The 63,576-nt window shown below is 42.7% G+C and overlaps 2 protein-coding genes across 2 annotated transcripts; one reads left to right on the top strand and one right to left on the bottom strand.

The window, feature by feature from the left end:
* Nucleotides 1-16,567: 16,567 nt before the first annotated feature.
* Nucleotides 16,568-18,204, bottom strand: IER5 (immediate early response 5). The gene has a single exon (XM_014065117.2). It carries the CDS (start codon nt 17,975-17,977, stop codon nt 17,180-17,182), a length of 798 nt encoding a protein of 265 aa, XP_013920592.2. The 5' UTR covers nt 17,978-18,204; the 3' UTR covers nt 16,568-17,179.
* A 15,786-nt stretch (nt 18,205-33,990) lies between these two features.
* STX6 (syntaxin 6) lies at nt 33,991-53,774 on the top strand. Its single transcript, XM_087726909.1, has 8 exons — nt 33,991-34,189; nt 37,917-38,086; nt 39,230-39,324; nt 41,111-41,173; nt 44,177-44,299; nt 47,156-47,262; nt 49,732-49,826; nt 52,943-53,774. The coding sequence occupies exons 1-8, from the start codon at nt 34,155-34,157 to the stop codon at nt 53,017-53,019; spliced, it is 765 nt and encodes a 254-aa protein (XP_087583035.1). The 5' UTR covers nt 33,991-34,154; the 3' UTR covers nt 53,020-53,774.
* Nucleotides 53,775-63,576: the final 9,802 nt, after the last annotated feature.

Below are 63,576 nucleotides of genomic sequence, written 5' to 3'. Positions count from 1 at the left end.
CTCTCCACTCTACTCCATTCTACCCAGTGGTGGGTTTCAAATTTTTTTTAGAACCTCTTCTGTAGGTGTGGCCTGCTTTGTGGGAGTGGCTTGCCGGCCATGTGACTGGGTGGGAGTGGCTTGCCAGCCATGTGACTGGGTGGGTGTGGCCAACTTGTGAAATGTGGTGAAACTCACTTAACAACGCTCTTGCTTAACAACCAAAATGTTGGCTCAGAAACTCTGGCATTTGAAGCACGCAAGTCTTAAAGCTGTAAAGTTACAAGACCCTTGCACCCCTAACCCTTTAGGGAAAAAAAAACCCAGGGGTGTTCAAGCTTGACAGCTTTAAGACTTGTGGACTTCAACTCCCAGAATTCCTCTTCCAGTCATGTTGGCTCAGGAACTCTGGCATTGAAGTGTACAAGTCTTAAAGCTGTCAAGTTACAAGACCCTTGCACCCCCTAACCCTTTAGAAAAAGAAATCCCCAGGGGTGTTCAAACTTGACAGCTTTAAGACTTGTGGACTTCAACTCCCAGAATTCCTCCTCTCTTTCTTCATCTTGATGATGTGCGGACGGGCGGGGAGAGGGAGCTAGAACCGGTTCTAAATGGCACTGTAGATTTGTGGAACCTCTTCTATAGAGGAGGTTAGAACTGGCAGGAACCCACCCCTGATTCTACCTGACTGACTGCCTCAGTTTCATGGTTCTTAAGCATGTGGTCTCATTCTGCTTCCATCTGAGCCTCTTTACAGTTCAATCCTAGATTTCAATTCAGAGTAAATCCTGCTGAGTTTAACAAGTATCACTCCCTCCCAGAGAATTCCGTGGAGGATTTCATCCTCACTTGCCATATTTAGTCAATTTGCCTTTTTTGCAAATGAACAGCAGCTGGTTAGACAGAGGGGGACGATGGAAACATTTCGACCTGCTCAAGATTTCTGTTTCTCATTATGTTGCTTCGCAGCAGTGGATGAGTTCTAAACTATGAGAATAGGCCTGAGATGGATTATCAATCAGAAGCAAGGCACCATTTGCTTTCCTATGCTCAATCAGCGACCGCCTTACTCCTTCCTGGATTGTTCCACAGATTTGGCCATGTTTGTCTGACAGGAGCTTAATCCAGCATCCAAGTTCAAAAGGAGAAAGGGCTCTCACACCCTGAAATGTTGTAGAAAAGGGGAGACATTCAGTTAACAGAACTTGGAAGCCTCTCCCTAATATGACCTGAACCGGGAGGCACTCGCAACAGTCACTCACGCCCTCGTGACCTCAAGACTGGACTATTGCAATGCGCTCTACATGGGGCAGCCTTTGACTTCTTAAAAATGTTTATTTCCATTTCATTCCATACAATCACATGTATACTGTGCATAACCGGGGCATATAACATTGAATAATAAACACAGCCCTCCCTTTTATAGACAATACCCCCCAAAATACAAACCCAATATACCACCTTGACCCACCATACACCCTCTTTCACCCCCCTCCAACTTTCATTCTTCCTTCCAACATTCCCCTCTACTTCCTACTTCCCCTCCCCCTCTATCCCTCCTCTCTCCCAATACATTCCCTCCCTTCCTTCTCCTCCTACCTCCAATCCTCTCTCCCACCCTCTCTACCCCTCTTTCTTCTTTCACTCTACTCCTCCCTTCGATGTACCTCTATTGTCAACCAATATGTTCAGCTTGTCCTATTTTTACACTAACATTAAAAAGCCACAGTATACGAGTGCAATCATGTGCTTTAGGATCTAACACATATTATATTTCCCCCCTCCCCCCATGGGGCAGCCTTTGAAGAGTATTCGGAGACTTCAACTCGTCCAGAACGCAGCCGCGCGAGCGATTGTGGGTGCACCTCGGTACACCCCATCACACCTATCCTCCGCGAGCTGCACTCGCTACCGATCGGTCTCCGGATACGCTTCAAAGTGCTAGTCGTAACTTATAAAGCCCTTCATGGTATTGGACCTGGGTACTTGAGAGACCGCCTGCTGCCAATTACCTCCCAAAGACCCGTCAGAACTCACAGGGTCGGCCTCCTCCGGGTTCCGTCCACCAGCCAATGCCACCTGGCTACTACCCGGGGGAGGGCCTTCTCTGTGGCAGCTCCGGCCCTTTGGAATGAACTCCCCGTGGAGATCCAGACCCTCACCTCTCTCCAGGCCTTCCGGAAAGCCGTCAAAACCTGGCTGTGCCGGCAGGCCTGGGGTTGATGAGTTCCCCTCCCCTCTCGACTGGTATGGCTGTGTGATTTTCGTGTATTTTAATTATGTGTACTGTTGTTTATGTTCACCGCTTTCCCCTTTGAGTTGTTCGCCGCCCTGAGTCCCTCCTGGAGAAGGGCGGCATACAAATAAACCAAAACTAAACTAAACTAAACTAATTCTGAAAGCAGAAGGGTCAGGATAAATCTTCCATTATACTTGAAGTCAACCACGTTCCTTAAAAATGGCAGATTCGTTCTATCATAAATACCACCTCCTCTTCAGTAGTGGAGATGAGTCAGGGATGGTGTTAAATCCTAAAGTGCTCTGAATTTATCTGATCTCTCAGGAAACTCAGTGTGTGTCCCATTGATAAGAATGCAAAATAATTGCCACAAATTAGCATTCCTCGGCAGGGAGGCAAACAGTATTAAGTTGATGAATCAACACAGTGATGGGTATCTCTCTATGGATGTAGTAAGTAGACCTCTAGTACATCTGGAAATCCCAGTGTGCCTTTAGCTAAAATTCCCTCACCCTATTTTTTCTTGTATAAAATTGCCCTCAAGGTGATTAATAGGTTCCATACAAAATAAAATAAAAATTAAGAAGACAATATTAAAACAACAGAATGAATATATTTGGAGCACATTTACTACAGCTAACGTAAATTATTGAATGAGAACAAGGACTCTTAACTGCTAACAGAATTCCTTAGTTACAGACTTCCCTTGGTAAGGAGTTCCAGGTCCTGGGAAGTTCCTTGAACTTTGCTTAATAATTACATAGAAGTGAAATGTCCTTCTGGGTTCGGCTCCAAGTGGGGAAAAAGACACTGGAGACATGGAGGCTGCTTGGAAAGATGGTTTTAATGGTGGACAGGACCACATGGCTTGAGCCCTGAACAGAAAAGGTGATCACATGCTTCAATGTTGGTGGAGAAGAAGAGAAGGGCTGAGGGAGGGGCTTGCTAGGCTTTTTATAACCTTTTCAGTCCCACCTCTCTGCTTCCTGTTCCTGTGTAAGAAATGTATTCTGATTGGTTGTCAGACTCTCATAGGGCCATGCAGGGGCCTCTCTCTAGGCTGTGTTTTGAATCCAGGTTTGGTTGAGTTCTCAGATGCCATGTGGTCAGTTGGGGCCAATATTATCATGCCTTAATCCCATCCCCCTGGATCTGAAGTGGAGAACTCTTTATTATGTAAAGTGGACTAGCTTGGCCTTCTTAATGGCCCATTGACAAAGTGGGGATGGGCAGGAAGCTACAGGCAGCTATTCTGTCTTTTAAAACATGTTTCTTCCTTTTCACATCCAGAGAAATATTCTGCCTTTTCAATATTTCCTAGGATATTTCATTTTTCTGGGAGAGGGCTGGGTGATAACTTCCTACAGAAGTAAGAGTCTTTTCTAAAAGTCTTAAAATCTGGCTTGTATAGGAGAATATAGTATGATCTCAGGTTGAATAAAGCATTCAGGTCAAGGCTAATCAATGGGGCTGAAACCAAATCCAGACAGAACTATGTTGATCAGAGACATTTCTAGTTTATGTGAATTAAGTTTCAGTTTGCTGTTATTCTACCAAAGGCACGCATTTATTTAAAACTTATATTCTTTGCATTTGCCTGGAAAGAAGAAACAGCTTGTGTCCTGACATTTTGGGAATACTGCAAACACAGGCATTCACTGAACAATTTCAGAAGATGGAATGGATTTGATGTCCATTAAGAGCCGTGGTGGCGCAGTGGTTAAATGCAGCACTGCAGGCTACTGCTAGATCAGCAGTTCAGCGGTTCAAATCTCACCAGCTCAGGGTTGACTCAGCCTTCCATCCTTCCGAGGTGGGTAAAATGAGGACCCAGATTGTTGGGGGCAATATGCTGACTCTCTGTAAACCGCTTAGAGAGGGCTGAAAGCCCTATGAAGCGGTATATAAGTCTACTGCTATTGCTATATTGCTATTGATGTCACCTTTATATCTATATTAGTGTGATGGATATGGAAAATAATACTCATGGATTTTACATCGTGGGATTAAAAACTACCTTCCCCTTTTCTCTGCCCAGAAAATGTTTTGCTTTGGGGGACAAAAGGCATGAGAAAGAGCAGTGACAATCTGCTAGCATTCCAACTTGATGTCCTTCAAATGTATCAGCCCACAAAACAGACTGAGTTGGATTTTCATTCTTTGGGAGGGTTTAAACAAAGGCAGGATGGCAGTCTGTTGGGGTTTTACATTCCTCCAAGGTCCCCTTCCCTGATTCTAGGAACATCTGTTATCCTTAACCAGCACTGTGCTTGGATGTTATCAGGCTGGGAAACTCCCATTTATAACATGTCAAGTACAGCATACATTAACTATAATGCAGGCACATGTAGCACATTGTATATTTCCGGAGAAGAGTATTTCTTTCCCTCTCATTGTTGCATACCACTACTAAGCTCTTCTGCCAAGCTAATTGAAACGTTGTATGTTGTTGTATGTTGATTTTATTTATATGCTGCCCTTTTCCCCCGAAGGGGACTCAGGGCGGCTCACAACTCAAACCAGGGAAGGGGGGGATACAGACAAAATTAAAAACGGCACAAAACAATACATGGTTTAAAACACACAGCAGTCATACCATTCGAGACGGGGGCAACAGCTCTTTAGCCCCAGGCCTGTCGGAACAGCCAGGTTTTAAGGGCTTTGCGGAAGGCCTGGAGGGTGGTGAGGGTTCGAATCTCCACGGGGAGCTTGTTCCAAAGGGTCGGAGCAGCCACAGAGAAGGCCCTCCTCCGGGTAGTCGCCAGTCGACACTGGCCGGCGGATGGAATTCGGAGGAGGCCTAATCTGTGGGATCTAATCGGTCGAGTGGAGGTAATTGGCAGCAGGCGGTCTCTCTCAAACCCCAGAGAAGCAACTGGACTGCAAAACAGAGCTACATCCCCAAATTGTATTGTCAGGTCAGATTTTAATCTCTTCATTTAGGATGACCAGACTGAATCCTATCCAGACAACCAACGACTCTCCATCGCACCAGTCCAGAGGTGGGTTCCTACCAGTTTGCACCAGTTTGTCAAATCTACCGAACTGGTTAGAAGAGGCCACACCTACAGAAGAGGTTCCAAAATTTTTTGAAACCCACCAGTGACACACACACACACAGACAGACAGACAGACTCACACAGAGAAAGAGAAAGAAAAAGGAAGAAAGAAATAAAGAAAAAAATAAAAAGTGAGAGATGAAAGAAAAAAAGGAAAAAGGGAGAGAGAGGCAAAAGGAAGGGGAGAGAGAGAAAGAGAGAGAGAGAGAACACATGGCCGGCGAGCCACTCCCACCAGGTCACATGGCTGGCAAGCCACTCCCACAAAGGAGGCCACACCCACAGAGTAGGTTCGAAATTTTTTTGAAACCCATCACTGACACACACAGACAGACTCATACAGAGAAAGAGAAAGAAAAAGGAAGAAAGAAATAAAGAAAAAAAGAAAGAAAAAGTGAGAGATGAAAGAAAAAAAGGAAAAAGGGACAGAGAGGCAAAAGGAAGGAAGGAGAGAGAGAGAGAGAGAGAGAACACACATGGCCGGCAAACCACTCCCACCAGGTCACATGGCTGGCAAGCCACTCCCACAAAGGAGGCCACACCCACAGAGTAGGTTCGAAAAAATTTTGAAACCCATCACTGACACACACAGACAGACTCATACAGAGAAAGAGAAAGAAAAAGGAAGAAAGAAATAAAGAAAAAAAGAAAGAAAAAGTGAGAGATGAAAGAAAAAAAGGAAAAAGGGACAGAGAGGCAAAAGGAAGGAAGGAGAGAGAGAGAGAGAGAGAGAGAGAACACACATGGCCGGCAAGCCACTCCCACCAGGTCACATGGCTGGCAAGCCACTCCCACAAAGGAGGCCACACCCACAGAGTAGGTTCGAAATTTTTTTTAAACCCATCACTGACACACACAGACAGACTCATACAGAGAAAGAGAAAGAAAAAGGAAGAAAGAAATAAAGAAATAAAGAAAAAAAGAAAGAAAAAGTGAGAGATGAAAGAAAAAAAGGGAAAAGGGACAGAGAGGCAAAAGGAAGGAAGGAGAGAGAGAGAGAGAGAAAGAGAGAGAGAGAACACATGGCCGGCAAGCCACTCCCACCAGGTCACATGGCTGGCAAGCCACTCCCACAAAGGAGGCCACACCCACAGAGTAGGTTCGAAAAATATTTGAAGCCCATCACTGCACCAGTCATTCTGAAAGTGGCAGCAACTTAACATTTAACCATTACCACAGATATGGCCACCTTAACCCACCCACAGCTTTACTGTCGTTCTGATTCCTTTAAAGTGGGCAGCCTGCTGTTTTTCAGTCAACTGTAGAAAGATTGCATAAGGAATGCAGGCCCCTTAAGGTTTGTTTCCCCCCCCCCTCTTCAAGAGACTCCCAAAATTCCAGGCTGCTGAGATAAGTCGGAGATTTATATAGATGTTTGTGTTTTCCCAAGCTGGTCATCCAAGGTCATGTCTTTCCCAATTATTGTCCCTAACATAGCTTAGCTACATTTTGCATAATTCCTTGCTAATTTTCTAGCTTTGAGCTCTGTGGAAATTTGTGGGAGGCGAGGGGAATGTGTATTCATAACAGTTCTCAAGAGATACACTGCTTCTGAACATGGAAGTTCTGCCTGCGTAAATTTGATATGAGGGAACATTTTTTTAAAGATTTTTATTAACAAACATGTAAAATACACACACAAAACTTAGACGTACACCACATTTACACAATACAATACGAACAGGAGCTTCCTGTTCTTTCGAATAGCAATTATCAATCGATACCACTCACCTTATATTATTTCCCCTTCTATTGTATTTCATTTGGATTTCACCTTTCCTAACCCTCTTATTTTACTCATAACTATTATTTTTTGAGTTTTGTTATATTCCTTCATTGATTCTTGTTTCTTTCCTCCATCCGCCTATACCATTTATCCCATATCTGGTAGAATTCTGATTCTTCTTTTCCCTGGATTTCTTTAGTTAGTTTGTCCATTTCAGTACAATCCATAACTTTTCTTATTATTTCATCTTCGCTTGGAGTTAATTTGTTTTTCCATTTCTGGACAAAGGCAATCCTTGCCCGCCGTAATTATATGTAGTAGTAAATACTGGATTTCTTTTGTATTTCGCAGACATTATTCCTAATTAAAAAAACTTCAGGTTTCCATTCTATTTTAACCCGTTATTGCTTCCAGCCAATTTTTGATCCTTTTCCCAAAAAATTTAGCCTCCTCACAGGTCCACCATAAATGGTAATATGTTCCGTGTATTAATTTGCATTTCCAACATTTTGGGGAGGTATTTGTTAAGATTTTGGCTAACCTTGTTGGTGCCAGGTGCCATCTGTAAAACATTTTTTACAGGGAACATTTTTCTTAAGGTAGGGTGTTGATTCATGAGGGAGGGAGATTGAAGGCCACAGCAAAAGCAAACCAAGAATCATTGGACCACTTGTGAAAAATGTATGGTTCTCCTCCATGCCAGTTTCTCTACTTGAAAAATCAGAAAAGCATTGCAATGTTAAGAGCCGAGGTGGCGCAGTGGTTAAATGCAGCACTGCAGGCTACTTCAGCTGACTGCAGTTCTGCAGTTCGGCTGTTCAAATCTCACCGGCTCAAGGTTGACTCAGCCTTCCATCCTTCCGAGGTGGGTAAAATGAGGACCCGGATTGTTGTTGGGGGCGATATGCTGACTCTGTAAACCGCTTAGAGAGGGCTGAAAGCCCTATGAAGGGGTATATAAGTCTAACTACTATTGCTATTGCTATTGTCTCCCACAATAGCAATATAACATGCGGAGTCTTCCCTTACCTCACACATAAAGTTACCAACTTCAAAGTTACCAGGGCCCTTGATAACTGTATGGACACGTCCATGGATTTTTCTTGCTAAGAGAGCCAGTTTGGTCTAGTTGTTTAAAGGCATCAGGCTAGAAAGCCGGAAATCATGAGTTCACGCATCGCCTTAGCCAGCTGGGTGATTTTGGGCCAGTCACTCATTCTCAGCCCAACCCACTTCACAAAGTTGTTGTCGTGGTCAAAATAGGAGAAAGGTATGTTGGATGTTTGCTACCTAGGGGCTGATTTTAAAAATAAAGATGGGATATAAGCAGTGGTGGGATTCAAATAATTTGAACTCTTGGGAAAATGAGCCCTACATGGCTTAGGACCCGGATATCTGCGAGACCGTCTTCTGCGGCATACCTCCCAACGGCCGATAAGATCGTACAGGGTGGGCCTTCTCCAGGTGCCGTCAGCCAGACAATGTCGGCTGGCGGCTCCCCAGGGAAGGGCCTTCTCTGTAGCCGCTCCGACCCTATGGAACGAACTACCCCCAGAGATCCGGACCCTACCCACTCTCATGGCCTTCTGAAAGGCTATCAAAACCTGGCTATTCCGGCAGGCCTGGGACTGTTGACCTCATGACCGAGGTCCAGCCCCGATTAGACTGGGTGCATGATGTGGTTTTTCTTTTAATCTGTTTCCTCCGTTTTTTTAACTCTTCACTTTTTTAAAATTTATTTTCTGTAAGCCGCCCGGAGTCCTTCGGGATTGGGCGGCCTATAAATTTATTAAATCAAATCAAATCAAATCATTGCCTGATTTATTTATTTACCTTCCTCGCTTCCATAATGTTCTGGTTGAGATTCTTCACCTTGCAGGAGATATATACCCAACGGCAGTGGTGGGATTCAAATAATTTAACAACCGGTTCTCTGCCCTGATGACCAGCTGGGTAGGTGGGACTCAGTGGTCATGTGACTGGGTGGGCATGGCCAACTCAACATCACTCACGTTGATGGACGCTTCGCCTTAGCTGTGACAATGTAATAAGGGTTAACCGGAGAGGCAGTTTCTGTAAGGAGGGCAATAAAGATTAGGCTAGAAACAACACCAGAATGTTTCCTTCCTGCCTTCCCTACAGGATTAGCCCTGTAAAGTGGGGAAAAACAAAAGGAGATTTCTTCCAACAACCGGTTCTCCAAACTGCTTAGAAAGTTACCAACCGGTTCTCCCGAATAGGTGCGAACAGGCTGAATCCCACCACTGGATATAAGTAAACAAACAGCATGGAAACAAGTTGCTTCTGTCATCTTTAGGGATATTCGCAGCTATTCATTTGAGTTTATAAACAGGTATGTCTTACTTTGATCCCCAAGCACTAACCAGGATCTGCCCATTTAGCAGTCACCTGATCATAGGTCTGTGCATAGCCTGTGTATAGTATAGACTCAACTTTGTTCATCAAAACTATTTTTAATCAGAAGCGGAAATACACCAATGAGAGGAAGAGTGGGAAACAGAGGAGAGAAGAAAGATGGGAAGAGAGGGATAGGAGAGAGGGCAAGGGAGGAAGATGAGGAGGATAAGGAGGAGTGGAATGAAGAGAGAGGAGAAGGAGAAAGGAAGGGGAAGTAGAGTAGGAAAGGATGATGGAGGGAAGAAAGGAGGTAGGAGAGAGGCAGAAGAAAGAGGTGTATGGAGAGCAGAAGAGCTAATAATGGATTTTTATCTTTCTGGGTGTTGATGACAAGAGGAACTGATGTAATTACTACTTAATACAATAGGATATTGGCTATGTAATAGTATACATGTGATGGTATGTTATGAAAATGGAAAATAAAAAAGTATATTTGAAAAGAAAACTATTTTTAATCTATCTCTACATTAGGCATTCCGGTCATTTTGTAGTGGGTAAGTAAGGTCTAATTCAAAGATTTGAAACTCTTCAAGTAGAAACAGATGTCAATTTTCCTGATGTCAAAGATGCTTAGGGTACTTCCGGACACAAAATCACCACAGTAGAAAAGCTGAAATGGAAGAAATCATTCAGTCCAAGCTATTTTAGCCTTCAGTCACAAACTTTCTTAAAGAAATGTAGGCAGAGAACTAACATCACTCTTATTTCTCAAAAAAGTAGGCTTGCTGTAATTAACCTAGAAGACCAGTCATAATTTATTATTGTCGTTTTAATTTTACTCACTCTCTTTGTTCAGTTGCAACTCTGTTCATTTTGTTTACCTCTATGTGGAAGTAGTTTCTAGGTCATATTGTAATTAAAGATTCCTTTGCTGCTCCCCTTATACTGTATTCATAACAACCCAACTTTGATCTTAATCCAAATCGGTAACCTTTAAATCAGGGGTGTCTGACCTTGGGAACTTAAAAACCTGTGGACTTCAACTCCCAGAATTCCCCAGCCAGCCATACTGGCTGAAGAATTCCGGAAGTAGAAGTTTACAAGTCTTAAAAGTTGCCAAGATTAGATACCCCTGGTTTAGATGAAAACTGTGTGTCACAGCATTCCCACCCATAATAACCAGGGATATTTTGGTGGTGGTGTCCAATTTAACTGGAAGATAGCAGGTTAGGAAATCCTTCTCTGTCTTACAAAAAGAAATGTTTTATTCCACAGCTGGAGGGAAATGTTCAAATCAAATCAGTGGTGGGTTTCAAAAATTGTTGGAACCTACTCTGTGGGTGTGGCCTCCTTTGTGGGAGTGGCTTGCCGCCCATGTGACCGGATATGAAATTATGAATTAGTACTTAGGTCGGTCCAAGTAGCTATTCAGAAGTTAGTGGTTAGAAGCAATCATAAAGCAAGATATGGAATTAAAACCAGAAATATTTTGTTGGCTATTTGAAAGGGAGTATAATATATATTTAATTTTACACATGTTAGCTGCTGGAATTGTGTTTGCACAACAGTGCAAAAACAGAGATATGTAAATGAATAAATATTACAATGTGCAGGAATAAATAAATTGACAATTAAAATCAAGAAGGCTTTGAATACTTTTTCACGTGGGATTGGTTTTAGCAATTGCCAACTAACGGAAACAGAAATTAGAAATCCAAAAGTATGAAAGAAAACACCAATTATGTAAGGAAAGGTCCCTAAAATGCATAAGGAAATATTACTAGATTATTATTAATGCTTAGATAACTGCGGGACATTACACACCCACCAGTGGTGGGTTTCAAAAAAATTTGGAAGCTCTTCTGTAGGTGTGGCCTGCTTTCCGGGTCCACTGGTGGAACCTCTTCTAACTGGTTCGGTAGATTTGACGAAATGGTTCTACTGAATAGGTGCGAACTGGTAGGAACCCACCTCTGATCCTGGTGTTTTCCAAGCATATGGTATTATAATAACCAGCAGAATCATGAACCTTAGTGACAGCTAAGGTAGCTATTTGCCATAGGGTTAGGGTTAGGCAGATGAAAGAAAAAAAACTGAAAGCAGTTTGGGGAAAAACTAATATTAGCATTATTAGTGCTGTTTAGTGCTTTAACAATTAACGCCCCCAGATTACAGCACACACACATTCAAATCAGAAAGCCAATTATAGCAAGAGCAGCTAAACCTATTTTGGTTGAATGACATTTACTCTTAGTAATTGGGTGGAGCCTTTTACTTCCTCAGTATCCTTGGGTCATTTCCACAGAAGAGACCCCACCTTTCCCATAATTATTGTTAAGCTTCTTTTTTTTCCATATTCACAGTTGAATAAGAAACCTGGCTGAGAATTCTTAATATAGCAGCTTAGCCCACTTCTCATTGAGGTGATTAACTAATATTCTACTACAGATGGGACCCTTCATGACGTTCCAGATCTCAACATCTTTAACTAGTCAATAAGACTATTCCTAAGAAATCCAGCTAGCCTAAAGAGACTATATAATGCATTAATAGAAATGGATTAGGAAACAGAATTAGTTAAAAGACTGCATGATAAAGTGGGCACAAAATTTTGAAGAGCCAATAATGTTGGAAAAGATCTGGGTAAGAAATGTAAAATTTACACAAGCCCAGGATTTGAGAGAAAGCTTTTATAAGACGTTTTATAGATGGCATTTAGATCCTAAAAAACAACAACTGGCCTGTATGTATCCGAATTTACAACCTAAATGCTGGAGATGTGATTGTCTCGATGCTGCATACTATCATATATGGTGGACTTGTAAAAAGGTAAAAGCATTTTGGATAAAAATATGGTGGATTATGCAAAATGTTCTTTAAAAAAAGGATAAAGTTTGCCCCTCAGTTATTCTTGTTAGGTATAATTACTGATTGTACAGTTATAGAGACTAACCTGATTTTTCATTTAATAACCGCAGCAAGACTGTTGGTGGCGCAATACTGGAAGAAGGAAGACTTGCCTACTATTCAAGAAAGGACATTAAAAGTAACAAACCTAGCAGAGATGGCTAAAATATCAGCATATCTCAAGGATCACTCAAATGAGAGATATAAACTGGAGTGGAGAAGATGGATTGACCATACTCAAAATAAATACGGGACTAAGATATTCCAGATAGTTTATGACTGAAGAAACAAGGAATGATATAATCTGTTTAGAGTTAGCCTAGCAAAAGAGGAGTTAAAGCTCAAATGAAAGATGATATTAACTTTTTTTTTAAGTTTATTTTAGAATATCTTTGTTAAAGATTTATACCCTGTATTGGTTCTGGGAAGGGGGGGAGGTGGGGAGGGTACGGGGGAGATAAACATTTGTAAAAGTTTTTTTTTCAAAAATTTTCAATTAAAAAAAAAAGAAATCCAGCTAACCTCTCCTGCATCACTATTAAACAAGACAATAACACAAAAGCACATTAGAAGCAAACCAATGTGCTACAAACTATTTTCTTTTCTCCTCCAAAAACAAGCATAGGACTAAAGATATCCCTTATCTTCGTGTCCTTTCATTCAACCCTGTTTCAAAGCTAGTAAAATGGCAAATGGACACATTAAAACATCTCGCATTTACCTAATTAGGTTTTTTTTTAAAAAGTAACCCTCCACAATATCAAACTTAGTACAGCTTTCCCCATACAGGTGCTGCCCAGATGTTTTGGATTACAAACTCAATTCCCAGCCAATATATCCATTAGCATGGTGGAATAAGAACATTTCTGGACATGATGTGGGATCCCATGTGGTTTCCATGACATTCGTGATTTAACCAAAGCAACAACCATCCAACTTTTTTTTTCTTTCCTGCGGTTCGGGGAAGAGTGTAAGCAAATCACTAGCTCAATTTGTAATTTTGCTTCTATTCAATTATTCCTCCTTTCCATTAAGATATTCCATCAATAGATTGCTAGAATGAAAAATATGCACTACCACTTTCTTTTTCTACCTAAACCAAAGGCACCAATTAAAGATACATAGCAGTTTACATATAATGTTTTGTTCTACACAGATAAAAAATATTTTACAAACAAAAACAGCCAGCTACACATACTCAATATTCAAAGGCTTGAAATTTCTTGTTCTAATGGTTGCCACTCATTTTTTTTCCCAATCTAATTGCACCTTTAATGGTGGTTTGGCACATAAAGATGCAGAAAGGGGAAGGAAGCTTGGGAAGGAAAATAGTCAAGCTAAAATGTTATTGTGTAATTAATGTGTCTAGCTTCAGATTAGGAGCTAGGAAGAGGGAAAAGCAAAATTATACAGGGTTAACCTACTTTGACTGTCAGTCAAAATTCTTACAGGAGCCGAGGTGGCGCAGTGGTTAAAAGCAGCACTGCAGGCTACTTCAGCTGAATGTAGTTCTGCAGTTCGGCTGTTCAAATCTCACCGGCTCAGGGTTGACTCAGCCTTCCATCCTTCCGAGGTGGATAAAATGAGGACCCGGATTGTTGGGGGCAATATGCTGATAAAATGAGGACCCAGATTGTTGGGGGCAATATGCTGACTCTGTAAACCGCTTAGAGAGGGCTGAAAGCCCTATGAAGCGGTATATAAGTCTAACTGCTATTGCTATTGCTATTACTCTCTCAAATCTGAGTTAGTTTCAATGGCACAGATTATATTGAAATCAATGGGTCTTGTGGGCCATGGCTAATTTAAAACCCTATTAGTCTCTTCTGTCTGCATTTTTTCCTCATAATTTTTACTGAAAGTTTTTACAATACAAAAAAACAAACAAATACAAACTACGTTCAGACAAATAGAGAACAAGCAAAGAAAAAGTATATAAAGTGACTTCCGATCTTCATCAAAAGTATAAAAGAATTTGAAAACTCTTTACTACACCCATAAAGGAAATCATTCTTCTTGCCTTAATCCATCCTTTGTTTCTATACAGATCCATAAATCACCAACTTTTCAGTCTCAGCAAAAAGTCAATAATGTTCACACTTGGACTCATCCCTCTAGTCCCTGTGCCCAACTATTGTGAAATCTAAGTGCATTTGGGGACTATTTAGGCAAAGTTATTGAATTGTCTTTTTTTTTTGTGATCTTAGATCTGAAGGGGTCAAGGAAACACAGCCAAGAATAACCTACATCTGACGTAACTTCAACGTTGCTATGGCAATGAGACACTGTTATTAGTCTAGGCCAGTGTTTCTCAACCTTGGCAACTTGAAGATGTCCAGACTTCAACTCCCAGGATTCCCCAGCCAGCATTCGCTGGCTGGGGAATCCTGGGAGTTGAAGTCCGGACATCTTCAAGTTGCCAAGGTTGAGAAACACTGGTCTAGGCCATCAGGTTCACATGAAAGAATATTTCCCTCATATTTCTGCTCAAAAGAAAAAAAATGCTAGAAAGCATTCTTAATTTTCTAAGAGTTCTTTGTAATACATATTAAATAAATAGCAATAGCCAGTTAGACTTATATACCGCTTCATAGGGCTTTCAGCCCTCTCTAAGCAGTTTTACAGAGAGTCAGCATATCGCCCCCCCACAGTCTGGGTCCTCATTTCACTCACCTCGGAAGGATGGAAGGCTGAGTCATCCTTGAGCCGGTGAGATTAGAACCGCCGAACTGCAGATAACAGTCAGCTGAAGTGGCCTGCAGTACTGCACCCTAACCACCGCGCCATCTCGGTTTTCGTAAAAATGAAACGTTCCTTAGTTCCAAATTAGTCAGTTTTTCTCTTTTTTTTCTGTAAAGCAAACCTACTCAAAACAAGCACTCATTACAGGAGTAAATTTTTTTCTAATGGTGAGAATAGATTTTCTTTGGGATTTATGTCACTGGGGAAGCTTAGGAGGTAGTTTTACAAGCTTCAAATCCATCAAGCAGAGAGGAAGATTGGTATGAACAGTATTCAACCCTTTCAGCTTACAAACAAGACAACGCTTCTTCATTAGCCAAAAAGAGCTGTTCTAAGTTTGCAACTCTCAGACAGGTTTCCTACGGGTATCCTAAGTGGGAGAATACTGAAGGTTTCCTTTGAGTAAAACTGTCCATGGTACCGACCTGACCTTCATCCATATGTTATAGAGCCAAGGTGGCGCAGTGGCTAAATGCAGCACTGCAGGCTACTGCTAGATCAGCAGGTCAGCGGTTCAAATCTCACCGGCTCAGGGTTGACTCAGCCTTCCATCCTTCCTAGGTGGGTAAAATGAGGACCCAGATTGTTGGGGACAATATGCTGACTCTCTGTAAACCGCTTAGAGAGGCCTGAAAGGCCTATGAAGCGGTATATAAGTCTACTGCTATTGTTATGCCACAGACCAAGAAAGGGTAGCCATTCTCTTGATATAAGTGAGAAACTGGCACGGATTAAAAACAGCAATCCCATAAGCGACTTTTGAGCAGTGGATGGGGAACTCTTGAGAGTCCACATATTTTCAGGCTGCAGGACTGCAAAACAGAGCCGAGGTGGCACAGTGGTTAGGGTGCAGTACTACAGGCCACTTCAGCTGACTGTGATCTGCAGTTCAGCGGTTCAAATCTCACCGGCTCAAGGTCGACTCAGCCTTCCATCCTTCCGAGGTGGGTGAAATGAGGACCCAGACTGTTGGGGGCAAGTTGCTGACTCAATTTGCTAAAAAAAAATCTGTAAACCGCTTAGAGAGGGCTGAAAGCCCTATGAAGCGGTATATAAGTCTAATAAATAATAATAAATAATTGCTTCGTGGGCAGAGGTATCCAAAACAGCTTCCATTCAAATCCCATCACATGAGGCGATTACTTGCATGTAACGAAGTCCCTAGGGAGCGGGCGGCATACAATTTTTTATTAAAGTTGCAAAGTTGCTTATCGGCAATTAAATTTATCACATTACACTTTGGTATAGGCGAATGAGCCGAGGTGGCGCAGTGGTTAAATGCAGCACTGCAGGCTATTTCAGCTGACTGCAGTTCTGTAGTTCGGCTGTTCAAATCTCACCGGCTCAGGGTTGACTCAGCCTTCCATCCTTCTGAGGTGGGTAAAATGAGGACCCAGATTGTTGTTGGGGGCGATATGCTGACTCTGTAAACCGCTTAGAGAGGGCTGAAAGCCCTATGAAGCGGTATATAAGTCTAACTGCTATTGCTATTGTTCTATGCGTCTGCTCCCAGTCCTTACCCAACTCCCCATCCCAGAAATTACAGAAACACGTGTGTCATGTTAACAATGTCAAAATATTTTAATACGTGTCACACACGCAGTTACATTTCCATACAAAACACAACCAGGGGAACAAACATCCATTAAGACCCACTTTTCCTTCAAGGGCCTTTATATAACAAAGACCAGAAGAAAGTCCCAGAGAACTGCAAAACCACAGATTTGTTAACCCACCTCAGCAGCACCCCTCATCCACACAGCCTTATAGCAGGGTGAGAACTCTCTCCCCTCTTGGATCCCAAATGAAGACTTTTGCAACTCACAGAACATGCTCGGCATGGTAGGATAACAAGAGGTCTACTCTAACCTTCCCAAAAGTTTGGAGGTGGAGAGAAAAGGGGTTTGGAAAGGGGGATTTCTGAACAGGTGGAAAGAAGCTGAAATACTTTTCATGCAGAATGAGACACGAGCCACCAAGGGCATCCAGAAAAGAAGTGCTAAGGGCAGCTGGGGATTCCTCTGACCGAGTCCCATCACCACAAACAGGTTGACCTGTCCCCGTTCCTATCGGACAGAGCTCCAGACGCCTACTCCCTTCCAGCGTCTGAATCAAAGCTGTCCCGTTATTGTGACCCCCGGGATCAGTTTGGGGAAGGAAGGAAGAAGTTCAGAAAGCCACAATCGCCGTACTCCAAGGGTTGAGGTTTCGCAGCACCGATTCGTCGCAACAGATTTGCCCGGGCTCTGCCTCAGCCCCTCCTGCCTCCTCCTCCTCCTCCTTCTCTTGCCGCCTTCTCCGCGGATTGTTGCCCCCGCAGGACTTTTTGCTGAGGAGTCCCGAGAAACTGGAGCCAAAGATGCTGATGAGGCTGGCCACGTTGCCCGTCTCCATGCCGTCGTCCTCCTCCTCCCTGCGGCTCTTTTTCAGCGGAGAGGAGGTCCCGGGAGACGTTTCCTCGGGATGCAGAGCAGCGTTCCGCTTTCTGGAGCAGTCTAGGGCAGGAGCCGCCTCGGCCGGCCGTTTGCCAGCTTCGCTCGCGAAAGAGGAGCCGCAGCAGGAGCCGCAGCAGCGTGGCAACCGCTGAACTTCCCAGTCGGACGACGGAAGCTTCCGGCACCAAGGAGAAGTCCGGGGATCACAGGGCAACATCGCCCGGGCCGGCGGCAAAAAGGCGCGAGGAGGAGGAGGAGAGAAGAAGGGCAGCGGCGGGCGCCCTCCTTCCTCCCCGCCTTCTCGGAGAGGATTCGGCGCAGCGGCTGCCGACGGGGGAGCAGCAACAGCAGCCGCCAGAGGAGGCGAAGGGTAGCAATCGAGTTCGCTCAAGTAGACTTGCCGGGCGCTGCGCAGGACAAGCGACACGAGGAGGTTTTTGTGCAATTTCACGCCGCCGCGTTGGCCTCGCGCGCTGTACATCTTGCCCAGCGAGATGCTGACGATCCGGTGAGCTTCCAGCTTGCACTCCATGCCGCCCCTTCTGCAGGCAACTTCACCGGCTGGCGGCCACCCAACGGAGAGAGAGACACAAAGGAAGCCTTTCCCTTAAAAAAAAAGAGGCTGCGCTCGTGCACACGCGCGAAACTCGGAGCTCTTCCTTGCTTTGAAAACGAGCTGGAAACGAATCGCGGCGCGGAATCCACCCGCCTTGCATTCATTCCACCGCCGAATGCAAAAGCCTGTTCGGGACGCGCGCTTTTTATATCGCCCCCTCTTTGCGTTCCGACCAATCCGAACCCCCCCCCCTCCTCCCCGGCCGTACCCGCCGCGCTTGAACCGTCTTTCCGCCAACCCCAGGCCAGCCTCCGGCGCGCGCCTCCTTTTTTTTTTGCTGCGCGCGCGCCCATTCCCCGACCTTCGGCCAATGAGGGGAGGTTGCAAGAATGAAGGTTGCAGCGCTGAGTCTGCCTGCTTTTAAAAGAGCAACGCTAAAAAAAAAAAACCCTCGTGGGTTCCGGAGAAGACGTCGCGGTTCGCTTCCGTGGGGGATTGTGGCGAAAGGGGAATTTGCAAGAATTAAGGTTGCAAGAACGAAGGTTGCAGCGCTGAGTCTGCCTGCTTTTAAAAGAGCAACGGCTAAAAAACCCTCGTGGGTTCCGGAGAGACTTTACGCTTCGCTTCCGTGGGGAATTGTGGCGAAAGGGAAGGTTGCAAGAATTAAGGTTGCAAGAATTAAGGTTGCAGCGCTGGCCTGGCTGCTTTTAAAAGAGCGACGCTAAAAAACCCTCGTGGGTTCCCGAGAGACGTCGCGATTCGCTTCCGTGGGGGATTGTGGCGAAAGGGAAGGTTGCAAGAATTAAGGTTGCAGCGCTGAGTCTGGCTGCTTTTAAAAGAGCAACGCTAAAAAAAAAACCTCGTGGGTTCCGGAGAAGACGTCGCGGTTCGCCTCCGTGGGGGATTGTGGCGAAAGGGGAGGTTGCAAGAATTAAGGTTGCAAGAACGAAGGTTGCAGCGCTGAGTCTGCCTGCTTTTAAAAGAGCAACGGCTAAAAAACCCTCGTGGGTTCCGGAGAGACTTTACGCTTCGCTTCCGTGGGGAATTGTGGCGAAAGGGAAGGTTGCAAGAATGAAGGTTGCAGAGCTGGCCTGGCTGGTTTTAAAAGAGCAACGCTAAAAAACCCTCGTGGGTTCTGGAGAGACTTTACGCTTCGCTTCCGTGGGGAATTGTGGCGAAAGGGAAGGTTGCAAGAATGAAGGTTGCAGCGCTGAGTCTGCCTGCTTTTAAAAGAGCAACGGCTAAAAAACCCTCGTGGGCTTCCGTGGGGAATTGTGGCGAAAGGGGAGGTTGCAAGAATGAAGGTTGCAGCGCTGGGTCTCCCTGCTTTTAAAAGAGCAACGCTAAAAACCCTCGTGGGTTCCGGAGAGACTTTACGCTTCGCTTCCGTGGGGGATTGTGGCGAAAGGGAATTTGCAAGAATGAAGGTTGCAGCGTTGGTCTGCCTGCTTTTAAAAGAGCAACGCTAAAAAACCCTCGTGGGTTCCGGAGAGACTTTACGCTTCGCTTCCGTGGGGGATTGTGGCGAAAGGGAATTTGCAAGAATGAAGGTTGCAGCGCTGGGTCTCCCTGCTTTTAAAAGAGCAACGGCTAAAAAACCCTCGTGGGTTCCGGAGAGACTTTACGCTTCGCTTAAGTGGGGGATTGTGGCGAAAGGGAATTTGCAAGAATGAAGGTTGCAGCGTTGGTCTGCCTGCTTTTAAAAGAGCAACGCTAAAAAACCCTCGTGGGTTCCGGAGAGACTTTACGCTTCGCTTCCGTGGGGAATTGTGGCGAAAGGGGAGGTTGCAAGAACGAAGGTTGCAGCGCTGAGTCTCCCTGCTTTTAAAAGAGCAACGCTAAAAAACCCTCGTGGGTTCCGGAGAGACCTCGCGGTTCGCTTCCGTGGGGAATTGTGCCGAAACCGGGGTTTTTAGCTGGACCAAGCGGGTTCCAACCTTTCTCTTCGCGACAGAGACAAAAACATTCGTAAATCCCGCTAGAGTTTATTTAATTAAGATTTCACGCATTGATTTGTACGGGTTTCCCCCCCCCCCCCAATTAGGCATAAACACAATGAACGTGATCCAGAGTTTGTTTACCAATAAAGTTTACCATGGACGGAGACTTTAGGACAAAACTTAATAGTTGCAGAACGATTACTCAAGAGTTTTGCCACGAAGCCAGCGGAATATATTCCTTTATTTTAGAGAACGCAGCCCTGCTGCTTTTCCTTGCTCGTTCAACCGTCAAACGGCTTTGCTCGTCCCTCCAAAGTTTTCGCTCAAGAAGCCGCCTTGGGAATAGAGAAGTGGCAAGTTAACCCTTTACTCTCCCTGCACACAAGAATAACAATCCCTTTCCACAGAAATTATTCAGAGGCATAATAGCGGTTTTGCATCCTTCTAGAACCTATTCAAAAAGCTTTGAGCAGCAGAGGAGGAGTGGGATAGAAGGAAGAGGGGGAGGGAGGGAGGGAGGGTGAGAAGGAATGGAGGGAGTGGACTGGGAGAGAGGAGTGGTAGAGGGGGAGGGGAAGTAGGGTAGAGGGGAAGGGTTCCACCACAAAACCGCGGTAGACTAAAGCGCGCTCGCCGAAAGCGCGTACATGACGTCATCACAGCGCGACGAAAACATCGCGCTGTGAGCGGTAAATTTAAAATTAAAGCGAAAACCTTACCCTAACCCCCCCCAAACCTAACCCTTAACCTAACCCTTAACCTAACCCTAACGCTTAACGTAACCCTAAACCTAACCCTTACCTTTATGTGAATCGGCTTGCTTTAATTTTATTTTAATTTAATTTATTTTTAATTTTTTTCGTCGCGCTGCTGATGACGTCAGGTACGCGCTTTAGTGGACCGCGGTTTTAACGGGTCACGGAGGGGAAGTAGGGTAGAGGGGAATGATGGAGGGAAGATAGTAAGTTGGAGGGGGGTGGAAGAAAGAGGTGTATGGAGAGCGGAAGAGGTATATTGGGTTTCTATTTGAGTTTGAGTTTTATTTTATTTATATTTCTGGGGATATTGCTGACAAGAGGAACTGCTGTGATTATTGTTTAATGTTGTATGGCCCTGGCTATGCACAGTACATATGTGACTGTATGAAAATGAAAAATGGGAAATAAAAAACATTTTAACAATTAAAAAGCTTTGAGCAGTTTTGTTACCTAGTTACGTCTGCAAGAAAGGAACCCCAGAGAAAACCAAGGACCCCTCATTTGTAGCAATAGCAATAGTTAGACTTATATACCGCTTCATAGGGCTTTCGGCCCTCTCTAAGCGGTTTACAGAGTCAGCGTATTGCCCCCAACAACAATCCGGGTCCTCATTTTACCCACCTCGGAAGGATGGAAGGCTGAGTCAACCTGGAGCCTAGTGGGATTTGAACAGCCGAACTGCAGAACTGCAGTCAGCTGAAGTAGCCTGCAGTGCTGCATTTAACCACTGCGCCACCTCGGCTCTTAACAATTGTAACAATTGGACAAGCAAAATATGAATAATAAAAGTTGGTTATATTGAACAATACATTCTGAATATACCTACTAAAGGGTCAAGAATATTTGAAAATCAACAGATTCCTGATTGCTTCTGTTATTTTTCCTTGGTTCCTTTTTGGATTGTCTCACTTAAGCTTGGGGGTGGGAGAAGTTGTTCTAGAATGCTTGTCTCACTTACTGGAAGCTAAGTAGCAGAGAATTATAGTTTAGTTTATAGTTTATTGGTCTTGTATGCCGCCCACTCCCGAAGGACTCCGGGCGGCTTAAAATAAAAAGGGGAAGGGGATAAATAGACAAACAACAATTTAAAATACACAACATTCATAGTTACCGTGGGGCTGGATACTTCAACAGCCCCCCTGGCTGACCATTTTCTCCCTAATGCTAATCTGATTTCTATGGAGCCTTCAAAGCAGATCTGGATCACTTTGTGATGATAATACAGATAGTCTTCGCCCAGTGGTGGGTTTCAAATTTTTTTTAGAACCTCTTCTGTAAGTGTGGCCTGCTTTGTGGGAGTGGCTTGCCAGCCATGTGACCAGGTGGGAGTGGCTTGCCAGCCATGTGACTGGGTGGCCATGGCCAACTTGTAAAATGTGAAACTCACTTAACAATGCTCTTGTTTAGCAACCAAAATATTGGCTCGGAAACTCTGGCATTTGAAGCATGCAAGCTTTAAAGCTGTCAAGTTACAAGACCCTTGCACCCCTAACCCTTTAGGGGAAAAAAACCCCAGGGGTGTTCAAACTTGACAGCTTTAAGACTTGTGGACTTCAACTCCCAGAATTCCTCCTCCAGTCATGTTGGCTCAGGAACTCTGGCATTGAAGCGTGCAAGTCTTAAAGCTTTCAAGTTACAAGACCCTTGTACCCCTAACCCTTTACATTTAGGAAAAGGCTGTGCACTCCTAGATAGTGTCTGAATGCAGTTGTAAGGGGAGTGGGGGACTGTAGGATATTAGTTCCAAGGACAAGAAATCAGCTTTAACTTCTCCTTGATTGCAATCCTCTTTAAAGGAGTAAAAGTGGAGTCTGGAGATTATTGTCCCTAAAGAACCAAGTGCCATAATGATAAAAAAAAACACTTTACTAGGTTCAGCTGAATCACCAGGACAAGAATAGCTTAGCTCAAGGATCCTAGACAGTGATAATATCATGCCTCTATTATTATTGTGTATACTGTATGATGTTGTGTTTATATTTGGTCTGCAAAGCATAGTTAGGGCAAAATGCAGCATCAATATACTGTAAGGCAATATGATAAAACTGAATTTCATTATCAATTTTGTACATTGCCTAGGGAAGCACTTAATGACCAAATTATACGCACATACTCAAAACAAGATTGATAAAAGTTTCCCTGTTTCAGTAATAAAGCGAACAGTTTATCAATGACCCAAACTCCCTCACAAAATCCAGATCTTAATCTATTTTTTTTTTAAAAGTGATCTTAAGCAGAATTTCTGCTTTTATCTGGAGGTGTGTTCCACTGAAATCATACAACTATTTTTTTCTTATGAAATATTCCATATGCCATCTACAAAGTGCAGCCTAGCTGCTTGCTGTCCAGATAATTCATTGCAAAAAAACTATATGTATTTACCCAGAGGTTCAGTGGCAATTAAATCCAAATATGTGAGCATTAGAATTACACTCTAAATGGGGTTTTAGTATTTGTTTTGCTGACCAATACCACATTGGAGAAGGCAGTAGAGAATTGCAATTTGCTCAGTTAGCCAGGACTATTTGGATTTGGATTGGATTGGATTTAGATTTATTACATTTATATGCCGCCCTTTTCCCCAAAGGGGACTCAGGGCGGCTCACAATTCAGTCAGGGAAGGGGGGATACAGACAAGGGGATAAAAAGACGAACATAACAATACAAAATTTTAAAAACACACAACAACCATACCATTCGAGAAGGGGGGCAAAAGCTCTTTAGCCCCAGGCCTGTCGGAACAGCCAGGTTTTAAGGGCTTTGCGGAAGGCCTGGAGGGTGGTGAGGGTTCGAATCTCCATGGGGAGTTCGTTCCAGAGGGTCGGAGCAGCCACAGAGAAGGCCCTCTTCCGGGTAGTCACCAGTCGGCATTGGCCGGCGGATGGAATTCGGAGGAGGCCTAATCTGTGGGATCTAATCGGTCTATTGGAGGTAATTGGCAGCAGGCGGTCTCTCAAGTACCCAGGTCCAATACCATGAAGGGCTTTATAAGTGACAACTAGCGCCTTGAAGCGTATCCGAAGACCAACAGGCAGCCAGTGCAGCTCGCGGAGGATAGGTGTAACGTGGGTGTACCGAGGTGCACCCACGATCGCTCGCGCGGCTGCATTCTGGACAAGCTGAAGTCTCCGAATGCTCTTCAAGGGCTGCCCCTTGTATTTCTCCATAACTGTTGCTGGTACGGATGTCTGCATTTTGAATAGTCCAAAATAAAACACAAGCCATGAGAAATGTTTATTTTAAGGCGCAATGCTTCTTTTCCCAAACCAGATTCTAGATTCTTTGCATTAAACAGGGCGTAGACTCAAGAAAGCATGGGAAAAAACCCTTCCTGATATTTTCTACTGATAAAAAAACTAAACCAATTCACTAAGAAAATGGAATAGAAATTTCTTTGTCAATACAGCAGATAAATAAGTGGGAAAAGGTAATAACAGAATGTGCCGCATTACATCGAATGGATTCAAGCTATGTTTTTATCTGTACTGTATCTATTTAAAAAAGCATAGTAATAATCAAACAAATTCAATAAAAATGGCAAAAAAACCAGGTAACATTGAAAAGACAGAAACACCCCTATACTGGTTCACTGTTTTCTTTGAAGCGATTGTAAATGGGAAAATGTTAAAAATTGGTTGAAGGAACAAGATCCCAGCTTGAATTTGATGTACACATAATCAGGAAATAATACTAGACAGATAGATCGCATCCTAAAATAAAAGAGGGATGTTTTTGGACCTAATATTTTGCTTAACCTCTATTATTCTAAAGAAATCCTGGAGAATGAGTAAAATAGCCTAACTTGTGGCTGGAGATGGCAAGTATTCCTTTCTTCAAAACTTGGGGAGGGAAGGAAAGGCTTGGGAGGTGTAGAATACTCAAATTTGGTCCATAGTGGGGAAGATTCTACAAGAGGTAGATCTGTAAATATCCGGGGTGGGGTGGGGATGCAGTTTTTATGAGAAATAGTCGATTTGAAAAGAACAATTTTTGTCAAATTAATATTTCTAAATAAATAGTATGAGTGCTATTTGTCTTAATTTATTTTTAATATAAATCACATGTGTTGAGTTTAGCAAACATGTAGATACTCTGATTAGCAAAATGGTTAAGTCCAATAGGTTGATTCGCATGTCTAGATGAGTTTAGAACTGACTGAAAATTCATACTCAATGACTACCCATAAAAGGGGTGTGTTATACCACAGGGTTTGGTTGTGGGCCCAGTATGCTTCAATATTTTAATCAGTGACTTGGAATGAAGACCTGTAGCAGAGGTGGGTTCCTACCAGTTCACGCCAGTTCGGTAGAACCGGTTCGTCAAATCTACCAAACCGGTTAGAAGAGGTTCCACTAGTGGACCTGAAAAGCAGGCCACACCTACAGAAGAGGTTCCAAAAAAATTTGAAACCCACCACTGACACACACACACACAGACTCACACACAGTGAGAAAGAGATAAAGAAAGGAAGAAATAAATAAAGAAAAAAAAGAAAAAGTAAGAGAGAGATGAAAGAAAAAAAGGAAAAAGGGACAGAGAGACAAAAGGAAGGAGAGAGAGAGAGAGAAAGAAAGAAAACACATGGCCGGCAAGCCACTCCCACCAGGTCACATGGCCGGCAAGCCACTCCCACAAAGGAGGCCACACCCACAGAGTAGGTTCGGAAAAAAATTGAAACCCACCACTCAGCTGTAGACAATGCTTACCAGATCAGCAGATGAAATGAAACTGAAGGATACCAAATATAGAAAGCAAAAGCATAATTTGAAGTAACATTGACAGATTTAGAGAAATAAACTGAAAATAACAGACAAATATAAATGTTCTTCATTCGGGTAAAGGAAATAAAAGGCTCAGATATCGTCTGAGTATAACTGATTTAATAATAGTATATGAGGAAAAGAATTTTGGAACTGTAGTTGATCACACTCAGAATATTGTAGCAGTAACACACCTGCCAAAAAGAACATGCAATTTCAAGCCTGTGTCGCTATAACTAAAAGAGTTCAAATCATTGGAAGGAATATTTCACTTAATTCTATAGGGGTCAGAGTGCACCACAAGTGTTGTGTCCAGTAAGGAGATCCATATTCTAATAAAGATTCAGACATATTTGAATAGGTGCAAAGGGTTCCACCACAAAACCGCGTTCGACTAAAGCGGGCTCGACGAAACCGCGTAGCTACGTGACCTACGTAGCTAAACCTAATCCTAACCCTTAATCTAACCCTAAACCTAACCCTAACCCTTAACCTAACCCTAAACCTAACCCTAAACCTAACCCTAAACCTAACCCTTACCTTAACTTGAATCGGCTTGCTTTCAAAGCGCTATTTAAAGCGCCCTTCTTTCTCCACGCTCGCTGTTGTCACCCTGTTGATGACGTCAGCGACGCGGTTTAATCGGGCGCGCTTTAGTGGAGCGCGGTTTTGTCGTGCCACGGGTGCAAAGAAGGACAATGAAGATGATTAGGGGACTGAAATTTTTTTGCAAGAAGACAATGAGCTAAATTGTTAACTTTAGCTTTGAGGAAAAGATGGCTCTCGCAGGACCTATGATAGCTCTTTCCAAGTACCTGAAAGAACCTGATACAGATGGTGGTCAACATCTGTTCTCTTTCATTCTATTGTGCAGGACTCAGAATAATGGTCTTTAACTTATAGAAGATGGATGTTGGTTGGATATTAGGAACCCTTCTAATTAACAACAAGAACAGCTGAACTGTGGGTCCAATTATTGAAAAGAGAGGTGAGTTCACTGGTTATGTTCAAATAGAGAATAGAAAAACATCTGTCGGGGAGACTGTAATTTGGATTCCAGCAGGCACCAGGGGTTAGACAAAAAGGCCCAATTACTATGCTCTTCCAGCTTTGCTATTCTTCTCAATAAATATGCCTAAGAATGCCTTACAATAAAAAAAAATTAATAGTGGAATCCAGAAGTCGGAAACAATGCAAAATGCAGTCTATGACATCATAAAAAGTATAAGCAAAGTTTAAGCAATAAAACCCTGTGGAAAGGCTCGGCTGCTTTAAGGAGTTACATCCAGGTAATTCCCACAGTCCCCACATATGTAAGTTTCTGTTTCTTGTCCATCCCTTCGTTCTAACGATCAGCCTTGTTTTCTAAGACTAAGAGACAATGGGCTTGTGAGGATTGTGCCGTATGCCAATGCGGCACCTTTCAGATGCGTTAAAACTGAAATCCCCTCGGGAAGGAAGTATGCTGAATATCTGACAGACCTTAAGTGCTCTGAACAGCTAAGGTTGGAGAAAGCAGTAAAAAGAGAAGATAAATATTGCAGGAAACAGGCAACGACATTACCCTTTTAAGAAGACAAATGTTTTTGTTCTAGGTCCCTCTCCTCTCCCGTTTCATCCTCCTCCTCCCTCCTCCTCCTCCCTTCCCAGACTGATGTAATTCTTTAGTAAATTTCAAACAGAGGCAGCCGGTCACATGGCTGCTTGTGAGGCCAACATTCGGTGGCTGCACCGCCTTCCGGCTTTCTTGCCCCTGCATGAGAGCAACAACCTGCTTTGATTTCCAGGGTGCGCTGTGCATGAAAGGGTTGTGACTGCAGGCACACATGTGCCACTGTTGCTCTTACACAGCGGCTACGATTGGTTGCAAACTGTTTTTGTCTCTGTACCATGATTGGTTAAGATTAAGGTGACCAGATTTTCAGATTGGTAAAGAGGGACACCTTGGACCGGGGGTGGTGGGTGGGGGGACTTGATTAAAAATTTTATACGGAGCAACAAAAATTTTCATACAACGCAAAAATAGTATTGCAATTTTTTTTTAATTTCAACATAACTACAATTTACAAATATAAATTGTAACTGTTGCCAAACATCAAAATTTTGATCACGTGACCATGGGGATGCTGCAACGGTCGCTAAGTGTGGAAATGGTCGCTAAGTGTGAAAAATGGTCATCAGTCACCTTTTTTCAATGCCATGGTAACTTTGGTCGCTATACCACCTTTCTTGCCACAGTTCTTAAGTGAATAACTGCAGCTGGTATTTTGTATTTTGGATAGAATCTTTTTTTTTAAATAGTCTAAGACCATTAAAAAAAAAAGAATCCACACAGAATAAATTGAAGTAAAACATTTCAAACTATTCCACACAGAATAAATTGAAGTAAAACTACTTTTAAAAATTCTATGCACAATATATTCTTTTGTCTTGCCCCAGTTAGGATTTCTTAAGCAAATCCACTGGGCTTTCAACATGAAGCCAGAAAATCGAGACTTTTTTAAAACGCAGTGGGAAACGGGACAAATTGTTATAAAGCATGACCGTCCCGCCATAATCGGGACGTCTGGTCACCTTAGTTAAGATGGCTTAGCGCACACAGAGCCACGGGGGAATGTTGGAGAAGAGTCTTTTCTTGGGCGTTCTCTGGATTTCTGTATTTTGCCATAAAAATGGCTCTCACCCACAACCCTTGCTCAGGTGGAGTTACGGAGGGACGTGACATGGGGAGTGGAACAGGCTGTAAGAAAAGATGTGCATATCTGCATATCTTAAGCACCACTCAAACGAGAGATATAAACGAGACTGGAAAAAATGGATTGATTATATACAAAATAAATATGGGACTAAGAAATTCCAGATAGCAATAGCAATAGCACTTAGACTTATATACCGCTTCATAGGGCTTTCAGCCCTCTCTAAGTGGTTTACAGAGTCAGCATATTGCCCCCAACAACAATCCGGGTCCTCATTTTACCCACCTCGGAAGGATGGAAGGCTGAGTCAACCTTTGAGCCGGTGAGATTTGAACAGCCAAACTGCAGAACTGCAGTCAGCTGAAGTAGCCTGCAGTACTGCATTTAACCACTGCGCCACCTCGGCTCTTAGCTTATGATTAAGATCAGGAATGATATAAATTGTTTAAAGCTAGCCTAGCAAGGAGGAGCTAAGTTCAATGTAAAGATGTTATCAATTTTCTATTCTTTTTTCCAATATATTTTAGACTGGTTTTGTTAAAGAGTTATACCGTGTATGGGTTCTGGGAAGTCGGGGGAGGGAAGGCTGGGGGGAGGGGGTTGGGGGGGAGAGTGGGAGGGAGGGATGTATATTAGGCTTGACAAGGGGTGTTAGATTTTAAAGTAATATGATTGTACATGTATACTGTCTTCTCTTATTTTTTCTTTAAAACTAAGATATGTTAAGTATATTGATATGGAAGCATAAATACCATCAACATAGATTGGAGTTTGCTCAGAAGCGGAAATACACCAATGAGAGGAAGAGTGGGAGACAGAATAGAGAAAAAAGATGGAAAGAGAGGGATAGGAGAGAGGGTAAGGAGGGAAGATGAGGAAGATAAGGAGGAGTGGAATGTAGAGAGAGGAGAAGGAGACAGGAAGGGGAAGTAGGGTAGGAAAGGATGATGGAGGGAAGAAAGGAGGTAGGAGAGAGGTAGAAGAAAGAGGTGTATGGAGAGCAGAAGAGCTAATAATGGGTTTTTATCTTTCTGGGCGTTGATGACAAGAGGAACTGATGTAATTACTACTTAATACAATAGGATACTGGCTATGTAATAGTATACATGTGATTGTATGTTATGAAAATGGAAAATAAAAAAGTATATTTGAAAAAAGAAAGATGTGTTTGTGTGCTAATCTGGTTGGTCTGGAAAGATTTGACAAACAATAAAGTCTTTCTCTCTCCAGCAGCTCATTCCGAAGACAGCTCCTTGGCACAAGGAGGAAGGCAAATCAAAGCTGACTTAAGGGGTGGGTTTTACGTAGTCACTTTCGATTCCATTTGATTTTTAGTGGGTGGCTGCAGACCAGTTGATGATGGAGAAGGGAAAAGCTTTTCACAGATGGGCTACATCAAATCTGCAGAGAGCCATTCCCTGCTAGGAAGGGAAAACAGACAGCCCTGAAATAAAAAAAATAGAGAACAGGAAACAGCTTGTGAAAGTCATTTACAATTGTCAAAGGTGTGACTGCTGCACAAGAATGATTTGTTGTTCTGAGTTTACATTTATCAGAACCTGGGAAAACCCTGAGTGTAACTATTAGGGAATGGATATGGCTTGGTAGGACTGCGCAGGATTATATCCTGGCTACTCAATAGCCAGTGTCCACTGGTTAAAGCCTGTGGATTAAAACAAATGGGTGGATGCACACTATAATTCAAAACGGGCAGTTCTAATCAGCAATCTATCAAGTGCTTTATATACTGATGAGAGAAATGTCCTTCTGGGGTCGGCTCCAAGTGGGGAAAAAGACACTGGAGACATGGAGGCTGCTTGGAAAGATGGTTTTAATGGTGGACAGGACCACATGGCTTGAGCCCTGAACAGAAAAGGGGATCACGTGCTTCAATGTTGCCGGAGAAGAAGAGAAGGGCTGAGGAATGGGCTTGCTAGGCTTTTTATAACCTGCTCAGTCCCACCTCTCTGTTTCCTATTCCTGTATAAGAAATGTATTCTGATTGGTTGTCAGACTCCCATGGGGCCATGCAGGGGCAACTCTCTGGGCTGTGTTTTGAATCCAGGTTTGGTTGAGTTCTTAGATGCCATGTGGTCAATTGGGGCCAATATTATCATGCTTTAATCCCATCCCCTGGAGCTGAAGTGGAGAAGTCTTTATTATGTAAAGTGGACTAGCTTGGCCTTCTCAATGGCCCATTGACAAAGTGGGGATGGGCAGGAAGCTACAGGGAGTTATTCTGTCTTTTAAAACACGTTTCTTCCTTTTCCCATCCAGAGAAATATTCAGCCTTTTCAATATTTCCTAGGATATTTCATTTTTCTGGGAGAGGGCTGGGTGATAACTTCCTACAATACAAAGCTTTCACAATAGTGTACTTACACTGTTAGGACTAGGTTTAAATTTCCACACTGGTGAAGCCCAACAGCATACTGCTCCATCCACAAATCAGACTTACAAGTCAGATCTCTGAATTGACATATTTGCTTGGGCCATGTAGCTCTCTTGGCAACATTACATAAATGATTTCACATACCTTTTTGTGGTGGCCCAGCAGGAGCCATTGGAGCTGTCACCAGACTCCGACAGCGAGGGGCCCTATCTGTGGTGGGTTTCAAAAATTGTTGGAACCTACTCTGTGGGTGTGGCCTCCTTTGTGGGAGTGGCTTGCCACCCATGTGACCGGATGGGAGTGGCTTGCCGCCCATGTGACCGGATATGAAATTATGAATTAGTACTTAGGTCGGTCCAAGTGGCTATTCAGAAGTTAGTGGTTAGAAGCAATCGTAAAGCAAGATATGGAATTAAAACCAGAAATATTTTGTTGGCTATTTGAAAGGGAGTATAATATATATTTAATTTTACACATGTTAGCAGCTGCTGGAATTGTGTTTGCACAACAGTGGAAAAACAGAGATACGTAAAAGAATAAATATTACAATGTGCAGGAATAAATAAATTGACAATTAAAATCAAGAAGGCTTTGAATACTTTTTCACGTGGGATTGGTTTTAGCAATTGCCAACTAACGGAAACAGAAATTAGAAATCCAAAAGTATGAAAGAAAACACCAATTATGTAAGGAAAGGTCCCTAAAATGTATAAGGAAATATTACTAGATCATTATTAATGTGTAGATAACTGCGGGACATTACACACCCACCAGTGGTGGGTTTCAATATTTTTTGGAACCTCTTCTGTAGGTGTGGCCTGCTTTCCGGGTCCACTGGTGGAACCTCTTCTAACCGGTTTGGTAGATTTGACAAACCAGTTCTACTGAATAGGTGCAAACTAGTAGGAACCCACCTCTGGGTAGTACCAATAGGCCCCTTGGGTGTATTCCCACAACAATTGGAGAATCACTTGAACACCATTGGCATTGTCAAATTCAACATCAGTCAATTGCAGAAGGTGGCTTTCCTTGGAACAGCTTCCATCCTGCAACGATAAGTGTAACACCGTCAAACATCCACATCTGCCTATGCCAGGTCCTTGGTAAGGACTCGATAGGTAGGCAAAAATGCCAAACCCACTATGAACATCTGGCTGACAGATTGGGTTCGACATTTTTGTCTTACCTATCTAGTCCTTACCAAGGACCTGGCATAGGCAGATCTGGATGTTTGATGGAGGATGACGATGATGATGATGATTATACAATTGTATCACAGCGGCCAGTTGTTTCGCCGGATTTGGCATTGGTTACTAGTCGGGCCCCACCCAGGGGCCTAGGATGTCGTAACGTATTTTCGTAATATGCGTGCAGATCCAAGCAGTGCGGCTTTTTGCATTTGACTGATGGTGATTTTGTCAATTTTTAACTGTTTTAAATGTAATTCCAGTGCTTTTGGACTAGCACCCAGTGTGCCAATTACCACTGGAATTACCACTGCTGGTTTGTGCCATATACGTTGAATTTCGATTTTTAAGTCCTGGTATTTTGCAATTTTTTTTCATGTTCCTTCTCGGCGACCCTGCTATCACCTGGTATTGCGATGTCTATGATTGTGACCTTTTACATTATTTACATTTACACTATTATTATTATTATTATTATTATTATTATTATTAGTAGTAGTAGTAGTAGTAGTAGTAGTAGTATATACTATATTCATTAAACATGAAACTCAGTCAACTGAGCATTCAAAAATGCATCACAAATACCATTGACTGGTACTGATGGTTGATACAGGTTGATGCCAGCGTCCTAGGTATCAACTAAGTACCTACTTAAAATATATGTTGTTCCTAGTAGCACAGGGTTTTTTTGCAGTTCTGCTGGTGTTATTGCAGGAAGCTGCAAATTCTTTATGTGTTTTGTAAAATTCTTGGACATGGAACCAAGGGCCCCGATGACAATGGGTATCACTTTTACATGTGTCATTCATAGCCGTGTAGTTTCGATGTACTATTTTATACCACTCAACCTTTTCCTAGTAAGGTTACCAAAAATCAAAGAATGATTTCCGAACATTTTAATTTGTAATGTATGCAAGTATAATGTATACATTGATTTAAGAGAATTAAAAAATAACCACTGCACCTCCTCCCAAATCCCCCTTAACTCCCAGAAAGAAAACCATGCTCCTCCTCCTCTCTATATCATCATTCCACGATGATTCTTGTTCTCATCCTACAACAATTTTTTTCGGCTTTTGTTAGTCGTTACTGATCATTGTGCTACAATATTGTCTTTAGGACGGGATTATGAGCTTTCCATTTGCACGGCGAAGTATTTTTATACCCTGATCCTTTTCAATAGTATGTACATAAACATGTACATTAAAGCACAGATATTTAAATGTTTTGCCTTAGAATGCTGTTATAGCTGAAGCGTTCGTACAAGCTACTGTAAGAAAGAAATATAGCTACATTTAGAATGCATCAAATAGAGAGTACAGGAGGGAAGGAAGGAGGGATGGAAGGAGAGGAGAGAAGAAAGGAGGGAAGGAAGAAGGGAAGGAAGGAGAGAAGGAGAGAAGAAAGGAGGGAAGGAAGGAGGGAAGGAAGGAGAGAAGGAGAGAAGGAGAGAAGAAAGGAGGGAAGGAAGAAGGGAAGGAAGGAGAGAAGGAGAGAAGAAAGGAGGGAAGGAAGGAGGGAAGGAAGGAGAGAAGGAGAGAAGAAGGGAGGGAAGGAAGGAGGGAATGTAGGAGAGAAGGAAGGGGGAAGGAAGGAGGAAAGGAAGGGGGAAAGGAAGGAGAGAAGAAAGGAGGGAAGGAGAGAAGGAGGGAGGGAAGGAAGGAGGGAAGGAAGGAGAGCAGGAGAGAAGAAACGAGAGAAGGAAAGAGGGAGGGAGGGAAGAAGAAGTAGAACCGTTGTAAGATAAGATGGATCTATGGGATGGTAAGAAAGCAATTTTCAAGTATATTGTCAACTGTAGGGGAAAAAAATGTTATAAATACATATTATTAATCACAGTTATGAGATCATATAATTGTGAATGTATATATGAAATTGATAAAATAAAAATTAAAAAAAACAAAAACAAATAGAGAGTACAATATATGCACACATGTGGATAGGCAGGAAGATGGCATACTGTTCAGTGTTAATCAACCTTTCAAATATTTCTGTTTTCTGTTACTATATTTCTTGACCTGATCCACTCCAGATGTGTTGGCTTGCAGCCCTCCCCCTCCCCAGCCTACCACGTTGAGAGGAGGCCCCCCGCCTTCCTTCTCTGGTTCGCAAGATGATTGGCTACTATCTCTGCCTGCAGGCAGTGCCCCAGTGTCCAATCAGAAGCACAGATGTGATCACATGCCATGGAACTACATTTCCCATAAGGCAGCCTCTGCCTACATTTCCCAGGAGGACGTTTCTTAAAGGAGACCCTTCTTCATCCCTACACTTATCTATCTACTGCTGGGGGCAGCGCAGAAGGGTTTGCAAGCCTCGGGAAGCGAACCTGCGATCCAGCCTGGAAAGAGCTCTCCGCACGGCGTGGGTCGGGGGAGCAAGCCGGAGCCAAGCCCGCAAGGCGACGGGTGCCAGGCGTCATGTCCATGGAGGACCCCTTCTTTGTGGTGAAAGGGTAGGTGGGCAGCCCAAGAGGAGGAGGAGGAAGAGGAGGAGGAGGAGGAGGAGGAGGAGGAAGGAAAGGAGGCCTTGCAAGAGTGTGGCTGGTATTCCTGGCCTCGTCCTCCGTGGGGGGGTCAGCCCGCTTCTGCCCTGCGTCTTAGTGGAAGAAAGATCGGCCTTCTTCTTGGAAACGGTGCCACTTCTGGACCTGAACCCATTGTCTTGATTTCTCGGAGGGTTTTCCTTCTCCCCCCCCCCCTGCTCGCTCTCCAACAGGAAAATCTTCCCTGCTGTGTTTTGTTACATTGTGTTACATTGTGTTACATTGTTGCAACTAGTTGAAAGGGGAAATGTTGCGAAAAATGGCACAGGTTGTGAGGTTTGCGCTTCCTTTTCCGTATTTTGTTACATTGTCCCCCTTCCGTGGTGTTGTTGTTTTTAAAATATATATTTTTATTTTCAAAACAAACCTGCAAATCCTCCTCCTTTACATACTGTAGAAAGTGTATCAGTTGGTTACAAAAAGGCTTTCGTGCATCTCTTCCACCGTCATCAAATCTAATTCATATTAATTCTAATAATCTTAACTCGGATATTTATTATATTGCCATCATCATACCTCCACTTTTATTTGACTAGGATTATTTAAACGTCCTTCATCATAAAATATACCAAGATTTAATACATCATACGTTTTATTTACATTTATTTGACTATGATTATTTAAACATCCTTCATCATGAAATATACCAAGATTTAATAGATAACCACATACTGACCTTTCATTTACTTATTTATAAAATCCTCCATTAACATTAAATCCTCATATCTAAACATCTATAATATTTAATACCAAATACCCTTCCGTGTTTTTTTAAAATATATTTTTATTTTCAAAACAAACCTACAAATCCTCCTTCTTTACATACTGTAGAAAGTGTATCAGTTGGTTACAAAAAGGCTTTTGTGCATCTCTTCCACCGTCATCAAATCTAATTCATATTAATTCTAATATCTTAACTCGGATATTTATTATATTGCCATCATCATACCTCCACTTTTATTTGACTATGATTATTTAAACGTCCTTCATCATAAAATATACCAAGATTTAATACATCATACATTTTATTTACATTTATTTGACTATGATTATTTAAACGTCCATCATCATAAAATATACCAAGATTTAATACATCATACATTTTATTTACATTTATTTGACTATGATTATTTAAACGTCCTTCATCATAAAATATACCAAGATTTAATACATAATACATTTTATTGACATTTATTTGACTATGATTATTTAAACGTCCTTCATTATAAAATATACCAAGATTTAATAGATAACCACATACTGACCTTTCATTTACTTATTTATAAAATCCTCCATTAACATTAAATCCTCATATCCTATTCTACCTAAACATCTATAATATTTAATACCAAATACCCTTCCGTGGTTTTTTTAAAATATATTTTTATTTTCAAAACAAACCTACAAATCCTCCTTCTTTACATACTGTAGAAAGTGTATCAGTTGGTTACAAAAAGGCTTTTGTGCATCTCTTCCTCCGTCATCAAATCTAATTCATATTAATTCTAATATCTTAACTCGGATATTTATTATATTGCCATCATCATACCTCCACTTTTATTTGACTATGATTATTTAAACGTCCTTCATCATAAAATATACCAAGATTTAATACATAACCACCTACTGGCCTTTCATTTACTTATTTATAAAATCCTCATATCCTATTCTAGCTAAACATCTATAATATTTAATACCAAATACCCTTCCGTGTTTTGTTACATTGTTGCAGCTAGTTGAAAGGGGTGGGGGGGGAATGTTGTGAAAAATGGCACAGGTGGGTTTGTAAGGTGTAAGGCTTCATTGAGCTACAATATTGTCTTTAGGACGGGATTATGAGCTTTCCATTTGCACAGCAAGGTATTTTTTATACCCTGATCATTTTCAATAGTACGTAGATAAACAGCTTTAAAGCACAGATATTTAAATATTTTGCCTTAGAATGCTGTTATAGCTGAAGCGTTCATACAAGCTACTCTAAGAAAGAAATATAGCTACATTTAGAATGCATCAAATAGAGAGTACAGGAGGAAAGGAAGGAGGGAAGGAAGGAGAGAAGAAAGGAGGGAAGGAAGGAGGGAAGGAAGGAGGGAAAGAAGGAGGGAAGGAAGGAGGGAATGTAGGAGAGAAGGAAGGAGGAAAGGAAGGGGGAAAGGAAGGAGAGAAGGAGAGAAGAAAGGAGGGAAGGAAGGAAGGAGGGAAGCAAGGAGAGAAGGAGGGAAGGGGGAAGGAGGGAGGGAAGGAAGGAGGGAAGGAAGGAGAGCAGGAGAGAAGAAACGAGAGAAGGAAAGAGGGAGGGAGGGAAGAAGAAGTAGGACCGTTGTAAGATAAGATGGATCTATGGGATGGTAAGAAAGCAATTTTCAAGTATATTGTCAACTGTAGGGAAAAAAATTGTTATAAATACATATTATTAATAACAGTTATGAGATCATATAATTGTGAATGTATATATGAAATTGATAAAATAAATTTAAAAAAACAAAAAACAAATAGAGAGTACAATATATGCACACATGTGGATAGGCAGGAAGATTGCATACTGTTCAGTTTTAATCAACCTTTCAAATATTTCTATTTTCTGTTACTATATTAAGCTTTCTTGACCTGATCCTCTCCAGATGTGTTGGATAACAGCCCTCACCATCCCCAGCCAACTTCAGGGTGTTTGTTGGGAATAATAAATGTTATAATCTAACATGTCTGAAAGACATTAGGTTGAGGGAAAGCTAATCCAAAGCTTATGTCCAAGAATATATTAAGAGAAATAATAATATTTGGTACCATGATCGTCATTTGTCTTCTAAGCACCCCAGTCTGCCCTCTCATGAAATAAAGGGATGTACTTCACCAATGCACATTCTTTGAAATTAAAATAATGTCATAATATAATATATTTTTTTATTGCCTCCTCAAATTTAATTTCGCCAATGGTGGAACCTTTTATGGGGCAGTAATTTGTTGTATGTTGAACTGTTAATTGTTATAATTGGTTGTGAAATGCTATTATTGTCCCAGGCTGAATGCATTCATCATTCAGCAAATCGTTTTGCTATGAAAAGATACTGTATTTTGTTTACTTATTTCACATGCTGAATTCATTACAGTATGTGCACAACAGCCGTAGCCTACTGTGTAAGTGGCATTCTCAGAACATTTTGCTAATTTTGAATGAGTCCCTTGTGGAACTGAAGGCCCCTGTGTTATAAACTGTTTGAAGAAGCCTTTTTTTCTAATGTGTTACTAAGGTCTGTAGTCAAAGACGTAAAGAAGGGGTGGAGTGGGGGGGTGAGAAAAGTCTATTTGGTTGACGTGGGGGGGGGAGACATCCTTTACTTTTACCAAGATAATTGATGAGAGTATTTGATGGTGCCAAGTAATGAGCCCTCTCCGGTGAGCGGTGAGCGGTTAGAAAATTTTACTACTAACAGAGATATAAAAGTGTACGGTAGGTATAAAAAGGCTGACTATCCCTGCTCTAGATTATGGCATTATTTCTGAGAAGGGACTTCCATGAGACCCTTCTAACACAGAGGTTCCCAAACTTGGCAACTTTAAGACTTGTGGACTTCAATTCCCAGAATTCTCCAGGCAGCTCTATGACTCATGAGGATTTTCCTCCCTCTCTCACCTCCAGGGAAGTTCAGAAGGCAGTAAATACTGCTCAGGGGCTGTTCCAGAGATGGACAGAACTCCTACAAGATCCGTCAACAGCTACAAGAGAAGAAATTGACTGGACCACAAATGAGCTGAGGAACAACTTAAGGAGTATTGAGTGGGACCTTGAAGATTTAGACGAAACAATTAATATCCTTTTTGTTCTTGGGGTGAATAGTTAAATAAATTCACATAGTATTTAGGCAAGCAATCAAATGGTTTTTCCATAAAATTAATAAATATAAGCATTACATAAATAATAAATAAAAGTTCTCACCCAACTTATTTTGGAGCAGTTGTTGAACGCAGAAATATATAACTCTTATCCTTTATAAAAGTATAAGACATAACAGTCTATCAATGGACAGCTTTGTACATTTACAGGGTATAAAGTTGTTATATACGTGTTCGCTTTCCTTTTCACAGTCTGTAGTCACAAATGGAACATTGTTAGAGGAAGATATATTTAATAGTTGTTCTGACACACACACCCCTCGTCCCACACCAACACACACTCCGAGCCAAAGATAAGTTACGGCATTTAATTAACAGACAGACAGATCCTTGGCAGCAAACCGGCACAGACAAGCTTGGGCAGCAATCCAGCAGAGAGAAGCCGTGGCAGCAATCCAGCCTGCCAAGCTCACAATAATGTTCTCCAACATTAGTTCCTGCGTTGACTTCTGCAAGAGGGGTGTGTGCACAAGCAGTCCTTTTATAGTCTGGAGAGGAGCCTAATGACCACCAGCTGAGTGCAATTACCTCCTGTAACTGCGCAACTGTTCCTGACGCCTATTAGCTCTTTGGTGCCAGGCATCCAGGAACAATTCACTACTGGCTTCCGGCTCACTCTCCCTTGTCTCCTCCCCACTGGTCCAAGGCTCAGGTGCCACCTGGTGGCCAACCAGTCTCTCTGCGCCCTGCTCGGAGTCGGAACCCTGTCCAGGGTCCTCTACATCCTCCAGAGCCGACTCATAGGGCCCCTCGCTGTCGGAGTCTGGTGGCAGCTCCAACGGCTCCTGCTGGGCCACAACAATAGTGTATGTCTAAGAAGCACTTAGCCTGCAAAAGACAATCAGAATTGGTTTCTGTAGCGTTGTTGATCATGGTTTTAGCCCCGGATCTCACAAAACAGGAAACAAGAAAGCAAGTCATAAGAGCATAGCAGTTCTAAAAATGCTGATAGGATACTTTTTCCTTGTGTACTAGCACTATTGATTTTTAAAGGTTTCGTGAAAATATATAAGTAAAAATTGCATTTGAAATGTAATCCCTTAACTGATTATTCTCAACGCATTGTTGAAGCGAATCCTCGGAAGTTCAACCTTGACGCCACGGAACTAGGTGTGAGAAAAGCCTTCATCACAAGCACTCGGCAAGTGGTCCGGGTAAGACCTTTGAGTTTCTTGAGGAGGCAACACGATGATATAGAGCAAAAGAAGTTCTACCTATTTATTAGAGCATCAACAGTTTCTAATTCACCATGAAATTAAGCGGAAAATGAAGATATCTCTCAAAATTGCTGTTCATGAACAAAAATATAATTCTGGCCGTGCAGTGCAATGTTTCTGAGGGCAAAAATACCTTACAATATACTGTCCCCACTAGTGTTGACTGACAGCTTCCCTTCCCCCTGGAAACAAGCAATTGATCACAAGCTGGGCTCTTATGGGCTCTCACCATTATTCTTAATGTCCCTAGGCTTTGAGCAAGCAAAGCAAGTAGTAATTAATAGAATGAGGGACATGGAGATCCAAGAAGAACTAAATAGGTTGCCTCTCCACAGTAGGGACAGAATCAAGCAGGGTGTGTGGGAATCGGCAAGATATCTAAATGACCCGATCTCCCATTTTAATTTCCTATAACTACCATAATGTCTCTTTTTGGTGGGTTTCCCCCACCCCCACCCCCGCCATCAAGATGTTGCTAAACATATAGAACTGTTCAATTTGCATTTCCTTTGCATCTGTGGCTGGAACATAAATTTAGAATTATAATATTGATTACCTTGCTTTGGATTAAAATTGAGATTATTCTGTCATTTGGGAAGTTGTATTTGGGTGCTACGTTTCAGGTCCTTTTGCTAATAGTGATAGCTAATTGGCTGCTCCTTCTGTTCTGTGATATATTTTTTTTGTTCATCAAGGATGTGACACTGATGTGCAGTGCATTCCAAGTTGCAAACTCCTACATTGCCAGTATTCAATCCCAACTTTGCTCTGACAGCATCAAGTTTAGTTTGGCTTGTTGAAACAATTTCCTAGCTGAAGGGTCCATTTTCCAATATCATGTTGGCACTGTCCAGTTTGTGAATGTCCATTTTTGTTTTCTTGGCAAAATAGTGGGATCGCATCACCATTTCCTTTTTCAGTGGATTATATTTAGTCTGACTCCTGAAATAAATAATTGTTCTGACCCCCCTCCTCCGTCCAGGAACGAAAGCCGAAACCAACGTAAATGAGAAGGTTTCTTTTAATCAGTCTAGACTCTCGTTGGCTGCAAGCCACATAAACAAAGAGATAAGCACTCTGGCAGCAAGTCCTACAAAACTTGGCAGCAATGCAAACAAACTCTGGCAGCAATCCAGCCTGCCAAGTTTGTTTCTCGTTAGTCCTTAACGTTGACTTCTGCAGGAAGGCGTGGCACAAGCAGTCTCTTTTATAATCAGGATCTTCATGAGCATCGGCTGAGTGTAATCACCTCTTGTAATTACGCCGTTGTTCTTGACGCCGAGTAGCCCTTCGACGGCGTGCATCCCGGAACAACTCACAGGTGTTTTCTGGATCACTCACTTTTGTCTCCTCCCCACTGATCCAAGGCTCAGACGCCACCTGGTGGCCAACCAGTCTCTCCTCGCCCTGCTCGGAGTCGGAACCCTGTCCAGGGTCCTCCACCTCCTCCAGGGCTGACTCATAAGACCCCTCGCTGTCGGAGTCTGGCGGCAGCTCCAACGGTTCCTGCCGGGCCACAACAAATAATGCAAATGAATATCAGCTTTGCAGCCCTTACAAGGCTTCTTGTTACTGAAACATTCCCAAAGAAAACAAAGCAAGAAATTTGACAATGGAGTTGGGTTGGAGTTGTCACATAAATTGTTTTATGGTAAATGAACTACTGTATCAGTCAATTATGCTAACTTATGTTGTTGTTGTTTTTTTTTAAAAAAAACAATAGGATATGAAGGATCAAATGTCAAATACTTCTGTTCAAGCACTGGCTGAAAAGAAAAACAGGCAGGTCAGTATTGATACTGGATTACCTTGGATCTTGGATGCCAACTTTGTTAGTTGTGACTGGAGTGTTTGTATTAGGTGTTTAATTCTAACCAGTGGTGGGTTTCAATTTTTTTTTGAACCTACTCTGTGGGAGTGGCTTGCTGGCCATGTGACCTGGTGGGAGTGGCTTGTCAGCCATGTTTTCTCTCTCTCTTTCTCTCTCTCTCCTTCCATTTGTCTCTCTGTCCCTTTTTCCTTTTTTTCTTTCATCTCTCTCTCCTTTTTTCTTTCTTTTTTTCCCTTTCTTTATTTCTTCCTTTCTTTCTCTTTCTCTCTCTGTGTGAGTCTGTCTGTCTGTGTCAGTGGTGGGCTTCAAAAATTTTTGGAACCTCTTCTGTAGGTGTGGCCTGCTTTCTTGTGGAACGTCTTCTAACCCAGTGTTTTTCAACCACTGTGCCACGGCACACTAGTGTGCCGTGACATAGTGTAAGGTGTGCCGTGGGAAAAACACTTTATATATAGTCAATATAGGCACAGAGTTAAAATTTTTTAAGATTTTCTAATGGTGGTGTGCCTCGTGATTTTTTTCATGAAAAAAGTGTGCCTTTGCACAAAAAAGGTTGAAAAATACTGTTCTAACCAATTCGGTAGATTTGACGAACCGGTTCCACTGAACTGGTGCGAACTGGTAGGAATCCACCACTGGGTCTAACATTAGCCACTCCCCTGAAAGGGAAGTTCCCTTAGTTCAGGAAGCACACTGACTCGGTTCATGCTTTCCCCCTAAATTAATGGAAAAGGATAGAATTATTGTTATGCTCACAATGATAATCCACCAGGAAGTGAATGCTGGGTTGCTGAAGACAGAAAAACTATGAATTTCCAAATATAGACACAGCTTTGGTGCAAAATGAGTCTGTGTGAGGCAGCATCATCTTTGTCTTGCTTTGGGAAAGAGATGCCAGGTAGTTCCTTGAGCCTCTCCTGGACATGTTAAGAGCTGAAGACTGATTGGATTTCAGACAGGGATGTGCAGTCAGGGGAGGCAGAGCCTCACCACTGTCATCATGAAAAGGAAAAAAATGTAAAAGGAAAAAGGCGAGAGCTGCTGAGGTCAGGCTGAGCTAGTTGCTCCCAGAGTCACCGTGGATGACTCTGCTTAACTGTTTAAAAAAGCCTCTTAAAAAGTGCCCTCTACAGGAGGAGGCAGGAGAACAACGTGCCTCATCTAGTCTGGCGTTTTATGATCACTCGAGCAGAGTTAAGCAAGGGTTAAAAGCCTAAAAATTCCTGACGTAGGTGAGGCACGTCGTTCTCCTGCACGTGAAGGAATGAAGGAAACTTTTTCACAAAAGAGAAAAACAAATGCTGTCGCTTTAAATCGGGACTGAGTATGCCTGGCTGTGGAATTCTGGGAGTTGAAGTCCACAAGTCTAAAAAAATTTGAAACCCACCACTGTGTCAGTGCCTCACCAGCCATAAACCTCACCGCACTTCACTGATTTCAGATGAGCAGCCAACAATTTGTGCACCCTTTAAAGATATGTAAACAGAATGTTATTTCTTAAGTATTGCCTGTACATGTTAAACTGTGCAGATGTAAGCTTTTCTGAAAACGAATAGCTAAATCTTGCAAGTTCACATTGTTCGGAGTCTGACATAGCTGTGAAACAGCAAAAGTGCAGATCTAAAAGTAGATTAAAATGAGCAGAGGTTTCTTCTTGGTTATTTGTGATCACTATAGTTCAACCTCTCTTTAACTACTTAATTTCAAACTAATACATTTTTTTTCCTGTTGCTACTGATTCTTTTATATAGGAATAAGAAAAATGTTTCTTAATAACCTGCTTGAAAACTCAGCTGCTGCAGCAGCATTGAAAATAGAAAATTGCCGAGTCTTAAAAATCTGATTTTGGAAATGTGATGAGATCAGTCTGAGTCACGAGATTTGTATGTTGTATTTGTTTGTCCATTTGCTTGACAGTTGTTGCATGCCATCACAAGTATACATTGTGGAGGTTTCTGAATCAAAAACATACAATTGAAATAACTAACAAACAGTTTAGAATAGAATAGAATGGAATTTTATTATTTGTATGCCGCCCTTCTCCGGGAGGGGGGCGGAAGAAAGAGGTGTATGGAGAGTGGAAGAGGTATATTGGGTTTCTATTTTGGGGGGTATCGTTGACAAGAGGAATTGCTGTGATTATTGTTTAATGTTGTATGGCCCCGGCTATGCACAGTATATATGTGAGTGTATGAAAATGGAAAAATGGAAAATAAAAACATTTTAATAACAAAATTAGACTTCAACCAGTGCATCAGTCAAAGCAGTGGGTGTGAATTCAGGAGAACCCTCAAATATCCTGTCTGCTGCTTCAAGCGAGTAAAAATAGGACAAGTTGAGTACATTGACATATAGTAGAAATACACCAAGGGGAGGAGGAGTGGGATAGAAGAAAGATGTGTAGAGAGGGCGGGAGAGAGGATGGGAGGGAGGGTGAGAAGGAAGGGAGGGAGTGGATCGGGAGAGAGGAGTGGTAGAGGGGGAGGGGAAGTAGGGAAGAGGGGAATGATGGAGGGAAGATAGAAAGTTGGAGGGGGCGGAAGAAAGAGGTGTATGGAGAGTGGAAGAGATATGTTGGGTTTCTATTTTGGGGGTATTGTTGACAAGAGGAATTGCTGTGATTATTGTTTAATGTTGTATGGCCCCGGCTATGCACAGTATATATGTGAGTGTATGAAAAGGGCGGGAAAAGGGCGGCATATAAATCCCAATAAACCTAAACCTAAAATGGAAAATGGAAAATAAAAACATTTTAATAACAAGATTAGACTTCAACCAGTGCCTCAGTCAAAGCAGTGGGTGTGAATTCAGGAGAACCCTCAAATATCCTGTCTGCGGCTTCAAGCGAGTACCAGCTCATCTCAAAAGCAAATCCTGAGATGGCAGAACAGCATCTACCTCTTTGCGAGGATTCAATTTTAACATCTTGCTATAACTGACCCTGTATTTCCTACGCAGGTGCTTCTGGGAGAAAGTAGAACACCCAGCTGGAGCTCCAGGCCGGATAAATACACCCGCTTGGATCGAGAACTGCAGTCTGCAAATTCACACTTCATTGAAGACCAGCAAGCACAACAGCAGGTAGTCTGCATGCGTCTTTCTTTGCAAGGATCCCAACTAGCCACTTATAGAATGAGATTTCTAGATGAGGCTTTCAACCACAAATCTCACAGATTCTATATTTTAAAATATATATTTTTATTCTTTTTAAACAAAACAACACATACAAAACTGTTCTGACCCCCCCCCCTTCTTCGTCCAGGAATGAAAGCCGAAACAAACGTAAATGAGAATGTTTTTTAATCAATCCAGACTCTCATTGGCTGAAAGCCAAATAAACAAAGAGATAAGCACTCTGGCAGCAAGTCCTACAAACCTTGGCAGCAATGCCAACAAACTCTGGCAGCAATCCAGTCTGCCAAGTTTGTTTCTCGTTAGTCCTTAACGTTGACTTCTGCAAGAAAGGCGTGGCACAAGCAGTCTCTTTTATAATCAGGAGAGGATCTTAATAAGCATCAGCTGAGCGTAATCATCTCCTATAATTATGCAGTTGTTCTTGCCGCCGAGTAGCCCTTCGACGGCGTGCATCCCGGAACAACTCACAGGTGTTTTCTGGAACACTCCCTCTTGTCTCCTCCCCACTGATCCAAGGCTCCGGTGCCACCTGGTGACCAACCAGTCTCTCCTCGCCCTGCTCGGAGTCGGCACCCTGTCCAGGGTCCTCCACCTCCTCCAGGGCCGACTCATAAGACCCCTCGCTGTCGGAGTCTGGTGGCAGCTCCAACAGCTCCTGCTGGGCCACAACACAAAACAAAGCAGGAAAAAAGAACAACTTTCCTCCATTTCATCAAGTATGTCGTTTGGTTACAAGTTTTTGTGCATCAATTCTTAACCTTAGGATTAACATCACTGGTTTTGCATTAAACATAACTGAATATTTCATTGTCATTGAGCATTATGTGTTCAAATTACCATTAATATTATTTCATTTGTATCAATCCTTATTTCCTTGAATTCATAATTATCTATCAAATAACAATGAGTCTTTCAAGTATTATAATATCACCTCTCTCCAAGGAGGAAAAGCGGAGATTAGAACAAAGAATTCCCATTAATTTATAATATACGTTCATATTTTCAATTGACCATAATGTCACCAATCATCCAGAGTTCCAAGAATAGTTTCCCATTATTAATCACTAATCCATATAGTAACTATTTCAAATCATATGTATATCTCACAGATTCTTAATATAATAGGTGAGATTCATATGCAACCTCAGGATACATTCACATTTACTGTTATAGAGAATAACCTGATTTTGTATTTAATAACCGCAGCAAGACTGTTGGTGGCGCAATACTGGAAGAAGGAAGATTTGCCTACTATTCAAGAATGGGCATTAAAAGTAACAAACCTAGCAGAGATGGCTAAAATATCAGCATACCTCAAGGACCACTCCGATGAGAGATATAAACTGGAGTGGAGAAGATGGATTGACTATACTCAAAATAAATACGGGACTAAGAAATTCCAGATAGTTTATGACTGAAGAAACAAGGAATGATATAATCTGTTTAGAGTTAGCCTAACAAAGAGGAGTTAAAGCTCAAATGAAAGATGATACTAACTTTCTTTAAGTTTATGTTAGAACATCTTTGTTAAAGATTTATACCCTGTATTGGTTCTGGGAAGTCGGGGGGGGGGGAGGTTGAGGGGGGTTCGGGGGGGAGGGCAGGGGGGGAGGTAAACATTTGCAAAAGTTTTTTTTTCTAAAAATTTTCAATTAAGAAAAAAGGTTATATTCACATTTGTATTTCACATTGGGGGAGTCAGGAGGTGACAGTGGGTATCATGTCTCCAAGGTGTTAAGATCATTTCTTTCTCAGAGAGTGTCTGGGAACAGCCAAATGTATATTCAGCCCACATAGCAATAGCAGTTAGACTTATATACCGCTTCATAGGGCTTTCAGCCCTCTCTAAGCGGTTTACAGAGTCAGCATATCGCCCCCAACAACCATCCGGGTCCTCATTTTATCCACCTCGGAAGGATGGAAGGCTGAGTCAACCTTGAGCCGGTGAGATTAGAACCGCTGAACTGCAGATAACAGTCAGCTGAAGTGGCCTGCAGTACTGCACCCTAACCACTGCGCCACCTCGGCTCATACACAACATATATATTTGGTACCGATAGCAAGTCTGAATGAACTTTTTCTACTTTGTACAAAGACACAGAAATCGGGATGCTCCTCTCCCGCACATAGATACACATTCTCAGGGTTAAAGATACCCATGAACCAGGCTTTGAGTCAAGGAAGCCCCTTCTCTGGATGTTGGCATGTCATTCTCCAGTTCATTAATAACTCACACCCATTTAAATTAAAAAAGTATTATTGAAAAGTATTATTAGCTAGGCAAATCATGGTTGCAGGAATTCAGTTTTGCCTATAAAGAGCCGAGGTGGCGCAGTGGTTAGGGTGCAGTACTGCAGGCCACTTCAGCTGACTGTTACCTGCTGTTCAGCAGTTCTAATCTCACCGGCTCAAGGTTGACTCAGCCTTCCATCCTTACGAGGTGGGTGAAATGAGGACCCAGACTGTGGGGGCGATATGCTGACTCTGTAAACCGCTTAGAGGGGGCTGAAAGCCCTATGAAGCGGTATATAAGTCTAACTGCTATTGCTATTGCTATTTTCAGACCTGGGCAGGAATGTAAGGAGGGATTTTTTTTCCTTTAAGAGGTGGGGTTTAAGTATAACTTTTCTTTCCCCTCTTCAGTCATTTTAATGGCAAGATGAACTTTTTCTTCAAGGCAGTATCTGAATGCTCAAGAATCCAGAGCAGTTTGTAGGCAATGATCTTTTCAATGCATAATTTGAACTGCGTAACACTTTAATCTCTTCCTATCTCCCCATCCAACTCTATTCTATGTTCCAGTTAATCATTGATCAGCAGGATGAACAGTTGGAGCTGGTCTCTGGCAGTATTGGAGTACTAAAGAATATGTCCCAACGCATTGGAGGGGAATTGGATGAACAAGCTGTGTGAGTATTAAGCAAATTGAATCCCCGTGCGCATAATATAAATTTATTATTAGCAGCCTTCTTGGCAGCTAAATCCCACTACTGTATTGACTTCTTCGTGAACAATCATCCCTAGGATGTGTGAGAGTCAGAAAGAAAGTTATTGAGTATGTGCGCGATAGTATCTTTGGTGCAATTTATAAATATTATTCTCTCACCCAGCAGCAAAAATAATTGGCCTAACTTAGATTGGCTTGGTTCAGTAAATGGTAAGCCTTGGATCAGTGGGGAGGAGACAAGAGGGAGTGTTCCAGAAAACACCTGTGAGTTGTTCCGGGATGCACGCCATCGAAGGGCTACTCGGCGGCAAGAACAACGGCGTAATTATAGGAGATGATTACGCTCAGCTGATGCTTATTAAGATCCTCTCCTGATTATAAAAGAGACTGCTTGTGCCACGCCCTTCTTGCAGAAGTCAACGTTAAGGACTAACGAGAAACACAGTAAATTGCCTCAGGAATGGTTAGCTTCCTTATGTAGAACTGAATGCTACAAATTATTTGGAATTTCGTGGAAATGCTAAGTATTTAATCTCATTTACTCTGTGGGTTTATGAAATGAAATCAGCAACATGCATTCTCGTCTGTACAAACCAAAACATTAAAAGCAAAGTTGTTTTGGCTTAACTTTCAGCGTTAAAAACACAGTTTGGAATGAACAAATGGAACTCAAAGAAACGATTCATTCAGTGTGGTAGACACTGATAGAAAAGTAGCAATTCAGACAAAGGGGGAAATTTACTAATAGAATCTTCAATTTAGAATGATAAATTGTTTTATTTCTAGAGACACTGTTTCTCACAAATACACTCAAGCAATCAGCTTGTTTGTTTCTTAAAAGGGTTTCATTGGTTCATTGTTGTGATTCTTCCAGTGCTGTCCAGTTAATTTTAAGCTTAAAAAACAAGATTGCTGTTTTTCTATTTCATCTGAAAAAATAATGTTTGAAAACAAACATGTATGCTACTCCTCAATTTTTTTATTTTTTTAATGCCAGTTATTTTCCAAATTAGATATTAAGTATACAAAGAATTTTTAGAAAATAAAAATAATTATGGGGTGGGAAGATGCCATTATGAACTAAGAAATTATTTTCCACTTGAAATTATCCCTACCCCGTTGCTCTTTTATTCACCAGGAAGGCAAAATATTTTTGAACACACCTTACCCCACCAGTAATGAACAGACAGGTGGCTGAAATCCTTACCGTTACTAATACTGTTAGGAGACAATGATGAATGTCTTACATAACTTCCAGTTGGGCCTTTTTGTAATAATAGATTAGGAAGGCTGTGATATAAGAAAATTTATATATAAGTGAAAGATCGTATGAACTTTGTGTGAGAGAGATAAAACGAATAAACGAAGAAGGGGAAATTGTGGGGAAAGTAATGACTGAAAGAGGGAAAAAAGATGATAGCTACAATCAAGTCTCATGAAGGAACTAGACTCCAAGACTCTTCCAAATTATATCTACTTCTCTATTAGATAAAAAATTTTGTAACAAACTCTTACCTAACTTTTCTTATGTGAAATTTCAATGCATAGGCCTTTGCATCATAGGGACCTCAGCCTCCTTAGATTCAGTTCATGTTTATGCCGCTATATCAGTAATGAACATGGGAACAGTGCAGTGGTGGGTTTCAAAAAATTTTCGAACCTACTCTGTGGGTGTGGCCTCCTTTGTGGGAGTGGCTTGCTGGCCATGTGACCTGGTGGGAGTGGCTTGCAGGCCATGTGTTTTCTTTCTTTCTCTCTCTCTCTCTCTCTCTCTCTCTCTTTCCTTCCTTTTGTCTCTCTGTCCCTTTATCCTTTTTTCTTTCATCTCTCTCTCTCTCACTTTTTCTTTTTTTTCTTTTTTCTTTATTTCCTTCTTCCTTTCTTTCTCTTTCTGTGTGTGTGTGTGTGTGTGTGTGTGTGTCAGTGATGGGCTTCAAAAATTTTTGAACCTACTCTGTGGGTGTGGCCTCCTTTGTGGGAGTGGCTTGCCGGCCATGTGTTTTCTTTCTTTCTTTCTTTCTTTCTTTCTTTCTTTCTTTCTTTCTTTCTTTCTTTCTTTCTCTCTCTCTCTCTCTCTCTCTCTCCTTCCTTTTGTCTCTCTGTCCCTTTTTCCCTTTTTTCTTTCATCTCTCACTTTTTCTTTTTTTTTCTTTATTTCTTTATTTCTTTCTTCCTTTCTTTTTCTGTGTGTGTGTGTGTGTGTGTCAGTGGTGGGTTTCAAAAAATTTTGGAACCTCTTCTGTAGGTGTGGCCTGCTTTCTGGTGGAACCTCTTCTAACCAGTTCAGTAGATTTGATGAACTAGTTCTACTGAACTGGTGCAAACTGGTAGGAGCCCACCTCTGGAACAGTGTTAGGCGATGCTATGAAATGCTAGTGGAGAAATAACAATCGTCCAGAGCATAATCAATGCCCTGTTCTTGTGCTTGCAGTATGTTGGACGACTTCTCTCATGAGATGGACAGTACCCAGTCCCGAATAGACAATGTTATGAAGAAACTTGCAAAAGTATCCCATATGACAAGTGGTAAGTAGCCTGAAATCTAATAAAAATGTAACAAAAATGTCATTTTTTCGAAAGGCAAGACAGTCTTCAGCAGCTGTAGTCTCTACATCAGTAGAGGGTCTCCAAACCACTTCTTTCAGACTTCAGAAAACAAAAGTGCAATCTTAAAGTCAGAAGATAGAAAATTAAAATAATAAAAAAAAGAGATTAATTTGGCATGTGACACTTTTGCAAAGCATGGAAGACCTGTATAGCAGTTAGCAATAGCAGTTAGACTTATATACCGCTTCATAGGGCTTTCAGCCCTCTCTTAAGCGGTTTACAGAGTCAGCATATTGCCCCCAACAACAATCCGGGTCCTCATTTTACCCACCTCGGGAGGATGGAAGGCTGAGTCAACCTTGAGCCGGTGAGATTTGAACCGCCGAACTGCAGCTAACAGTCAGCTGAAGTAGCCTGCAGTACTGCACCCTAACCACTGCGCCACCTCGGCTCTTAGGATGTATGTCCTTCACAGCACAGGTTTAGGTGGTCCAAGCCTTGCCTACCGGCTTTAGATTTATTCTTGATAACTATTATAAGTTTTTAGGTTTTGTTCATAATGTTTTTATTGTTTTTAATGTGTTGGCAGATGCCCAGTTGAGATGGGCGGCCATATAAAATATGTAAAATAAACAAAGTACAGTTAATAAAAACGCTGGTAAAAAAAAAAGTAATATGCTGCCATTGATTCAGCGAACTGATATATATATAAAGGAGTGAGTTGTTTGTGGTGCATACCGTATTGATTGATGTGTCCCAAGAGCCGTGGTGGCGCAGTGGTTAGAATGCAGCACTGCAGGGCTTAACTCGCTGCTCACTCCAAGAGTTCAATTCTGAGCGGCTCGAGGCTGACTCAGCCATCCATCCTTTTGCGTGACCCGACAAATGCGCGCACGACCAAAGTGCGCCGACGAAACCGGGGCGATAAAACCGCGACGTCATACACACGCCCACAACGACGCGCCGACAAAAGCGCGCCGACAAAAGCGCAATTTAAGTTAAGGTAAGGGAAGCGCGATTTAAGTTAAGGGAAGGGAAGCGCGATTTAAGTTAAGGGAAGGGAAGCGCGGTTTAAGTTAAGGTAAGGGAAGCGCGATTTAAGGTAAGGGAAGCGTGATTTAAGGTAAGGGAAGCGTGATTTAAGGTAAGGGAAGCGTGATTTAAGGTAAGGGAAGCGCGATTTAAGTTAGGGTAAGGGAAGCGCGATTTAAGTTAAGGTAAGGGAAGCGTGATTTAAGGTAAGGGAAGCATGATTTAAGTTAAGGTAAGGGAAGCGTGATTTAAGGTAAGGGAAGCGCGATTTAAGTTAGGGTAAGGGAAGCGTGATTTAAGTTAAGGTAAGGTAAGCGCGATTTAAGTTAAGGTAAGGGAAGCGTGATTTAAGGTAAGGGAAGCGCGATTTAAGTTAAGGTAAGAGAAGCGCGATTTAAGGTAAGGGAAGCGTGATTTAAGGTAAGGGAAGTGTGATTTAAGGTAAGGGAAGCGTGATTTAAGGTAAGGGAAGCGCGATTTAAGTTAGGGTAAGGGAAGCGCGATTTAAGTTAAGGTAAGGGAAGCGTGATTTAAGGTAAGGGAAGCATGATTTAAGTTAAGGTAAGGGAAGCGTGATTTAAGGTAAGGGAAGCGCGATTTAAGTTAGGGTAAGGGAAGCGTGATTTAAGTTAAGGGAAGGGAAGCGCGATTTAAGTTAAGGGAAGGGAAGCGCGGTTTAAGTTAAGGTAAGGGAAGCGCGATTTAAGGTAAGGGAAGCGTGATTTAAGGTAAGGGAAGCGTGATTTAAGGTAAGGGAAGCGTGATTTAAGGTAAGGGAAGCGCGATTTAAGTTAGGGTAAGGGAAGCGCGATTTAAGTTAAGGTAAGGGAAGCGTGATTTAAGGTAAGGGAAGCATGATTTAAGTTAAGGTAAGGGAAGCGTGATTTAAGGTAAGGGAAGCGCGATTTAAGTTAGGGTAAGGGAAGCGTGATTTAAGTTAAGGTAAGGGAAGCGCGATTTAAGTTAAGGTAAGGGAAGCGTGATTTAAGGTAAGGGAAGCGCGATTTAAGTTAAGGTAAGGGAAGCGCGATTTAAGGTAAGGGAAGCGTGATTTAAGGTAAGGGAAGCGTGATTTAAGGTAAGGGAAGCGTGATTTAAGGTAAGGGAAGCGCGATTTAAGTTAGGGAAGGGAAGCGCGATTTAAGTTAAGGTAAGGGAAGCGTGATTTAAGGTAAGGGAAGCATGATTTAAGTTAAGGTAAGGGAAGCGTGATTTAAGGTAAGGGAAGCGCGATTTAAGTTAGGGTAAGGGAAGCGTGATTTAAGTTAAGGTAAGGTAAGCGCGATTTAAGTTAAGGTAAGGGAAGCGTGATTTAAGGTAAGGGAAGCGCGATTTAAGTTAAGGTAAGAGAAGCACGATTTAAGTTAAGGTAAGGGAAGCGTGATTTAAGGTAAGGGAAGCACGATTTAAGTTAAGGTAAGGGAAGCGTGATTTAAGGTAAGGGAAGCGCGATTTAAGGTAAGGGAAGCGTGATTTAAGGTAAGGGAAGCGTGATTTAAGTTAGGGTAAGGGAAGCGCGATTTAAGTTAAGGTAAGGGAAGCACGATTTAAGTTAAGGTAAGGGTTAGGTTCAGGATTAGGTTTAGGGTTAGGTTCAGGGTTAGGTTACTTATTACTTGTTCGTTGAAGGTGCGCTTTTTTCGGCGCGCTGTTGTCGGCGCACTTCTGCGCTCATTCATCGGCGCGATTTCAAACTCGCGGTTTTCTCCCCGTGGTTTCGTCGGTCGCGCTTTTGCCGAGCGCACATTTGTCAGGGGACCTCCTTTCGAGGTGGGTAAAATGAGGAACCAGATTGTTGTGTGCAATATGCTGGCTCTGTAAACCGCTTAGGGAGGGCTGTAAAGCAGTGTGAAGCGGTATATAAGTCCAAGTGCTATTTTTGCTACCAAATGAATTGTTCTGCAAAAGATCTCCCTTAACACCATGGTTTTTTACTTATTACTGTTTCTCCCCCACCACCACCCTCAAACTTAACATTAGCATTGTTCTCAGTGAAAAGAGCTAGCTTCTCTGGAAAGTAAAAAGCTAATTTCTCTTCCTCTTGATTTTGTTTTTACTGGCAGATCGAAGACAGTGGTGTGCAATTATCATCCTCCTTGTTATCCTTGTGGTGGTGCTTATTCTGTTTTTTGTGCTGTGATAGCTTGGGGCCCAGATTTTTTTATGTGCTCCTCCTGTGCAGACATCTTAGCACTGTTCCTGCCCAACAGAGAAAACTCTTATCGAAAACGCTCTAGGAGAGTTTGATACTGTGCTCTGCTGTGGATGGCTATCAGTGACACAACTCTCTGTCCTCGTGGTTCTTCTTCTCATGACCTTCATTATCTTGCTCAAGGAAGAGATGGACCATTCACACACACACACACAAATACTGTTTACACTGGAAATTGTTCCCCTGGGCGAAAACATTGGACTCTTGCCAATGCTCTACTATGAGGCAGGTGGTTTAGACGGGAAGAAACCACCGTGTGATCCTCTCCATCCTATCGCAGATATAAGCCACCAGATGCCTTTTGTCTGCTTATCATAACAGGACTCTTGCCGATGTTAAACAAGCATACGTACAGGTGTGGGTTCACACAACAAGCAGATCCTGCAGAAACGATTCCATCGCTGACAAGGTTTCTTTCCCAGGTCTTTTACGCAGCCAAGCCGGCCAAATAATCGTGGATCTTTAAAGGAGGGAAACAGCCAGTAAGAGCAGCCGCTGAACTTATACTGTGAATATCTGTTTCCCTCCGGAACAGGATTGTGCGCTTGAAAATGTCAAGGGTACGTAGTTCTGTACCCACCGTTGTAAGGCTAACTAATGTTAAAGAGAACAATAGTAAGTTACACACACCAAGCTGCAGGCCTGAATCTAAAGTAAAGTCAGCCTCAGTACTCCTGAAACTAGGGGAAATGGCAAATAGACTCATAGCAAGTCTGGGCATTGGACTGGAATTCAGTTTTTGCTTCAGGGAGGCAGACTGGCCCTAGCAGGCTAATACAGGCTGTAAGCAAAATATGTGCATGTTTGTGTTGTACACCAGATAGCTGTATCGACATTACAGACCCGTATTCTCAGTTTTACTGCAATGTAGACAAAGACAAAGCCAGTTGTGGTTGCTAAAATCTTGTGGTTTTGTGGCTTCGGTTATCAGTTTCCTGAAAAGAGAAGCTTATTGTTTGAATTCTGCTAATTTAAGAGATGCTTCTGCCGGATAGATGTCAAGATTTAAATGCAGGAATGGAAAAATCTGCCTCTTCCTTGTGTCTTGTGTTTACATCTTGGGGAGAATAGGGACTCCCCTAGATGCCCAAGCACGCAAGGAAACGAAATTGCACAACTCCTTTAATGTTTTCAGAACTTAAAAGTGTTGTGGCAAAATGCACTCCAAAAGAATATGGAATCATTCCAGTCCTTTTTATGATAAAATAATTTTGCCATTATTTTACTATTTGATGGAATTTACTGTAGGCTAATAAGCAGATAGGATTGTGGTTGCTCCTGGATCTTATCTCTGGGCGTTTTCCCTCTAAGGCCTGGTAAGAGCCGAGGTGGCGCAGTGGTTAAATGCAGCACTGCAGGCTACTTCAGCTGACTGCAGTTCTGCAGTTTGGCTGTTCAAATCTCACCGGCTCAGGATTGACTCAGCCTTCTATCCTTCCGAGGTGGGTAAAATGAGAACCCGGATTGTTGTTGGGGGCAATATGCTGACTCTGTAAACCGCTTAGAGAGGGCTGAAAGCCCTATGAAGCGGTATATAAGTCTAACTATTGCTATTGTAACAGAGGAAGCTCCACTCCCCTATTCTGTATAAGGCGGTTTACTTGAACTCTACAAAATCATCACTTCCTTTCTAAAATTGTTATCTGGTATGAAATTTTGGGATGTTCTGTCCAGACATCATGATGACAAAAAAATGGAATATTTTGGATGATGATGTGCATTTCTTTCTTAACTTGGAAGTATAGTAAGCCCTTGATGGTTCCCTAGTACTTATTCTGCTGGGAGTAGAGATTCTGGATTTCCACCAAAGCTCCTTTAAGCATTAATATGTCTCATTTGGACTCCTTTCCTATTAAGAAACCCCATGCTAAAAGTTGTTAAGGCCCAGCACAACGATTGCTGTCAAACGCTCAGTTTCATTTGCACCCAGTCCCCTACCATCAATGAGATTCAGATGTTTCATTTCTATTATTACATCTGTAAGATCTTAATAATCTGAAGATTTTTATCTGAGCACATAGAATAGAATTAGAATAGAATAGAATAGAATGTTATTATTTGTATGCCGCCCTTCTCCGGGAGGACTCAGGGCGGCGAACAATTCAAGGGGGGGGAAGGGGAACATAAAAAACAAAATACAAATAATAAAAGTAAACAACAGTCGCACAACCATACATGTCGAGAGGGGAGGGAACTCATCACCCCCAGGCCTGCCGGCAAAGCCAGGTTTTGACGGCTTTTCGGAAGGCCTGGAGAGAGGTGAGGGTCCGGATCCCTGCGGGGAGTTCATTCCAGAGGGCCGGAGCTGCCACAGAGAAGGCCCTCCCCCGGGTAATAGCCAGGTGGCATTGGCTGGTAGATGGCACCCGGAGGAGGCCAACCCTGTGAGATCTAATGGGTCTGTGGGAGGTAATTGGCAGCAGGCGGTCTCTCAAGTATAGAGCCTATAGCAGTGGTGGGTTGCTAATCCCGTTCCAACCGTACCGGTTGGAACGGGGCCGGCGGTGTCCTCGTGCACGCGCGCAGTTCACGCATGCGTCTTAGCGCCTGCGCGATGCTCCAGCTGCTTGCGGCAAATCGTGCAGGTGCTGTATGTGCTAAGCGCCTGCGTGGAAGCGCAGAAGCCTTTAAAGACTGGTAAGGAGTGAGGGCGGGCGGGCGGGCCCTTCGGCGTTCCCGGAAGTTACTTACTTCCAGGTTCACCGACCAACCGGTCCGCGCAGACCGGTTGAAACCCACCCCTGCCTGTAGGTTCTTGTTTTACTGTTCTGATCTGGTCTTGTATTAGGCTAATTAGGAAGTGGCACTTGTATGAAGTTTTGCTGATTACATTTCTAACAGAACTTCAGTATTGTGATGGCTAAACTGACTGGGTGGGGATACGTGGATTGAAAATATGTTTCTTCCAGCATTTGAGTGCAGAGGTTTCTGATCTCCCTATGTATTTCCTGGTTCCACCACAAAACCGCGGAGGACAAAAGCGCGCTCGACGAAAGCGCGCATTTGACGTCATCACAGCGCGACGAAAACATCACGCTGTGATCGAAAAATGTAAAAATAAAGCGAAAACCTTACCCTAACCCCCCCAAACCTAAACCTAAACCTAAACCTAACCCTTAACCTAACCCTAAATCTAACCCTAAACCTAACCCTTAACCTAACGCTAACCCTTAACCTAACGCTAAACGTAACCCTAACGCTCTAAACCTAACCCTAACCCTTAACCTAACCCTAACCCTAAACCTAACCCTTACGTTTATGTGAATCGGCTTGGTTTAATTTAATTTTTATTTCAATTTTTAATTTTTTTCATCACGCTGTGATGACGTCAAATGCGCGCTTTCGTCGATCGCACTTTTGTGGACCGCGGTATTGACGGGTCACATATTTCCCAATATGAAAGCTTTCAAATCATGATGTGCGTTGATCTTCACCTAAGAGCATTGTAGGCCCAGTTTTCCATCTCTTATTGACCTGGTGTCCAGAAGCATGTGAGGAAGCCCAGCATCTCTGAGGTTTAATTAATGTCCATCTTCTGATGAGGTAATCAGGAGTTGATTGAGGCTAATCTCCCAGTAGCTGCCTACTCATCTCTGCTCCCAGAAATTATCACTGAAAACAACAAAATATTCTGAGCAGAGAGTTTAAATAATTGTTTCTCAAATTTATTGGTTTTAGTTCCCAGAATTCAAGGGTTCCACCACAAATGCGCGCACAACAAAAGTGCGCCTGACTAAACCGTGGTGTCTAAAGCGCGGTGACAAAACCGTGCGACGAATGAGCGACTAATTAGCCCTAAAGCCCACCGACAGAAGCGCGCTGTAACCTAACCCTAAACCTAACCCTAACCCTAAACCTAACCCTAAACCTAACCCTAAACCTAACTGTAAATCTTACCTTAAATGAAATCGTGCTTCTGTCGGCGCGCTGTTGTTGGCGCGCTTTTGACATCGCGGTTTTAGCGCCGCGGTGTTGTCGGCGCGCTTATGACGTTCGCGCTTTTGACGGGTCACGGAATTCAAGTTGGTTGGAGAGTTCTGGGAGTTGAAGTCCGTATATTTTAAGATGTTGAAAAGCATTGGTTGAATCCTAGCCAGATGAGATAGCATTTATAGAAAAAAATGAAACAAAAGTAAGATATTTTGAAAGCCAGTTGAGACATTTGAATGCAAATTTCTCTATTAATAGAGAAATAAAATCAAAAGAGTATCTATGATACTGTTCCTTGCTCTATGTGCTCCAGAATCTTTTACACACGTTGAAAGAGTTTTATTATAGCTGGACACAAATAAAGTGAAAATTCCCCCTTCATTGCCAGCTAAGAATTATATGGATTCTTGTAGGACCAAAATAGCACACCTATTGTCAGGCTTCCCTCCAAACCATGGAGAGTTAGCTCATTTAAGGAAACTCATTTTAGGGAGGTCTTTCTAAAGAGGAAGTCTGGAATTTTATTTATTTGCCATAATTTCCCCTTCACTCACATAATTTTAATTCCTCGCTCTCAGTTGCCCATGTATTGCAGTAAATCTGTCTGGAAAATAATGCTTTTAGACACGATCTCTTGAATGTTTTGTAGGGATTGGATGTAAAAATCCAAGAGTACTTTCTTAATTGTTACTCAAAAATGTACAGCTAGTCCTCGACGTACGACAATTGGGGTCAGAATTTTGGTCGTTAAGTCATTGCAACCATAAGTCAACGCAGCCCTGACTGACCTGACTTTTTCCCCCAATGTAAAAAATACCGGAAACTGGCAAAAAAAAATCACATTGCATTTTGTGGTCACATGACCATGGGAAGCTACAACTGGTGGTAAACGTGAGCCAGTTGCCAAGTGCCCAAAATGTGGCCATGTGACCCAGTGGTGGGATTCAAATAATTTACCAACCAGTTCTCTGCCCTAATGACCAGCTGGGTAGGCGGGGCTCGGTGGTCATGTGATCATGTGGGCGTGGCCAAGTCAATGTCACTCAAGTCGATGGGCCTTAGTTGTTACAATGGTAATAAGGGTTAACCAGAGAGGCAGTTTCTGTAAGCAGGGCAATAAAAATTAAGCTAGAAACAACACCAGAATGTCTCCTTCCTGCCTTCCTTACAGGATTAGCCCTGTAAAGTGGAAAAAAACAAAAGGAGATTTCTTCCAACAACTGGTTCTCCAAACTGCTTAGAAAGTTACCAACCGGTTCTCCCGAATAGGTGCGAACCGGCTGAATCCCACCACTGATGCATTGCAACATTTCATAATGGCCCGAAATGCTTTACAAGCTGTGAAACATCTTTTCCAAGGCCATGGTAACTTTGAATGGTTGTTACACAACCAGCCATATGTCGAGGTCTAGCTGTGTGTTTACACGCTCACTTTTAGTCAGTAAAAGAATTGAACCTAGTTCAAAACTGTGTGTTTTTAACATTCTGCAGCGTGTGTCATCCGTATACTTTAATGCTTTTTTTTTTTTTTAAAAATTGTAATGCTTAAGCTCTTAATATTTCCATGGGGAGTGCTGAGACTCCCTCATTCTGCAATGCTGTGCTTGTGTGAATTATGTGGGTTTTGACTTGAAATCATGCTTGTATGCTCTCATCTGCCCCGCTCCCTTACCCTTCTCTAAAGAGGGAAAGCATTGAGCTAGCAAAAGTCTCTGTGAATGTCCTCCTTTGAATGGCCACCTTTTCAGAATCGCCATAACAAAGGATATCTTTGTGTATCTGGACAATTCTGGCGCGGCTGCTACTTCAGAACAAGCCGGGTGTCTGTTTTGAACTAAATTTCCATGAAACGACTATTTTGAGATACGAGACTAGAAGTGCTTGAGAGAAAAAAGAAGACGCGTCTTCACCCCAGGCCACAGTGGTGGGTTTCAAAATTTTTTCGTACCTACTCTGTGGGTGTGGCCTCCTTTGTGGGAGTGGCTTGCTGGCCATGTGACCTAGTGGGAGTGGCTTGCCGCCATACGTTTTCTTTCTCTCTCTCTCTCTTTCCTTCTTTTTGTCTCTGTCCCTTTTTCCTTTTTTTCTTTCATCTCTCACTTTTTCTTTCTTTTTTTCTTTCTTCCTTTCTTTCTCTTTCTGTGTGTGTGTGTGTGTGTGTGTCAGTGGTGGGTTTCAAAAAAATTTCGTACCTAATTTGTGGGAGTGGCTTGCTGGCCCTGTGACCTAGTGGGAGTGGCTTGCCGGCCATGTGCTTGCTTTCTCTCTCTCTCTTTCTCTTTCTCTTTCCTTCCTTTTGTCTCTCTGTCCCTTTTTCCTTTTTTTCTTTCATCTCTCACTTTTTCTTTCTTTTTTTCTTTTTTCTTTCTTTCTTTCTTTCTTTCTCTTTCTCTTTCTCTCTCTGTGTGAGTCTGTGTGTGTGTGTGTCAGTGGTGGGTTTCAAAAACTTTTGGAACCTCTTCTGTAGGTGTGGCCTGCTTTCCAGGTCCACTGGTGGAACCTCTTCTAACCGGTTCGGTAGATTTGACGAACCGGTTCTACCGAACTGGTGCGAACTGGTAGGAACCCACCTCTGCTAGGCCACCTCCTCTACAGGAGGACAAAGCTCCAGGTGCTTCCAGGCAGAGGATGCAAACTGTTCATCCAGTCTAAAAGATGACAGCAACCACGGACCCACTCTGAAGAAAACGATTGTTTTAATTTTCTACGTTTGGAATTGAACAATGAATTCTTCTGGGGGGTAAAAGACAACATGCTTCAGAAGGAAATACTCACTTCCAGGTGTGTGCCAGGTCATTTAAAGATAGCGTGCAAGAAGCACTACTAAATTGGAAGAATGACATCATCCCAGGCTTTGTGCGTGCTGGCCTCTTTCATATCGCCTCCCTAGTGACAGATTTTTTTGCAGGGTTTTGACTCCAGATGTGATTGTTATCATTCAGCCCTTTTCATTGCAGGTGTGCCAGAATATTTGCAAAGGTAGATGCCGTTTTTTCATCCCTGCTGAAGGATCCGCTAGGGAAATGCCTTTTTCCATTAAAAATAAGGCCTCTAACCAGTGGTGGGTTGCTTAACCCGTTCCAACCGGTTCGGTTGGAACGGGGCCGGCGGCGTCCTCGTGCACGCGCGCAGTTCACGCATGCGTCTTAGCGCCTGCGCGATGCTCCAGCTGCTCGTGGAGAATCGCGCAGGCGCTGTATGTGCCATGCGCCTGCGTGGAAGCGCAGAAGCCTTCAAAGACCGTTAAGGAGCACGGGCGGGCGGGTGGGCCCTTCGCCGTTCCCGGAAGTTACTTACTTCCGGGTTCGCCGACCAACCGGTTCGCGGGGACCACCGCGAACCGGTTGAAACCCACCCCTGCCTCTAACCCTGAAAAGCTCGCTGCTTCATAGCTGAAACATGTGAATCCTTAAGAATTATGTCATGCGGTAGAACCTAGGGACGAGCAGGAACATCCCAACAGCTTAATAAAGCATGTTCATGCAGGCTTTCCAAAAACGTTAAGCCACAGTTGGTGTATTAACGTATATTAAGCAGCCACTGAATAGGCAGTTGCTTATTTATATCGTTTTCCACCCTCCCCTTCCCATACTCTCATCATTCATTTAGAACATTGCTCCATTGTTTCATTTACTTTATATGTCAGAGGAGTCTTACCAGCAGTAGTAGACACAGCTGCTCGTTCTGTGCGTGTTATATTCTTGATTATAACAGAAAATGCTTGTTCAGTTCAGTTCAGTTTATTACATTTATATGCCGCCCTTTTCCCCCGAGGGGGACTCAGGGCGGCTCACAACTCAACCAGGGAAGGGGTGATACAGACAAAATTAAAAATGACACAAAACAATGCATAATTTAAAACACACGACAGTCATACCATTCGAGACGGGGGCAACAGCTCTTTAGCCCCAGGCCTGTCAGAACAGCCAGGTTTTAAGGGCTTTGCGGAAGGCCTGGAGGGTGGTGAGGGTTCGAATCTCCATGGGGAGTTCGTTCCAGAGGGTCGGAGCAGCCACAGAGAAGGCTCTCCTCTGGGTAGTCGCCAGTCGACACTGGCCGGCGGATGGAATTCGGAGGAGGCCTAATCTGTGGGATCTAATCGGTCTAGTGGAGGTAATTGGCAGCAGGCGGTCTCCTAGTGCCATAAGGTTGGATTGTTGGTTGGTTGTTCCTAGTGCCATAAGGCTGGATTGTGACTATGAGGTCCTCTTGCCAGGTGAAAGCTGTACAAAGCAGCATAAATGTATTTACTACTCTCCTCTTTGGCTTAAATTGGTAATTATGGTAAGCAAATCCATTACCGCCTTTGAGGATCCCACAGAGGAGAGCAGAATTACCTTCTCATTCAGTTGGATTCAAGGGAAAAAAATGACCAAAGGCCAGCAGCAGTTATAGAAGCTGGTGGGGATGTCTTGTCTCTCAGTTGCCATGTTCTAAGTGTCTCCCCCACCCAGCTGGACAGAAAATGGAGCAGAGAAAAGATCTCATGAACATCTCAAGAATTGTTGACAAGTGTGATTCCTTCAGTTTGCCCTATGGGAAACAGAAAAGCCACACCTGGCAAAGTGGCCTTAAGAGGTGGCGCAGTGGTTAAATGCAGCACTGCAGGCTACTTCAGCTGACTGCAGTTCTGCAGTTCGGCTGTTCAAATCTCACCGGCTCAAGGTTGACTCAACCTTCCATCCTTACGAGGTGGGTAAAATGAGGACCCGGATTGTTGTTGGGGGCAATATGCTGACTCTGTAAACCGCTTAGAGAGGGCTGAAAGCCCTATGAAGCGGTATATAAGTCTACCTGCTATTGCTATAAGAGGTGGTGAAGGACAGGAGGTAAAAGTTTGAAATGCCAGTTTGGGAGGACTCAAGGGTTGCCAGCTGCCCCTAGAAGTAAAAATCAAGATTGAGCTCTGGAGATTGAGTTCACTGTCTTCTTCCATGATGTTTTGCAACCATTCGGATTGTTCTGCATCCCTGGCATGTCTTCCCATCCAAGTATTAACAGGCTTTTCTTTGGGGGTTGGGGAGGGGAAAGGGTCAAGGGTGAGTAGGTATTACTACTTGTATGAGAGGCTGTCGGGGAGAAATAAGCCACTCCTTCCTTTTATCTATATACACCACTCTGACAAAAATCAGAGTTCAGTGGGACCTCAACAGTTATCTACATTGACCTCATGCTTAGACCAAGACATACTAAAAACCTTATTAAACAGATGGCTGTCTAGGCTCTGAATTCCTCCAGCGAATAGCATAACAACAGTTCATTTGGCACTCTGTTCTACTGGTTGGTCACTCTTAGTGTCGATAAATTCTTTCCAGATGTCTTAATCTGAATCCTGTGTTGTTCCAGCATATTGGATATTACCCTCCTGTTCTGACCCCCACCGTGTCCGTTCAGAAACAAAAGCCAAACAGAACGATGTGTGACTTGAATGCTGTGCTCCTGTTCACACAGGAAGTCTTTGACTTCTGATGACAATTTGGACTGGAATTTCTCCAGGTTTCCTGGACTTCTCAAAGATGAGAGTTAGCTATCCTGAGATCTCCCGCACTACTTTCTTGATGAACTCAGATGGAAGGTGGGTTAGATTCAGTGGTGGGTTTCAAAAATTGTTCGAACCTGCTCTGTGGGTGTGGCCTCCTTTGTGGGAGTGGCTTGCCGCCCATGTGACCGGATATGAAAATGCCAATGACACTTGTCAGAACCACCTTAAATTATCTCACACACAGCACTGGCATGCATAAGAATAGGATGCAAACTTGTTTTTTAAAAGGCATCTTTGGTTTGCGTTAAAACAACTTCAACACACCCAATGTTCTGCATTCGGTAGAACCGGTTCGTCAAATCTACCGAACCGGTTAGAAGAGGTTCCACCAGTGGACCTGGAAAGCAGGCCACACCTACAGAAGAGGTTCCAAACTTTTTTGAAACCCACCACTGGTCCTTGGATATGATTATTCTACACTATCATGCTCCTATTTATAAAACTCAGGGCCTCTGTGAAAGGTAAGGATGACTACTGCGTTTGTGGTGCAATCAGAACATTGTGTGTGTTGAAGTTGTTTTAACGCAAATCAAAGATGCCTTTTAAAAAACAAGTCTACATCATATTCTTATGCATGCCAGTGCTGTGTGGGAGGTAATTTAAGGGGGTTCTGACAAGTGTCGTCAGCATCTTCATATCCAGTCACATGGGCGACAAGCCACTCCCATCCGGTCACATGGGTGGCAAGCCACTCCCACAAAGGAGGCCACACCCACAGAGTAAGTTCAAACAATTTTTGAAACCCACCACTGATTTGCTCCAAGCACTTTAGGAGATGGACAATAAATAATAATAAATCCTGACATTGTCACATTATTTCAGACATCAATACGGCTCTGTAGTTTTACTTTTACAGTAGAGCCCATCAATTCCATGTTTTAAAAGATATTCTCGCATCCTGTGGGATGAGTTTCTGTGCCTCTTCGTCATCTACTGAGAATCTGAATCTTCCGTTTACCAGGATATTATATCATGCAATGGATTCTGTTGAGATCTGGTCCCAAATGCAATTT

Source organism: Thamnophis sirtalis, unplaced genomic scaffold (assembly GCF_051295495.1).
Source record: "Thamnophis sirtalis isolate CommonGarterSnake01/CBP01778 unplaced genomic scaffold, rThaSir2_p1.2 scaffold_12, whole genome shotgun sequence".
Classification (NCBI taxonomy): Eukaryota; Metazoa; Chordata; class Lepidosauria; order Squamata; family Natricidae; genus Thamnophis; species Thamnophis sirtalis.
Note: the sequence above shows the minus strand (reverse complement) of the source record. Positions and strands in the feature narration are given on the sequence as shown.

Excerpts from the sequence above, each read along its gene's own strand:
- IER5 (XM_014065117.2), bottom strand. The coding sequence starts at position 17,977 with ATGGAGTGCAAGCTGGAAGCTCACCGGATCGTCAGCATCTCGCTGGGC.
- STX6 (XM_087726909.1), top strand. The coding sequence starts at position 34,155 with ATGTCCATGGAGGACCCCTTCTTTGTGGTGAAAGG. Across the intron at positions 34,190-37,916 it reads CCCTTCTTTGTGGTGAAAGG|GGAAGTTCAGAAGGCAGTAA; the intron begins GTAGGTGGGCAG and ends TCTCACCTCCAG. Across the intron at positions 49,827-52,942 it reads AGTATCCCATATGACAAGTG|ATCGAAGACAGTGGTGTGCA; the intron begins GTAAGTAGCCTG and ends TTTTACTGGCAG.